The sequence below is a fragment of the Gouania willdenowi genome, chromosome 14, assembly GCF_900634775.1.
Source record: "Gouania willdenowi chromosome 14, fGouWil2.1, whole genome shotgun sequence".
Classification (NCBI taxonomy): Eukaryota; Metazoa; Chordata; class Actinopteri; order Blenniiformes; family Gobiesocidae; genus Gouania; species Gouania willdenowi.
Genome location: NC_041057.1, coordinates 2,922,513 through 2,993,457, shown reverse-complemented (window position 1 = coordinate 2,993,457; position 70,945 = coordinate 2,922,513). Strand labels below are relative to the sequence as shown.

The 70,945-nt window shown below is 34.0% G+C and overlaps 3 protein-coding genes across 3 annotated transcripts; 2 read left to right on the top strand and 1 right to left on the bottom strand.

Annotated features, from left to right (window-relative positions):
- Positions 1-1,465: 1,465 nt before the first annotated feature.
- Positions 1,466-12,529, top strand: LOC114475991 (neuronal migration protein doublecortin-like). Its single transcript, XM_028467224.1, has 5 exons — positions 1,466-1,471; positions 5,542-5,644; positions 9,339-9,428; positions 12,047-12,144; positions 12,233-12,529. Exons 1-5 carry the CDS (start codon positions 1,466-1,468, stop codon positions 12,287-12,289), a joined length of 354 nt encoding a protein of 117 aa, XP_028323025.1. The 3' UTR covers positions 12,290-12,529.
- Positions 12,530-20,641: 8,112 nt separating this feature from the next.
- LOC114476237 (transmembrane protein 47-like) lies at positions 20,642-29,935 on the top strand. Its single transcript, XM_028467620.1, has 3 exons — positions 20,642-20,972; positions 24,623-24,763; positions 28,393-29,935. Exons 1-3 carry the CDS (start codon positions 20,759-20,761, stop codon positions 28,572-28,574), a joined length of 537 nt encoding a protein of 178 aa, XP_028323421.1. The 5' UTR covers positions 20,642-20,758; the 3' UTR covers positions 28,575-29,935.
- Positions 29,936-39,924: 9,989 nt separating this feature from the next.
- Positions 39,925-68,349, bottom strand: lrch2 (leucine-rich repeats and calponin homology (CH) domain containing 2). The gene is made up of 21 exons (XM_028466533.1): positions 67,996-68,349; positions 56,546-56,690; positions 55,621-55,747; positions 54,439-54,544; positions 54,212-54,348; positions 52,231-52,361; positions 52,063-52,150; positions 50,967-51,066; positions 50,744-50,835; positions 50,580-50,647; positions 49,271-49,375; positions 49,082-49,150; positions 48,504-48,569; positions 48,377-48,425; positions 47,550-47,690; positions 47,412-47,462; positions 47,254-47,317; positions 46,400-46,512; positions 44,917-45,054; positions 41,624-41,701; positions 39,925-40,685 (listed from the first exon to the last, which is right to left on the bottom strand). The coding sequence occupies exons 1-21, from the start codon at positions 68,294-68,296 to the stop codon at positions 40,566-40,568; spliced, it is 2,289 nt and encodes a 762-aa protein (XP_028322334.1). The 5' UTR covers positions 68,297-68,349; the 3' UTR covers positions 39,925-40,565.
- Between the last annotated feature and the right edge of the window lie 2,596 nt (positions 68,350-70,945).

Here is a 70,945-nt window from a genome sequence, read left to right as displayed (position 1 = left end):
TTTATTGTGTTAGTGAGTTTTTGGGGGGGGGGTTAAGTTGTTGTTGTTGTCATGTTTTTTGTTAATTTTTTGCTTTGTTAGTGTTTTGTTTTATTTTTGGCTGTTTGTTGTCTACATTTTCTTTCGCTTTTGTTAATGTTTTGCATGCTTTCATTGCTTTAGTGTTTTATTTCATATTATTTTGTTGTCATTTTGTACATTCTTGCTTTTTTGTTGTGTGTATTTATCTTCTTCTCAATTTCTACATTTTTAATGTTTTTTCGTCATCTGTGTTTTTTTTGTTCTATCTTTATTGTCCTTTTGTATTTTTTTTATACAGTTTCTCATGTCTGCTCAGACTCTGCAGTGTTAGAACTGTTTGTATGTCTCCGTGCACACCAGTTTTGTCCTCTATTCTGACGTGTGTAGGTGTGGTGTTTAATCATCATTTAAATGCTCGGTGCAGCTCGTTTGCATAAATGGGGAAAGAACATTTTCATACGTTCGCTGCCTGCTAATCTGTGGTTTACGTCCGATTTAAATGGATCAAATTACATTTCAAGGATCACAGATCAGACTCCATAGTGACACCATGGGGGACCCGACGGCACCGGGTGGGTCGGGTTCTGACAGATATTTAGAACTGGTGGTCGTGTTTTTGCACGCAGCGTTCTTCATTTCCTGCTGCAGCTACTGTAGTCCTGAAGAATGCAGCTTGAGACAGTGAGAACAGGATTCACAGTGGAGGACAATTAGAAATGAATACACTGTGGAAAACATTCATTTTTCTACACAATAACATGGATTATCCTGATCTCTGATACGTAATATATGTAAATAGATCTGATGGGTTTCTTGCGTGCACTGCTCCCCTGTTTATTTCACTTTCTGTTGTTGCCCGTGCACTGATCTGATGTTGACATTAACAGTTGTTTTGTTATTAAAATCCGTGTTTACCACTAAAATAAACGTAAATATGTCATTTCTATGAGAAAAACTGAGGTTTTTTGATCAGCTCTCTTACTGTGACACGGTTATTTATTTACTCGCCGTTCATGTGACTGTTTACTGTAAGACCTGTGCACATGCCTCTGCGTACATCTGTGGAACCAGTAGTTTAGTCCACCGTGCTTGTCGTCTTTTAGTCTCCAAGTCGTCGTCTTCTCATTCTTCTTTATTTTCCGGTATTGGGACGCCTCTCCAAGCCGTCGAGAACGCGCACCATTTGACGTCTGCAGAACTGCGTGGGAAATTCTTGCCCAGAACAGCAGTAGAAAATGTATGACACAATCTGTTTAAGGCAATAGGGAGAAATGTGTGTGAACTCATTCTCTTTGGTTTAGAGCGTTTCATCAACCATTAGCATTAAAAGACTTAAAATTCAAGTTTTTTTTTTTTTTTTCACAAATCCTGGTTTAGACTGTTGAGTTAAAACTTGCTAAAGCTCAATACATGATGGTTTGTAAATGTGTGATTGTGTCATAACATGTCGGTGAGGGTTTAGTCTGTGTCATATAGATGTTTCACAAAGGGACGTCTGTCAAATTAAGTCGGATTTTGTGCGAGAATTGACATTTTGGTCGCCCTGAGAACCAGTTTACTAAGAAAAATTGCATAAAAATATGCAATTTTATCTGCTTTATATCAAAAATGCAAAGTTTTCCTTTGTTTGCAGTAAAATGAATCTACTTAACTGGACTATTGATCCCTGCTGTCTTAGTGTTCAGCCCTTTCTTCTATTATAAATCAATCCTTGGACACTTCTAGCTGTGTTTACCTTTTAGTGCAGAGTCATACCATCATTTAATATTCATGCCACCTTTTACGTCTAATGAAATGTTTGTTTTGAAGGCGTTTGTGCTGGACTCGGGCTGAATTATTCAGTGTGTGTAGTTTGAAGGTCCCTGCATAGCTGCTGCTGGTGTTTGAGGCTTTTAGAGGGGAGGGGTCATGTGGTCCTGACAGCTGGTCAAGCACAGATTAAAGATGAGCTCGGTGGGACAAAGGGGGTCCGAGCACCTGGAGTCTGGAAAGGACCCAGTTTTTCACAATCTGCAGACGCCAACGCCCAAAAGTTGTCTTTCTGATTGTGATTTTAACGGTTATTCAGCCTCTAAACTGGACGTGGGCAACTGCCCTTGGTCTGACTTTGTGTGGCCCCTGCACAGAATGACAGAAAGGCACAAAATAACCTGCAGAAATGTACAAAATGACTCCAAAGGTGAACAAATTTACAAAAAAAATGCACCAAATACACAAATGGACTTCATAAACACAGACTTGTTACTCAAAAAAACATCAAAATTACAGAAAAATACACAAATTGGCAACAAAACTAAACACAAGCTACATAAATGCAAAGAAAACGACAATAAAATTCCACAAAATTACTCTAAAAGGTGAACAGAATTACAAAAAACACAAATTACTCTGAAAACACAGATTAATACAAAATACACGAGATGACTTCATAAACAAAGACTTATGACGCAAAAAAACTACGAAATTACAGAAAAACACACAAATTGGCTAAAAAAAATGCAACACAATTAACGCAAAAACATATAAGACTACATAAATACAAAGAAACGACAATGAAAATCCACAAAAATAACTCAAATAGGGGAACAAAATTACAAAAAAATACACAAGAACAACAAAAATACTAGCAATGACTCTAAAAACAAAGGCTTATAATACAAAAAATGACAAAATTACAGAAAAAAAAAACACAATGTACAACAAAAAATGCAACAAATTTACCACAAAAACTACATAAATAGTAGAAAATTACAATAAAAAATCCACAATGACTCTGGAAACACAGACTTTGAAACACATAAAACAACAAAATTACAGTAAAATACACGTGTTGTATATTTTCACATATTTTTCATGCTGCAGATGTATTAAATTAGTATATTGTGAGGTTTTTGTATAGAGGATCGGATGTTTTCTGTGGGATTTGACAAACATTGACCGTTTACACTGTAAATCTGAGTGTGTGTGTTGTTTAGTGGCTGTAGGAGGACGAGTCAGATCAGAACGTGGAAACCTTTAAGAATTAGGATTAGAGACATTTCAGAATTAAAGAATATGCAACAGTTATAATTCAGTGTATCTTCTTGGATGCAGTAGTTAACATCTTGGTAATATTTTCTTTAGTTTATGAAATCTCAGTTAAAAAACAATCTCATTGTTTTGAGTGGGATTGAGATAAAAAGCTTAAACTGTTGATAAACACTTCATCCCTTTGATCAGCTTTGCTTCTTAAAGCCAGATTAAACCTTGAACCACTAACTCCTGCTTTTAAGTCTGGAATGTTCTCTTCATATTCCCCTTGTCTATTTGAAAAAAATGGTTTTGTATTTAGCTTTGTAGATAATTTGAGATGTTTTAAAACGTAATCAAATCCATAAACTTAATTTCTTTAGACTTTAGAAAAAGGCGGTTAGTATGATTCAGATATCCCTACATGAATTTATAATCCTTATCATTCTTTTTTGCATAATAAATACATTTTATAGGTTGTTTTTGTATGTTTCTTCAACACAATAAGACAGATCAGGTAGAATGAATGCACAGTAGAACACACGTGCTGCAGGTTTTCCCCAGAACAGTTTATTACACTTTATTTGTGTATTTTGTTGTAGTTTTGTATATATTTCTGTTTGTGGGATTTTGTTTGGGAGTTTTTTTTTTTTCATTGTGTGTTTTTATTGTTTGGGGTCTTTTGTGTTTTCACTCCTTTTATATGTGCTTTCTTTTTTTTTTGTTTTTTAGTGTTTATGTATTTAATGTTTTCATAATGAATAAAAAGGATGTGTGGCCGTAGATTAACCCAGGCTGATTAGATGGAGCTGCGTCCCCTGAGTTTTGGGTACAGCTGTTGAATACCACGCCAGCCAGTCACCACCACACACTTCAAGTGTGTCTAGCAGGACAGAAAAGCAACAGGACAGCTGCTGGGGTGGGTGGGTGGGTGGGTGGGTGGGGTGCTCCCAAATTATCTACAGCCCATACTTGAGATACGTAACACTAGTCACACTGTGATGTTTGACAAAACTAACACACAGTCCACTTGTAACAGTAGAACTCTACCGTAGAGTCAAACCTCAAACTTGTGTGAGTAAAGTTTGAGTTGTGGTGGAACAGCTTGATGTTCAAATAAAAAAAGAAGGAAAATGTATCGTTTCAACAGGCGTTAGAAAAGCAAACCAGTAGCTACAGTATGACGAGCTTTAAAAGCTTTTATTCAGAGCGGTTAATGACACGTCTCATCTGATCTGGTAACAGTGTCTATAAAGTGTGTGTGTGTGTCAACAGCTGCTCGCCATAGAGCAGATCCCCAAAGGACACTCCATCAACAAAAACTATGCCAAATTACAGAAAGATATACAAAAATGACTAAAAAAAACCCACTAAATTACAGAAAAATGCAAAAATGACTCCAAAAAAAAACCCATTTAATTATAGAAAACTACATACTCTGACTCAAGAAATGCAAAGATATTACTCTTAAAACACAGAAAATCCACTAAAGGACAATAAAAATACACAAATATGACTCCAAACAACACACAACAATACAAAAATGTACAAAAATGACTCCATGAACACACACATGACAAAAAATACACACAAGGGCAACACAAAAGACAAATATACCAAATTACAGAAGAATACACAAAAAGGACTCCAGGAACTCATACAACAACAAAATCCACAAAAAGACAACAAAAAATGCAACAAATGACTACAAAAATACACATAATGGAAACAAACTACAAATATGCCAAATTTCAGAAAAATAGACAAAAATGACTCCAAAACCCACAACTCAAAAAACACACTAAATTACAGAAAAATACGCACTAGGACTCAAGAAATGCAAAGATATTGCTTCTAAAACACAGAAAATCCACTAAAGAACAATAAAAATACACATAGATGACTCCAAAAAACACAATGATAAATGAATAAATGATTAAAATGACTCCATAAACACAAAATGACAAAAAAAATACACACAAGGGCAACAAAAAAGACAAATATACTCAAAACAACAACAAAAACCACAATAAAGACAACAAAAATGCAACAAATGACTACAAAAATACACATAATGGAAACAAAAACAAACAGTAAAAATGCACAGATATTACTCCTAAAACACAGAAAAATCCGTTAAAGGACAATGAAAATATACATAGATGACTCCACATAACCCAAAAAAATTGGTTAAAAAAACAACTAAATTCATTTCAGAATCTACAAAATGGCCAAAAATCCACAAAAGAAAACATAATATACAGAAACGACTACAAAAACACACCAAATGACAGAAAAATACACAAAATGAGCCCAGTTAAATATTAAAATGAACAAGTTGCTTTTTTAGTCATTGAACAATCATTAAAATAAATGAATATTCTGAGGGTGAATAACTCTGTTTTAATTGAAAAACATGAGGAAAGCAACATAAACACATAGTCCACACTTCAAAGCTTCTGTTTTAATCTCAATACAAAGTGTTTAAAGGTTTTTTTTTCTATCTTACAGGTTACCTGCCTTCAAGACTTTTTTGGTGATGACGACGTCTTCGTGGCTTGTGGGCCGGAGAAATTTCGCTACGCGCAGGATGACTTTTCACTGGATGAAAACGGTAAATGGAAATGAACTGGATGGTATTAAAGGAGCAGTACTATGAAAAATTCACTTTATAATGGTTTTGCTTCAGTTCTGTTCCCACCCCCCCACTCCCCCAGAGTCCAAATATGTGCAGCATTCCTGGGTAGGCTATGAGTTGCGTCTGCTAGAGTCGAAACACACAATTTTCGGGCCAAAAAAACCTGCTTGTTTTAGTCAAAAAGTGGTATGAGTGGACAGGTTTTATTCTCCTGAGTCCCAATATGTGCTCGGTTTTCGGCTAGAGTCCGAATTGCGCCCGCTGGAGGGCCTGGAAGTCGGTGCTCGTCGCTCAGAGACTTTCATCGATGGGACCAGGGGCGTCTCTGGTGCCCCATTGGCCGAGTAGGGTGCCTCGTCCCTGGGTAGAGTTCTGGCTGGTAGGGCCTGGAAGTTTCTCCCATCCATTTTCCAAAAGTAACTCGGATCGGGCTGAGACGAGGTGTCAACGGAAAGGTCTGGTCTCCCTGAGTCCGAAAATTTGCATCAGTACTGAGTAGAGTATGACTTGTGCCCGCTAGAGTGGAAACACAAGTTTTCAGGCCAAAAAAAGTGCTAATTTTGTTCAAAAAGTGGCATCAGCAGTTTTATTCCTCTGAATCTGAATTTCGGGCTAGAGTCCGAATTGCGCCTGCTGGAGGCCCTGGGATTTGTGCTCGTCACTCAGACTTCCATCGATGGGACCAGGGGCATCTCTGGTGCCCCATTGGCTGTGCAGAAAGGTCTGGTCCCCCCTCCCCCCGAGTCTGAATATGTGCATCATTACCAGGTAGTCCGAATTGTGCCCCTAGAGCTGTTGCACATAATTTTTAGGCCAAAACAAAGTTGCTAATTTTGGTCAAAAATTGACACTGGAGTCTCTGGAAGTTGGTACTCTAAGGTTGCTGAGAGACTTCCATCGATGGGACCAGGGGCATCTCTGGTGCCCCTTTGGCCAGACAAGGTGCCTCGTCCTTGGGTAGAGTCCTGGCTGGCGGGGCCTGGAAGTCTCTCCCATCCATTTTCCTAAAGTGCTCAGATCGAGCTGAACGAAAGGTCTGGTCCTTGGAACAATTGGAGCTGGGTGAAAAATATCATAATACTGGACCTTTAAACAAGATGTTTTAAATACATTTAACACATTTTAATGAAGTTAAAAAGCTGTAAAGCATTGGAAATGTTGGAGGATAAAGGTGAACATTAAGGGTGTTCACAGGTTTATGTTTCGTTGAAGTGAAAGATGAACTCCTGTAGAAAGGATAGAAAGGTCTGTTATCTACAGCCACAGCAGGGATTGGAAACGAGCAGCCATTAATCTGTGCACTGACAGGTCGAGGTCAGCTGATCCTTTAGCGCTGATAGTGACAGGAAGTGTGAAAACAATCCTCTCCCTGATTGGCTCGTGTTCCCTGCTGACTCAGCGTGAACTCATCAAGTTGTTACTGGAACCAAGATGATTCACTAACTTACTTTGGTCACATTATCAATAGAATAATCACCAATCTGAGCTTTAACACAGTGAACAACAAAGGCGTTGTGTGTTTTTGTTTCCTTTTTTGTAATTTTGTTGATGCTTTTGTGTATTTCTATTGTAGCTTTGGATATTTCAGGAGCTTTTTGTGTACATTTGTTGTGTTTTAGTGTTTTCACACTTATTGTATGTGTTTTTGGAGTATTTTGTTTTATGTGTTTTTTATTTTGTGTGTTTTTCAAATCCTTTTGTGTATATATTTGTTGTAGTTGTGTATATTTTTCTGTTATTTATGTGTACGTTTGTTGTCGTCGGGTGATTTTTGAAGGAGTTTTGTCTGTTTTAGTTTTTCATTTGTATTTTGGAGTCATTTGTGTATTTTCGTTGTAGATTTGGATACGTGTCTGTTTATTTGTGTGTACATTTGTGGTGTCGTCTTCTGTTTTTTTAAAGGGATTTTGTGTATTTTTGTTATTATTCTGTGTGGTTTTTCATTGTTTTGTGAGTGTGGTCGTTTTGTGTATTCACACTCATTGCATGTGTTTTTTGAAAGAATTGATGTAGTTTTTATTTGTGTGTTTTTAGAGTCCTTTGTGTAGTTTTGTTGTAGTTTTATGTGTGTGTGTGTTTTTAAGGTGGTTTTGTGTATTTTTGTTTTTATTATGTTTTTATTGTTTGAGGTTGTTTTTTTTTTTTTTGTATTTACACTCATTTCATGTGCCTTTATGTATTTGTGTGTTTTTAGATGATTTTTCCCTTTTATTTTTGTGTATATTTGTTGTCATCCTGTGTGTTTTTTTATGTCCTTTTGTGTGTCTTTCTTTAACTGAGTCATTTTATGCGTTTACTTCTGAGGGCCGCTAAAAGTTAGCTGACTGTGATACATTGCTGCTAATTTTGTATTTACTTCTACACAAATAATAGAAATATGAATTCTTGGTTTCTTTGAGGTGATTTTTTTCATCAAAGGACACCAGGACACTTTAGTGAGATATTTTCAGATTTCTTTTGGGTGCTGTAGAGGGCGTGGCCTTGGTTTTACACCTGGCGAACAATAGCATGAGTGTGTGCAGCAGTGTGTGAAGGTTAAACCAGAGAAGACAGACATGGGGAGATCCCTGGAGAGCGAGGGAGGACACGTCGTATAATTAGCATCAAAAGAGGAAAAGAAGAGGGGAGGGGGGGATGTGAAGGGAGGTTGATGGCATAAATGTAGGAGAGGAGTCTCTCACTGACCTACAAACCCCAGCACACGTTCAAACACCGTCTATAATGATATATATTTGTTTCTATAGCTTATTTTGTATTAAAATACTCTGTTTTAGGAGTCGCTGCTTTCTCTACTTCTCAGAACAGCATGAAAATCTCAGTTAAATAGATTTCTGAGTGCATTCTAACTTAGACCTTCCCCTAAACAAGCCACACTACAGAACTCACTCACACGTGCTGTCCCTTACCAGAGAAAAAAGCCAAAAGTGACACACATTGTGCAGCTATTTGTTATTAAATACACCTATGTGGCATTTTTAATCAGCAAATTTAACCCAGAATTTGTCTTTCTGGTCAAAATAGATTAATATTGTATATTTTGGGAAAAAATATTGAGATGAGTGTTTTTGGTCCATATTTCCCAGCCCTAGTGACAAGGCAAATGTATTTGTATAGTGCATTTCATACATATGTCAACAGAAAACATTTAATAGTTGAAAAATCAATAGGAATATTTAAAATCAGCAGTAAAAACATTTTAAACCAGGAGTAAAAACAATAAATCAACAATAATATGATTAAAAAAATCTCCCTCTCAGTCATACACAGGAGGGAAAATTGTACCTTTCACTTGGATTTTAAAAAAAGTTCACATTGGACGCCGACGTCATCTCTACATGACAAATGAACACAAACAAAATTGTGTCTTAAACCTGTTTTTTAAATGAATTAGTGAATGTAGTGTTTTTGAAATATGTGGTTAGCGACACGATAGAAAGCAAGTTTATGATACAGAATCATAATTAGTTTTGTCTGTAAACGGTTTCTCATTCTCACTGGCTCTTTAAACGTTGACGGATGTTTTACACACTTATATTCTTAGAATATTTTGTTCTCCAATGAAAGCTTGAGGGAACGTCGTCCTGCTGTGTTATTGTGTATATTTCACACACATGTACCAGGTGTGTATTAGGTGTATATCAGGTGACCTGGGTGGTTGTTCTGTCCACAGAGTGCAGAGTGATGAAGGGAAACACAGCTCAACGCGCTTCAGTTAAGAGTCCTGCTCTGATCAAACGATGCAAGTCTCCAGCTGAATCAAGTGAGTCCTTTAACCTCTTCAACCCCAACGGACCCGCCGGCGGGGGCAGGTGCAGCTTCCATGACTCTCATGTAAAGAATGAATGAAATCACACATTTTATACCTCTCTGTAATCCTAAGAAACTCAGCTACAACTGTATCCAACCCACATTCAGAACCAAAGACCGCAGCACACACACCAGGCCATTATGTTCAAAGAGGGAAAAGTCGACATCTCTGCAAAGTCAGCATTTTTCCACTGCTGTGAGTCACAAAATAAACATAAAGCTCTATAACAAGAGCTTACATTAAACTACAGGCTGAGCTGAATCCACTTATACAGGTCGGGTATGTTACGTACCAAAACAACGCCATAAAATCAGAAAATACACAGCGTAAAAAGTCAGTAATGATGACAAATTGTGTCTTATCTTTGTTGTTTCATATCTAAAGTTGCTCCAATGTGAATAAAACTCCATATTTTGATAAATCCACATCGTGTCGTCAGACAGATACTGCCATTATACACATCTGAACACTTCTCAGTCAAGAAATCCGTCCAATGAGCGCTTAGTGCTCATGCGTAAAATGGCTGGTCCCTCCTTTATCCAGCTCTGATTGGCCAGGGCTAAAGCCACTCCCATAGTGTTTGACATCACCCATTTCTACAGGCTCTGGGCTTTACAACGCTGTGTCAATCATTCTGATCGGTCAAAGCATTGCTGAACTAGACACATGCGTAACGCCACCAAAGAGTGGAACCAAAATAAGCATTACGCATAGCACAGCAGAAACCTGAATAAAAACGGATATTTGTTTATTTCAAACCAAATTGCGACACCTAGTGGTCAAACATGAGACTAACAATGATTGGAATCAATTTGACAGACATATTACAGGTACACACCTGTTTCCAAACTTGTGGAAAACTTTAGCACAGTTGTGGCAAAATGGGCTTCTGTAGAAAAGCGTGTATCTTTGGCCTAATGTTTATTATTATTATTATCACAAAACTTGCTGCAGTTGATGTCCATACATTAGTTTAATCATTTCTGCTTTTATAGCCTTCGATAATGATAATTGGCTTTATATTTGATGTAAATCTCGAGGTTTTTTTGGGCAGACTACAGATTTCTGTATTTAATACATGATTTATTGTCACTCAGTATCAGATATTTACAAGATGTCACATCATCTGTAACCAATAAGGGTCTGACTTTAATTTGAACAAAAATGAACCATGTAGATCATGTAGAAGCTTAGAAAAACAATAATTATAGGTATGTGATTTTTGGAGAAAAGTGGCTGAGGCTTATACAAACACACTCACACACATACAGTAAATACAAGATAATAAAAACTGAACCAGAAAGCTTCTGTTTCATCATTGGGATTTCCCTTCATAAAGCCAACATTAGAACGCTTTCCATGAAGTGCTGATTTCTGTTGAATTTGAGGCTAATCTGACATAATAACATGAACAAAACAGGAAATGTAAACAACCTCCAGCAGGTTCTTGGCTCCTGATCTCTGAAATATCCCAGGGAAGAGTTTTAAACAAGACGGGGAATATTTAAACTGCACAGCTGTTGTTCAAACATGCATTTCTAGCTGCTGGATGAGTTTAGCTCGTGTCACAGCATCACATGTTCTTATTGTTTGGAATCAAAGGCTTTTATTCTCATCATAATCATAAAGCGTTTAGTGTGAGAGTTGAATTGATTGAGGAATTTAAAATTTTTCTTTAATATTACAATTTTATCTGAGTTTAACAGCGTTAAATGTCCAATGTCTGTTGTTGAAGAATTTTTTTAAATATTTTATTAAGTACCAGGAGTTCTACGTTAAGTTTGATTATTCCAGTTACTTAAAGCAGGGGTTCTCAACCTTAGGGTCACGAGACATTGGAACAGTTTGACTCCATTTTTGCTCATTTTACCCTTTTTCTGTAACTTCACCAAACGTGCCATATTTTAACCTATTTTAATCAATTTTTTGCCTTATTTTTGCTCTTTTTAATGCATTTTTGCTCAATTTTTTCCACTTTCAAAACATTTTCACCGCTTTAAAACCCTTTCCACCACTTTTCCCACTTAAGGTCACATATGTTGACCCACTATTGTCACTTTTAACCTCTTTCCACCATTAATTTAGCCATTTTTAACCACATTCACAGTTTGTCATGCCCATCATTTGCCAATTGTTCCTACATTTTGAATGTAAAATGGTTTTTTGAGGCTCATAAAACCAGTTTGTTTAAATAACATCTTGGCGCTGAATGATGAAAACCTGAGATTGTTTAGACAAACATGATTACAACACTGAACGTCTCCCCAGTTGCCAAACAAATTCCCAGCAAACAAACCAGACTGAGTAGATGGTTTTTTCTGAACTCTGTCTGTGTTGGAAAATCTTTATGATGTAAAAGTAGTTCCTTTTAGTCTCTGCTTGGCTTTAAACACAAAGCTTTTATTTCTGACTGAGGTCCCCAGGCTTATGGACTCACTCTTAAAAGAGCCTTTAATCATCACTGTATCCTAGCAACCGGATGATAAACGTCTGAATCATCAGAAACCACTGATGTTTCTCTGTTTCCTTTTCTTTTAACTCCTCCCCTTTCTTTCTCCTCCTCCTCTCAGCCAATGGGACGGGCTCCAGCAGCCAGCTGTCCACTCCCATATCCAAGCACTCCCCCACCTCCAGCCCCTCCAGCCCAGGCCTGAACAACAAGCAGAAGGTCCCCCTCCTCCTCCTCCTCCTCCCCTGACCTTTGACCTTTTTGGTTTTCACTCTCTAACCACGTCTGTGTTGGTCTGTGTTTGTAGGATCTCTACCTTCCTTTATCGCTGGATGATGACGACTCTCAGGGTGAATCCATGTAGTCGTTCATTAACACCGCAGCCTCCACGACTCTGGCCTGAAACGCAGACCTTTATACCCCCCACCCCACCCCACCCCCCAATCAGAGCGACGCCCGTCTGTCTGTCCCCTCACAGCGATGTCTGTCTGTCCCCTCACAGCCTCTGCTGTCAGGGTGTTCCCACCACTTGCTGCTTGGGAATAATAAAAATAACCCACTTTTAATATTTCTCACTGTTTTTGGGACTTTTTGTTTTTTTCTCACAGCGTCACATTCAGTTTTTACTGGTTTTTTTTTTTTTTTTTTAAATCTCACTTTAAAATCAAACCTTTTGCGTCACTGGTTTTTTTTTTCAAGCAGCAAATGCGTGGTGTGTTTGTGGCGTTGGTTGACGTTAGATTCCCTGACGACGTTTAGGACGTTTCCCCTCCCGTAGGACATTTAGTCTCTTTCTAACTCGTTGTAAATACACACAGTAACGATCTCTGCCTGGTGTCCATTACTGTGCTTCCATATCGTCACTCACTGCTATGTTACGTTAAGCCTGACACACACACGGTACGGTCTGAGTAAAGGAGGCGGAGCCAATGGCAAGAATGGCCGTTTCCATCCAGAGGTTATGAAACGTTGGCGCTTCATTTGCTTTGTTATCTACATGAATAGTCGGCAATAACGTGTACGCTGTGTGTGTGTGTGTGTGTGTGTTTTAGTGTGTGTGCATGAAACATTTGTAAAAAGCTGATTTCAAGGACCTAATGGTGCAAAAAAACCACAAAAAACAACAACCAAAGGAAAACGAACAAGGTCCTTTTTTTTTTAAACACTTTAGATGAATAATGATTCACGTTCAATGATTTTTCCTCTTTGTCCAGTTTTTGCAGTTAACGTTTATAATATTTCAATAAATGACCTTTTAAAGGTGTGAAAGCCATTGTTATTAGCTGGAGAGGGAGGTTGTGTAATTATTCTTATTTTTAAAGCTATAAAACAATGCAAAAGTGGAATGCATGGCAGTCTAGTCAATCAGGGCGCTTTAGAGTAGTCGGATTACTTCTGTTTTGCATGACTCTGCAAAAAAGGAAAGCGTGACACTTGTTGAAATCTATGTATGGGTGTTTAAATTTTATAATAAAGTTGATGATTTAACATGGAGGGTGCTCGTGTGGGATTCTCTGGAACTTTTTTCTACCAGAATCCTTTTTCTGACTAAAGAGCTTTGTTAGCGTTAGCTGCTCCTTTACGTAGAATAATCTCTTTCATCCCCGTAATAAATAATCCTGCTCCTGTAGCGTCCATGGAACGGATATCTATGCATTTGGATTAGGGAACATTTCTGAACGTTCTTTTCTTTTTTTCTAAGAATAGGCTTTTTTTTTTTTTTTTAATACCAAATACAGTCCGAGGAAATGTTGCGATTTTTCACGCAGGTGTTTGTTTTTGTGGAGAAACTTAACGTTTAGATTGTTTTCTGTAAAAAATGGCGCCTCATGTTTGAGTCCCATCACCTTCTATTGTGGTGCCTTTTCTTTTTCTTTTTTAAATGACGGTCTTTTGATACACATTTAAAAACATGTGAATGATCAAAGTGTAAATATGCCCCGCCCACTTTCCTGCTCTATTTAATGTGACGCCTTTTTCTGATGGAATGAATGACTTTTTATTTCTCTAAAAAAAGAATTCCAGCCTCCTTTTTTTAGTGGAACTTTGATACGTGTCACTGTGGCTTGTTTCAGTGCTTCATTCAGTGTATTCACCGGGATCCTTTTGCAATTAAATCAACTGTATTTCAAATGCCTGAGTCTGTCATTATTTTAAAAAATAACACATATGTACGACGGCAGTTTTTACAGAAGCTTATTGCATTCACAGAATATTTAAAAAACTGTTTCGTTTTTTCTGAATTTATGAGATAAAATAAGTAAATTTAAAAAATTTAAAATGTTGCCCTGTTTTTTTCCTTGTAAAATGATCTCGTTCACAAAAACCATAAACTATTTCCCATAAAAACAGGGCAAATTTTTTTTATTTACTTATTTTTATCATCACTTCAGAAAAAACGAAAAACATTTCCTATAAAAAAAAAAATATCTGAATTTTAAAAAAAACAAAAAAACATTTGCTTACAAAAGATATCGCAAAATAGAAAAACTGAAAAATATTTCCGATAAAAACAGGGCAACATTTTTAATTTTGTTATTATTTTATTTCAGAAAAAAATGAAAATATTTCTCATAAAAACGGGGCCAATTTTTTTAATTTACTTATTTTTATATCAAGTCACAAATACCGAAAAAAAAATCTCATTAGTTCAGAAAAACTGAAAAATATTTGCTTTGAAAAAATGTCAACTCAAAAAAATTCATAGAAAAACAGGGCAATTTTTTTTATTTACTTATTTTTATCTCATCAAGTCACAAAAACCAAAAAACATTAACTTAAAAAAAAAAAAAAAAACATTCTCACCATTGCAGAACACCCGAAATATATTTCCTATAAAAACAAAAAAGGCCAATTTATTTTCATTTACTTATTTTTATCAATTATCTCATCAATTCAGAGAAAAATAAACTTTTTTTTTTTGTGAATGCAATAAGATTCCGTACAGTTTAGAGCCACATTGAAAATTTTATTTTTACTTACACATCGAATTGAATTTGAAATTTATTTCGGCAGTCTTCAGAAAAACAAAACAATTGTGTAATTATTTTATATATACAGTTTATACATGCACATCAAACAATATATACATACGTACACATGAATGTATATGACATCTACATAATATTAATATTAAACTATTTAATATCTACTACACAAATTTCACCAATTAAATTCAGACTGGCAATTTATAAATCAACTAAAACCTTTGATGTTTAAGTATTAATATATTTTATACCATGAAATACATATTATACAGTATATCATAGCTGTCCTTGGTAAAATTACTTATAATTACTAATGATATATGATTTAGGAAGCTTTTTAAATTGGTTTATGTGCCAATGATTCGGTACCACAAACTGTCATAATATTTGACTCGCAAATGAATGAGAAATCAACTTTCATTTTTTCCTTTTCTTTTGGGGCCCCAAATCAAAAATCTGGCTCCTAGCGTGGATGCGTACACATCCATAGATTATAGCTCCCACATTTCAGCCTCATCCGTTCACGAATATCAAGGAGTAGCGATAACGTGGCCTAAAAACTGGTAATATCATGAGAATTGTCATATTTTGTTAATGGAGTTATTAATATATAGATATATATATATATACGGTACTATATAGGAGTTAAATATGAAGCTCTATTCTAGACATTAACACTGATGGGTGATTTCCTCACTTTCACAACACAGAAAACAACCTCGGTCTAATTTTTTGCAGCCCCCAAAGTAAACATACACAATGACAGAAGAATACATAAAACAAAAGCCAGAATACATTAAAAAAAAATACAAAGAAATTACAACATTGCAGGAAAATGCAGTGAAAAACGCAGAAAATACTTCAAAAACACACACAACTACTACAAAATGAACAAAACGACAACACTAATACACGAAATTACGCCGAATAACATTAAACAACAAGAAAAAAAAACACAAAATGACTCAAAATAATATACAAAATTACAGGAAGTCAAAACAAAAGTGGGCAAAAAGACAAAAAATGACAAAACATATATTTTACAGGAAAAGGACAACAGAAACTCACAAAAAGCAGACAAAATAACTTTTTTTTTCATTATTCTGGATGCTGACATGAATGTTGATAATGTGGATCAAACAAACACACGTGTGGAAGTGGCCCACCTCTGTCTGAAGCCCACTGTGTGTTAAAGTGTTGATGTTGTGAGCGTTAAAAAGCTTCCTGACTAAATGTGTGCGTCATGCTGTCGTCCTGAGTGTCTCACAGCTTCACTTCCTGGAACTGCATCAGCATCACTGCATTAGTCACGTTTCAGAAACAATGATAACACCTTGTTTTAATGAAAGGAGCCCTAACACATTATGGTTATTCAATGATTTATGGATGACTTTTATCACAAAAATGTGATTGTATCAGATTCCAGGGTCACATGATCAACATTTAGAATAATGAACATTATTAATACAGGAAACAACGAAGAGTTTGTGTGTTTTTGTGGTAATTTTGTATATTCTTCATGTATTCTCTGCATTTTTCCCACACTTTGTTTGCTTGTTGTTGTATTGTGGGTTTTTTTGGGTCATTTTTTGTGATTTGAAGTCATTGTGAGTATTTTTGTTTTGTCTTATTTTTGTTTCATATCGTGTTTTTGGAGTAATTTGGTATAGTTTGTTATCTTTTCGTGTTTTTTCTGTCCGTGTGTGTGTTTCTGGAGTCGTATTGTACGTATTTACTTTTGTTTTGTGTGTTTTTGTTGTAAATTTGGAGCCATTTTGTTTATTTTTGTTGTTGTTTTGTGTCTTATGAGCTGTTTGTGTGTATTTGTTGTCATTTTTGTGTTTTTAAACTTATTTTGTGTGTCCATGATGCTTTAGTTCTCCCATTTTGTGTGTTTGTTGTTGTTTTGTGTGTGTTTTAATAGTGGTTTTGTTTATTTTTCTTTCATATTGTGTTTTTGGAGTAATTTGGTGTATTTTGTTGTCTTTTTATGGGGTTTTTTTTCTGTCTTTTGTGTGTTTTTGGAGGAAAATTGTGTACTTCTGTCATCATTTTTGCATTTTTCTGTCCTTTTTGTGTGTTTCTGGAGTCGTATTGTACAAATTTGCATTTGTTTTGTGTGTTTTTGTTGTAAATTTGTGTGTTTCTGGAGCTATTTGTCCATTTTTGTTGTCGTTTTGTGTCTTGTGAATTTTTTGTGTGTATTTGTTGTCATTTTTGCGTTTTACACTTATTTTCTGTTCTCTTGTTTATTTGGTTCTCCCATTTTGTGTGTGTTTGTTGCTGTTTTATGTGTGTTTTACAACAAATATTGTGTACTTGTGTCATCATTTTGTGTTTTTTTTTCTGTCTTTTGTGTGTTTCTGGAGTTGAATTGTACATATTTGCATTTGTTTTGCGTGTTTTTGTTGTAAATTTGTGTGTCTCTGTAGCCGTTCTGTCCATTTTTGTTGTCATTTTGTGTGATGCATGTGTTTTGTGTGTTTTACAAGTGATTTTGTATTTATTTTTGTTTCATATCGTGTTTTTGGAGTAATTTGGTATAGTTTGTTATCTTTTCGTGTTTTTTCTGTCCATGTGTGTGTTTCTGGAGTCGTATTGTACATATTTACTTTTGTTTTGTGTGTTTTTGTTGTAAATTTGGAGCCATTTTGTTTATTTTTGTTGTTGTTTTGTGTCTTATGAGCTGTTTGTGTGTATTTGTTGTCATTTTTGTGTTTTTAAACTTATTTTGTGTGTCCATGATGCTTTAGTTCTCCCATTTTGTGTGTTTGTTGTTGTTTTGTGTGTGTGTTTTAATAGTGGTTTTGTTTATTTTTCTTTCATATTGTGTTTTTGGAGTAATTTGGTGTATTTTGTTGTCTTTTTATGGGGTTTTTTTTTCTGTCTTTTGTGTGTTTTTGGAGGAAAATTGTGTACTTCTGTCATCATTTTTGCATTTTTCTGTCCTTTTTGTGTGTTTCTGGAGTCGTATTGTACAAATTTGCATTTGTTTTGTGTGTTTTTGTTGTAAATTTGTGTGTTTCTGGAGCTATTTGTCCATTTTTGTTGTCGTTTTGTGTCTTGTGAATTTTTTGTGTTTATTTGTTGTCATTTTTGCATTTTACACTTATTTTCTGTTCTCTTGTTTTTTTGGTTCTCCCATTTTGTGTGTGTTTGTTGCTGTTTTATGTGTGTTTTACAACAAATATTGTGTACTTGTGTCATCATTTTGTGTTTTTTTTCTGTCTTTTGTGTGTTTCTGGAGTCGAATTGTACATATTTGCATTTGTTTTGCGTGTTTTTGTTGTAAATTTGTGTGTTTCTGTAGCCGTTCTGTCCATTTTTGTTGTCGTTTTGTGTGATGCATGTGTTTTGTGTGTTTTACAAGTGATTTTGTATTTATTTTTGTTTCATATTGTGTTTTTTGGAGTAATTTGGTATAGTTTGTTGTCTTTTTGTGGGGTTTTTTTTTTCTGTTCTTTGAGTGTTTCTGGAGTCGTATTGTACGAATTTGCATCTGTTTTGTGTGTTTTTGTTGTCACTTTGGTTGTTTCTGGAGCCATTTTGTCTATTTTTGTTGTCGTTTTGTGTCTAAAGAGAATTTTGTTGACATTTGTTGACATTTTTGCATTTTTACAATTAATTTGTGTATTTTTATGGCCATTTTGTGAGTTTTGGAATCATATTGTATATTTCTGTTGTCATTTTGTGTGTTTTTGTCATTCTGTGTGTTTTTGGAGTTATTTTTTAGGTCAATTTGAATATTTTTGCTGTCCTTTTGTGTGTTTTTGGATTCATTTTTTGCATTTGCTTTGCATTTACAAAATAAGAGCGAGGGCCCCTTGTGGCCCCAGGCCCCCAGTTGCCAATGTCTGGTTTAGAATGAATAAAAACAGATTTATTATTGTACTGCATTGATCAAGTTCAACATAAATCCTCTGAATGAGGCTGTAAACCTGCAGTCGTGCGTTTATCCAAAGAACAAAATACACAACAAACTCAAAAAAACGTCCTTTTTGTTGTTGTTGCTGGTGTAACTTTGTCCCAGTCACATAATGCAGGGCTTTGATCACTGCATTTTAAATGTGCAGCTGTTTGTCACTGATATTAAACTTAGCATGTGTGTAGAAATGGATCATAACTAAAGAGGATTATCATAAAAGAGGAGAAACGTTGGATGTTTGTTCCCACGTGTGAGTGAACATGAGGAAAGATTTGTCTCAAGAATATTCGCAAATATATCCACAATTTTCTCATGTATTTTTCGGATTTTCATGTGTTTCATTTTTTTACATTTATTTATTTTCACGTATTTTTCATTGACGTCATCGACGCATGTGAAAATTACATGTGTAAATTAAGCATATATTTGTGAATATATTAAAGATACGTTCATGTCTCGTGTCTGCCACCTGCTGGCCGTTGTTTACATTACATTTTATTTTGAAAGCAGTTCATAAACACGTGGTTTAATTAATCTGCAGACTCAGTAAATACTACAGATCACAGGTTTGATCAATGTGTTCATTTCTGACTCTTTCAGATAGTTTTCATCACAGTGACTAAATAAATACACTGAGCTGCTTCAAAGTAAGAGCACGGATAATTAAGTTTATATGAATATTGAATTCCTCAATAATATAAACTAATGTTTACCAGGAGATAAATAATAGGAGATAAAACTACATCCGTCATTATTGTCGCTACTAACAAGAAAATAATAAAATAAATAAATGTTATCACTTCTAATCACACAGATTTGATTTTGTAATCTTCTGATTTTATATTGTTTGATCTTTTTTCTCATTAAAAAAGTGGAGTCAGATATTTTTAATTAGAGTGGTCATACTGTGATTACTGCTCATAAAAGGGACAGAATAAGAATAAAGAAATAAAGTCATCCTGCTCATCAAAATCATATTATATTACAAAAAAAAAACAATACAATACAATACACAATAAACACTTAATTTAAAGTAAATCATGCTGTAAAACCTTTTTTCTTTCATCGATGAACTTGTTTTGATTTCTAATGGAATAGAATAGAATAATACATGGGGAACGAGTGTTCCGGGGGCCACATGCAGCTCTCCAAAAACACACGAAACAACATAAATACACAAAATGTCAGAAACATACATCAAACATAACAAAAATACACAACATAACTCCATAAACACCTGTGCAAATTTTACAAAACACATTAAAAAAATAGAAAAATATACAAAACGACAGAAATACACAAAATGACTCCAAAAACACATACACAAACACGTTTAAAAAATCTAAAAATGTACAAAACAACGCAAAACAACAGGAATACACAAAATAGGTCCAAAAACACACAAAAAGACAACAAAAACACATTTAAATAATAGGGAAAATACACAAAATGACAGCAAAAATACAACAAACATGCGTAAAAATACAGTAAATGTTACAAAATAACAAAAAGAAAAAAACACAAAAACTACATAAAAAATATACAGAATAACTTCCAACACACACAAAAACATAGAAAATGGCTCAAAATCTAAATAAAATGACTCAGAAACCCTTTGTTGTTTCCTTACTAATGCTCTGATTGGTAATTGTTCTAATGCTGACATGAATGTTGATAACGTGGCCCTCGATCGGATTAGAGATTAACATATTTTGTGTCATAAATGACTCAGGATTATAGGGGAGGGGGGACTAGTCCAGTCAGCTTTTATTTTGAAAATCCGCTGTACGCTGATTGGCTGGTGGCGTGCTTCTGCAGTAGCGTGTCTGTGGCGGTGGAGCAGAACGCTGGAGGAGCTTCAGGGCTACGGACGGACGGACGGTCAGTGAGCACTAGCATTAGCACTAGCATTAGCGTCAGTATGTCTGTGAACGACGTGCACGTGTTCCGGCCCTTTAAACTCGTCGCGCTGCTCTGCGTGTTCCTCGCGCTGGTTCTGGACCTCGTGGCGCTGCTGAGCCCCTCGTGGGTGACCGCAGACCACTTCTCCCTGTCCCTGTGGGAGTCCTGCTCCCAGTCCGAGGCTAGGACCAGTGAGGAGGGGGAGTGGAGCTGCTACCCCACCCTCACCACAGGTAACACCCGCAGTTACACTGAGTCTTCAACTTTTTAGGAGGGTTGTGGTGGTGGTGGTGGTGGTGGTGGTGGTGGTGGTGGTTGTTGTTGTTGTTTGGGAGGGAGTAGGAATGTGTTTCATTGACAAACTGGTGGACAACACACACACACACACACACACACACACAAACTGACTCCAAAAACGCACAAAACTTCAAGAAAATACACAAAAGGACAGAAAAAGGCACAAAACACACTAAACTACTACAACAACAACAAAAAACACAGAATGACAGAAAAATATACAAAACAACAACAAAAATACACCGAACAACTGGAGAAATCCACTAAATTACTCCAAAAACACACTTAATGCAACGGGAAAAAAGCTTGATATATCAAGAAAATGTACTTGAAAGGACAGAAAAATACAAAAAACACACTAAACTGCAACAAAAATACACAGAATGACAGAAAACTATAGAAAGTGGCAACAAAAACACACTGAATGTGAGACAAACGCACAAAACTTCAAGGAAACACACTAAACTACAACAAAAAAAACACAGAATGACAGAAAAATATACAAAACAACAACAAAAATACACCGAGCAACAGGAGAAATCCACTAAATTACTCCAAAAACACACTTAATGCGAGGGAAAAAACACACGATGTATCAATAAAATATAGTTAAAGGACAGAATAATACACAAAACACACTAAACTGCAACAAAACTACACAGACTAACAGAAAACTATAGAAAGTGGCAACAGAAACACCCAAAAACAACAACTACATGAACACGTCCGACATACCAAAATAAAGAAAAAAACACAAATGCACACGATGACTAACAATATAGAGAAAAAATATACAAAAAAATATACAAAAAACACACTGAATGTGAGACAAATACACATGAGGACACAATAATACAGGAAAAGACTGAAAAATATATAAAACAACAATGAAAAGACACAGAACGACTGAAAAATATACAAAATAATGACAAAAAAGCACAAATCAGCAAGAAAAACACACGATATGTCAAGAAAATACTTGAAAAGAGACAATAATACACAAAACACACTACATGACAACAAAAATACACAGAATGACAGAAAACTATACAAAGTGGCAACAAAAACAACAATTTAAACACACAACAAAAACATACCAAAGTAAAAAAAAAACACACAAATGGACAACAAAAAATACACAAAATAACTTCCAAAATAGAGAAAAATAACAGAAAGAGAAAGTTACAAAACGGCAACAAAAACACACTGAATGTGAGACAAACGCACAAAACATCAAGAAAATGCACACATTAATTTCAAACTCACATTAAACTACAACAAAAAAAACACAGAATGACAGAAAACTTTACAAAACTACAACAAAAACACACAAAATCAAATACAAATAAGGACAAAAAAATCACAGGAAAAGACTGAAAAATATACAAAATAGGGACAAAAACAATGCACCAAATGAGGGTCTTCCTCTGCTCGAGAGGTTGGGGGTTTGATCCTGGTCTACACCTGTCTGTGTGTTGAAGTGTCCTTGGGCAAGACACTGAACCCCAAGTTTCTCCCAGTGGTTGATTCCCACCTTTGTCCCATTGGTGTGTGAATGAGCTGATGTATAAATCACTTTATGACCTTTGTTTGTGAAATGTGCTTTAGAAATAAACATTAATTACAAAATATATTTAAAACACACAAACTCTTTGTTTCCTGTATTAATGCTGTGATTGGTCATTATTCCAACAGCTGATCAAACTGTTGATCAGATACAATCATATTTTTGTGCTAAAGTCATCCATGTCAGATGATTGTGTGTCTATATACATATATCTATATCTGAAGTGATCTGAGGGTGATTTCTTTGTGTTTTTGGAGGCGTTTTGTATATTTTTATTGTACTTTTTGTGCATTCTTTTGTCATTTTGTACATTTTTCTTTGATTTGTGTGTTTTGGTTTTTGTTTTATGTTTTTGGACTGATTTTGTGATACATTTTTTCTGGTCTTTTTGTATATTTTATGTCATTTTATGTTTGATTCTGTATCAATTTTGCATGTTTTTTGGAGTCATTTTGTGTATTTTTGTTCTCATGTAGTGTATTTGTCTCATTGTGTGTGTGTCTATTGTCATTTTGTGTTTTTGCAGTCATTTTGAATGTTTTATTTGTTGTTTTGTGTGTTTTTCTCTAAATTTGTGTTTTCTTTCTGTGTTTCTGGAGTAATTGTGTGCATTGTTCTTGTATTTTGTGCATTTTTCTTTTCCTTCTGTGTACATTTCTGTAATTTTTAGGTTTTAGGAGTCACTTTGTGTGTTTTTGATCTCATTTTGTGATTTTTCTTCTTGTTTTTTGTGTTTCTGGAGTAATTGTGTGTTTTTTTCTTGTGACTGTGCATATTTCTGTAATTTTGTATGTTTTTATGCCATTGTGTCTATTATTACAGTGTTTTTGTGTATTTCTGCCAGTGTCCCGTGTCTGTCTGTTTTTAAAGCATTATCTGATTCATTCTCAATCCCTTTGTTAACTCACAACCAGTGAGCATCTTCTTCCCCTTCACTGACCTCCATCAACGCCACATCACATCCAGCAGGTTGGATGGCTTTGTAGAGGGAGGGGGAACCCTCCCCCCAGGGAGCCCTAAAGTGCCCCAGATTTAGAGCGTGTGGTTTAGACACTAATAAACACTGGTTTATGATCATGTGACGCAGGCTGAAACACATTTGATAAGCAGGTATTTATTCAGTTTGAAGGGTTTATCTACTAAAAACATCTAAAAACATGGACACTCGTCTCTGTGTATTTTTCTTATCACAATGTGTGTTTTTGGAACAACTTTTTTGTATTTTTGCTGTTTTATGTATTATTTTTTTCATTTTTCTGTCATTTTGTGTATTTTTGTTGCCATTTTGTGTTTTTTGGGTAATTTTGCTTTTGTCTTTTAGTCAGTTTTAGTCATTTTATTGATATTCTTGTCATTTTGTGTTTTTTAGAGTAACTTTTTGTATTTTTGTTATTTTGTGTGTATTTTCTCTGTCATAATGTGTGTTTTTGGATTAACTTTGCGTATTATTACATTTTTGTGTGTTTTTACTGATTTGTAAAATTTTCTGTCATTTTGTGTATTTTTCTTGTCACAATCTGTTTTTGTGGAAAAACTTTGTGTATTTTTGTTGTTTTTTATGTATTTCTTTTTCATGTTTCTGTTATTTTGTGTATTTTTGTTGTCATAATATGTTTTTGTGGAAAAACTTTGTGTATTTTTGTTGCCATTTTGTGTATTTTTACTGTTGTTTTGTGTTTTTTTGAGTAACTGTATTTTTTTATTTTGTGTGTATTTTTCTGTCTTTGTGTATTTTTGTTGTCATAATGTGTATTTTCGGTGTAACTTTGTGTATTTCTGTTGTAATATTACTGTAGTTTTGTGTATTTTTGTAGTTTTCTTGTGTGTTTTCTAAGTAATTTTGTGCTTTTCTGATGACTTTTGTGTACTTTATGCAGTGAATCTATGTGTTGGGTTTATTAACAAAACATGGATGAAACTCGGCTCTTGTTTGGCGTTTAGTGGAACGCCGTGCATTCATTGGACTACGTGAGCATTCTGTTCTTCCTCTTCTCTAACGTGTATCATTCCGTTGTGCAGACTGGCAGATCGCCACGCTGGTGCTACTGGGAGCTGGAGCGGTGGCCACGCTGGTGGCCTTTCTGGTGGCTCTGGTTTCTCTGTGTAAAGGCAAACGCAGACAGCAGTACCGCACGGTGGGCGTGTTCCTCTTCACTGCAGGTTTGTCACCGCCACACATGTTCCCCCTCACACACACACTCTGAATAAAGAGAGAGTGTGTGTGTGTGTGTGAGCGCGTGTGTGAGCGCGTGTGTGAGCGCGTGTGTGAGCGCGTGTGTGTGTGCGTGTGCGTGTGTGAGCTCATTCTTCCTGTGGTTGAAGGTCTGGAAAACTGCTGCTCACAGGCCAAGAAAAAGCAGCCGCAGCTTTAACCAACGAGTGACGTCATCAGTAAAATGTGTGACCTCAGGCTCCGCCTTAATGTGGAAGGATTGATTTCATACACGTTGTGATAAAGAATGTTAATTGTTTAATATCTAAACACAGGCCCCATAATAATAACCTCAGTCACAACAGCAGGAATATCACATTTTATTATTATTATTATTAAATACCTCTTGTTAAAACATTTTTACAGGTGCTAACATGTTGCTAATGCTAACATGTAAACGTATGAACGTTGTTTTGTTAAATAAATTCTTATTTATAATAACCTGTTGTCATAATGTGTGTTTTTGACTAACTTTGTGTATATTTCTTTTCATTTTATGTATTTATTTTGTTGTTTTGTGTATTTTTTTTTCAGTTTTGTCTATTTTTCTGGTGTTGTCAAAATGTTTTGTGTATTGTTGTCATAATGTGTGTTTTTGACTAACTTTGTGTATTTTTGTTGCCATTTTGTGTACGGTATTTGTTGTGTGTGGTTTGCAAGTTATTTTGTGTATTTTTGTTGTCATATGTTTTTGGAGTCATTTTATGGAATGTTGTTGTCATAATGTGTATTTTTGCTGTTTAGTGTATTTTTCTGTTGTCATAATGTATATTTTTGGGTAATTTTGATTTTGTTGTGTGTATTTGTCATTTTGTGTATTCCTGTTGTCATAATCTGGGTTTGTGGGGTAACTTTGTATTTTTGTTGCCATTTTGTGTATTTTGCAAGTAATGCTTTTGTTCATATGTATTCTCATATTTTTTTGGAGTCATTTTTGTGTATTTTTTGTATATTTTTCCATCATTTTGTGGAACGTTGTTATCATTGTGTGTATTTTTGTCGTTGTATGTATTTTTTCTGTTTTGTGTATTATTGTTTTGTTGTCAATGTGTTTTTGACTAACTTTGTGCATTTTTGTTTTAACTACACATTTTTTCTCTTGTTTTGTGTATTTATTTATTTTTTGCCATTTTGGGTTTTTTTTTTGTCGTAATGTGTGTTTTTTTTGGGTAACTTTGTGTATTTTTTTGTATATTTTTCCATAATTTTGTGGAACGTTGTTATCATTGTGTGTATTTTTGCAGTTGTATGTATTTTTTCTGTTTTGTGTATTATTGTTGTCGTTTTGCGTATTTTGTTGTCATAATGTGTTTTTGACTAACTTTGTGTATTTTCGTTTTATTTTTACGTATTTTTTCTCATTTTGTGTTTTTTTTTTAAATCATTTTGGGTATTTTTTTTGTTGTAATATGTATTTTTTTGGGTAACTTTGTGTATTTTTTTGTATATTTTTCCATAATTTTGTGGAACGTTGTTATCATTGTGTGTATTTTTGCAGTTGTATGTATTTTTCCTGTTGTTTTGTGTATTATTGTTGTCGTTTTGCGTATTTTTTTGTCATAATGTGTTTTTGACTAACTTTGTGTATTTTCGTTTTAATTTTACGTATTTTTTCTCATTTTGTTTTTTTTTTTTTTTAATCATTTTGGGTAGTTTTTTTTTGTTGTAATGTGTATTTTTTTGGGTAACTTTGTGTATTTTTGCTGTTGTCTTGTGTGTTTTGCAAGTTATTTTGTGCATTTGTGTTTTTGGAGTCGCTTTTGTGTTTTTTTATATATTTTTCCATCATTTAATGGAACATTGTTGTCATAATGTTTGTCTTTTAGTAACTGTATGTTTTTGCTGTTGTTTTGCGTGTTTTTGAAGTCATTTTGGTCGTTAACTTTGGTGGCTGCACAAAACTAGACCAAGTCACCAGTTGCCCATGTTTACTATAGCCTGTCATAGGTTTAGGGTTTTTCCTGGGCATGAGCGGCTCTCTCTCACACACACACACACACACATGCATTCATCTTATATAATTGTAAGCAATGGTTTCTGGTTGGGTTCCACCACAAAGGCCGTGTGTGTGTGTGTGTGTGTGTGTGTGTGTGTGTGTGTGTGTGTGTGTGTGTGTGTGTGTGTGTGTGTGTGTGTGTGTGTGTGTGTGTGTGTGTGTGTGTGTGTGTGTGTGTGTGTGTGTGTGTGTGTGTGTGTGTGTGTGTGTGTGTGTGTGTGTGTGTGTGTGTGTGTGTGTGTGTGTGTGTGTGTGTGTGTGTGTGTGTGTGTGTGAGCTAATTGGCTGTGACTGTTTTCACTGTTAGCCTGTTACAGCACAGTGTGGGAATGCTGTGTTATTCTTTCCTGTGTGGAATGACTTTAAGACAGACACCGTCCTTTGGAGAGCCCACGTTTAACGCCCCGTGGCACCGTATTTATTTCGTTTTCCTGCAGAAACATGAGCTCAGCAACTCCGTCACTTTCCTCTTGTGTCCTGGAGGATGGAAAGGAGGAGCTAAAGCTACTCACACTTCTTCCTTAAACAGCCAAAAGCTTCAGTGTAACACAGACACACAAACGGGGGCAACACACGGCACTAACACACACAAAATCACCCAAAAAACACCAACAATTGCAGTAAAAGGACAAGAAAAATACACAAAAAATGACTCCAAAACCATACAGGAAGACTACACACACACACACACACACACACATAAATAAGAGAAACATGTATTTTTCCAAACACACACAAAACTACAACAAAAATCAACAAAATGACTCCAAAAACACACAAAACAAAGTACACAAAAATACAGAATATATAGTAAAATATACAAAAAATTAACAAAATTATTCAAAAAACACAAAATAAATATAAAAATTAACAAAATGACTCAAAAACACACACTGACAACAAAACTTAGCAAAATGATAAAAAATTACACAACAGCAAAATGTACAGAACAAAAATAGTGTGTAGAGTAAATTACACAAAAAAACACACATTGATGATAAAAACACACAAAACCAAAAAACCCACTTAAAATGACTCAAAAAACACAATAACAACATGAATACAGAATGACAACAAAAAATAATAAAATGAGAAAAAAAAACACTGACAGCAAAAATTTACAAAATTATTCAAAAAACACAAAAATTTACAAAATGATTCAAAAAATCTAAAAATGTACAAAATGATTCAAAAAATGCACATTATGACAACAAAACGTAACAAAATGATTAAAAAAAAGTGTCAACTGAAAATTACACAAAATAGCAAAAAATATATAGAAAATAACAGAACTATACAAAATAAAAAAAAAATGACATTTGCAAAAATGCTCCAAAAACACAGAAATGGTCATTATTTTTAACTTTGACATGGATATTAATCATGTGACCCTCAATCAGATACAATCACATTATCTGTGATAAAAGTTACATATTGTGACGTAGTAAATGTTTTATTTTTCTACTGACTTTGACACAAAGTTCCAGTGGAAAAAAGATGATGTTTGAGAAGAAAAATGATAAAATAAATAACTGATGATGATGATGATGATGATGATGATGATGGACTCTGTTGTTGCAGTTGTGCTGCAGGCCTGCGCTCTGGTTCTTTACCCGATCAAGTTCATCGACGGAACAATTCTGCAGACTTATCACGAGTTCAACTGGGGCTACGGGCTGGGCTGGGGGGCCACCGTCTTCATGCTGGGCGGGGGGATCCTTTTCTGCCTGAGGACGGACGTTTACGACGACGGGATGTACTGAAGCCCCGCCCCCGCAGGTTGTTCATGCCCTGTCTGTTATTTTTAGGACCCCCCTCCTCCACCCAGAGGATCCCGTGGCTCTGCTGCTAACTGGGGACGAGGTGATGAAGTCAAAGCACGCAGATTTTTCTGGACGTTTCCATGCCGACCTGCTGCTGCTGCTATTGTTGGACAGAAACGTGCAGTAGTTGAATATATATATCATATATCGACGCATTTCAAAACAGTTTTTGTAGCATTTTGATGAAGAAAAGCTTGTGTGTGTTTGTATTTATGTCTTTTATTCAGTTTGTTTATATTCAAACCTGAATTATTCCCTTTAAACATATCCAGGTGGTGTAATAAACATGTTCGCTTTGTTAGGCTTTTATCAAGTGTATTTATAGTGAAATGGAACATGACAATAAATGTGCACAGAATAAATCTACATGAAGGACGCGTTTGAATGAATAAATACGTGTAGTTTGACATTTGTTATTGTGAGTCTAACGTCTTGTCAGACGTGTTGATGCTTCACAAACTGACCTTTGGTTTAAAAAGGAGAATGTTTTATAAGAGGAGCAGACCCCCCCCGCCCCCCTCCTGTTTTTAGACTGGACTCCAGTTAGAGGAAAAAATGTAAACCACTTTATTATCCAGACATGAGAGCTCACATTCCTCAGAGAAACCACAGCGGCTATTTACAGACAGGCAGCAGGTTGGAAACCATAGACAATATGACGCTAGGGCTGAAACCTGAACAGAAGGTTGTTTATTGTTAATGCTAACCACAGCGCTAGTTATAGTGTGAATGCTAACCACAGTGCCTGTTATTGTGTAAATGCTAACCACAGCTCTAGTTATAGTGTGAATGCTAACCACTGTGCTAGTTACAGTGTGAATGTTATGCTAACCACAGCACTAGTTTTAATTTGAATGCGATGCTAACCATGGTGCTAGTTACAGTGTGAATGTTATGCTAACCACAGTGCTAGTTATAGTTTGAATGCTACGCTAACCACAGCGCTAGTTTTAATTTGAATGCTATGCTAACCATAGTGCTAGTTATAGTGTGAATGCTATGCTAACCACAGTGCTAGTTATAGTTTGGATGTTATGCTAACCACAGCGCTAGTTACAGTGTGAATGCTATGCTAACAGCGCTAGTTATAGTTTGGGTGTTATGCTAACCACAGCACTAATTTTAGTTTGAATGCTATGCTAACCACAATGCTAGTTATAGTGTGAATGCTATGCTAACCACAGCACTAGTTTTAGTTTGAATGCTATGCTAACCACAGTGCTAGTTATAGGGTGAATGCTATGCTAACCACAGTGCTAGTTATAGTGTGAATGCTATGCTAACCACAGCACTTGTTTTAGTTTGAATGCTATGCTAACCACAGTGCTAGTTATAGTGTGAATGCTATGCTAACCACAGTGCTAGTTATAGTGTGAATGCTATGCTAACCACAGCACTTGTTTTAGTTTGAATGCTATGCTAACCACAGTGCTAGTTATAATGTGAATGCTATGCTAACCACAGTGCTAGTTATAGTGTTAATGCTATGCTAACCACAGCGCTAGTTACAGTGTGAATGCTATGCTAACCACAGTGCTAGTTATAGTGTGAATGCTATGCTAACCACAGTGCTAGTTACAGTGTGAATGCTATGCTAACCACAGCGCTAGTTACAGTGTGAATGCTATGCTAACCACAGTGCTAGTAATAGTGTGAATGCTATGCTAACCACAGTACTAGTTACAGTGTGAATGCTATGCTAACCACAGTGCTAGTTATAGTGTGAATGCTATGCTAACCACAGTACTAGTTACAGTGTGAATGCTATGCTAACCACAGTGCTAGTTATAGTGTGAATGCTATGCTAACCACAGTGCTAGTTATAGTGTGAATGCTATGCTAACCACAGCGCTAGTTACAGTGTGAATGCTATGCTAACCACAGTTCTAGTTATAGTGTGAATGCTATGCTAACCACAGTACTAGTTACAGTGTGAATGCTATGCTAACCACAGTGCTAGTTATAGTGTTAATGCTATGCTAACCACAGTGCTAGTTATAGTGTGAATGCTATGCTAACCACAGTGCTAGTTATAGTGTGAATGCTATGCTAACCACAGAGCTAGTTACAGTGTGAATGCTATGCTAACCACAGTGCTAGTTATAGTGTGAATGCTATGCTAACCACAGTACTAGTTACAGTGTGAATGCTATGCTAACCACAGTGCTAGTTATAGTGTGGTGTGCTTTACATAGAACGATGTGTTATGATTGTGTGTTTGAATTTTAATGAGTAATCATAAATATGTCATTTTTACACAGTGTTGTTTTTATTTGCATTCTTAAAGTATATTTTTAAATGTATATATATATATATTTTAAATTATTATATTTTTATAATTATGTAATATATACTTTTAATACTCTTTTATATAAACACAGTGTTGTTGTTTTGCATTTAAGTATGTTTGTAAAATTGTAATACTTTAAAGTATTTTTACATATTTTTTTATCATTATTATATTTATATATTATACATTTTTCATGATGAAACATAGTTGTTTTTATGAGCTTTTTTAAGTATGAAATTTCAATAATTTGGGGGGTTTTTAACATATTTTTTAATAATATATTTATTTATATAATATATTTTAGAGAATTTTTCTTATTTTATTGCAGCTTTAACTTGTTTAATGTATGGTAAAATATTGTTAAATTCAACTCATCTCACTTTAACATTATTAAATAATTTATTTTCTTTGAATTCATTTTTTTTATCCAGTAATCTGAATTTTCCCTGACAAAATTATGCATTTTTTTGTTTGCAACTTACAACCATATGTGATAAGTGGTCAGTTATATAATTCATTATTAGATATTTTTATTTTGCCAAACACAAAATCCGGAAATATTTATGTGGTTAGCACAATTATATAGATACATTATTGAAATATACAATATTGTAATATTTGAAGGACTTAAGGCTGACCTGCATCATGTAAATCACCCAAAGGAAATGCAAAAAATGACTCAAAAATACAATACAAAACTATAGCAGAAATGTACAAAAACACACATTAATACATATAAATAAGTTCAAAAACACAATGTGACAAGAATTTCACTAAATTACTTCAAAAAAAATCACAAAATTGACAGAAAAATATGCAAAAACTAAAACAAAAATACACTAAATTAATCCAAAAACACACAAACATTTTGTAGTTTCCTGTGTTCTGATTGGTCATTAGTCTAATTATTGATCATGTGACCCTCGGACCATGTTTTTGTGGTCTCCAGTACAGGTTATAGTGTGTATATAACTATATAATCAGCCTCCTAGTGGTCACACTGCCAACATCTGCCCTCACATGACTAAGAGCAGTGATATGATTAGGCACTACATAAAGATCTATAAGATAAAGACAGAAATCAACTCAAAAACAGCCACAATATGAGAAAAATACACAAAACAATGTCAAAAATTACAACAAAAAACTCTAATAACAAACGTTGCGACCACAAAATGAGTGAAAAATACACAAAAATGACTCCAAAATCCACGAGACAACCTTAAAAATGCACAAAATGACCAAAAATCATAAAAAACAATGGCAAAAATACAACAAGTAATGCTAAAAACACACGTTCTGACAGGAAAAACATACAAAATGACAACAAAAACACAATAAGCCAACAGAAATGACCAGAATGACTCGCAAAACACACAAGACGACTACAAAAATGACTGAAAAATACACAAAAAAACAGCAAACACGCAAAATGGGATTCCCAAAACAACAAGCGCACACAAAAGGAACAAAAAATATACAAAATGACAGAAAAATACACGAAATGTTGACACAAGTACACAACATTTCACCAACTCTAAAAACTCACAAATGACAACTAAAATACACAAGATGAGAGAAAAATATACAAAATAACAGAAAAATACACAAAACAATGGCAAAAATATGACAAATTGCTCTAAAAAGACAACAAAAATACACAAAATGAGAGAAAAATGCACAATAAGCCAACAAAAATGGACTAAAATACTTGCAAAAGGCACAAGATGAAAACAAAAATACACGTAATTGAGAAGGAAAAGATATGAAAAACAAGAAATTACAAGAAATATATACAAAATGACAATAAAAACACAAAAAGACAACATAAATTACCAAAAATTCCTCACAAACACACAACTCTTAAAAAAAAACCCGAATGACAACAAAAATACACAAAATGCCAAAAAAATACACAAAAATAATTCCAAAAACACAACATGAACCAGCAAAAATGAACAAAATGACTCTCAAAACACACAAGACAACAACAACAATGACTCCAAAGACCCAAAAGGACAACAAAAATAAACATATTTGAGAGGAATATACAAAAGAAATGCAAGAAATTACAAAAAATGACTCCATAAACATTAAAAATCACACAACTCTTTAGCTCAGCGTGGAAGGTGAAGGTTTGTATCAGACGTGTGGAGAGGAGTCTGGCACCCTGGTGCAGTAACCAGTCAGGCCCTGCATGTTCTCAATGTGCAGGGACAGATTCCAGTTACTGATCCCGGGAGACAGAAGTGTTTTTAAAAAAATCAGGAGGTTTCACACACACAACAACCTGAGGAGGAAAAAGAATTGATGAATGAATGAATGAATGTAACTTTGTACAATTCAGGTTCAGGTGAAACGTAGAGGATTCAAACCTGAGGAGGTGCAGCAGCTCCTGGTAGAAGTCCATGCAGAGTAATCTGAGCTGTACATTAGCTTTCTTCTTCTTCTTCTTCTCTATCAACAGCAGCTCCACCAAAATTACATATTAACTAAAACCAATGATCTGCTGCTCCTCCTCCTTCATATCACTGCAGACCCACATGCTGTGAACACGTGCTGACACTAAATGAGCTGTTAGAAGCTGTTCTATAGGACAAACGCTGGCCCCAGGAGCCACATACGGCCCTCAGTCTAACACTGTACGGCCCCCAAGGTGTGTTAGAAAAATACACACACACACACAAAAAAAAATACACAACATGATAGAAAAATATACAAAAAGACAACCAAAGTGCACATAATAACAAAAATAACTTTATGACAAAAAACATACACAAAACAACAGCAAAAATAATGAAAATAAATATGGCAGAAAAATATACAAAAAGACACAATAAGAGAAAAATATCGAGAAAAAAAAAGACAACTTATGTACACAAAATTACAAAAAAACTTTAGTTCAACAAACATATACGCAAATCAAAGGAAAAATACACAACATGACAGAAAAATATCCAAAAAGACACTAAAACAGGCAAAATAAAATGTATTTTAAAAAAACAACACAAAAAGACAAAAGGAAAAAAATACAAAATACGACAGAAAACAATTTAAAAAAAGGCAATAAAACTGCACAAAATGGCATCAAACATACACAAAACAGCAAAAATAAAGAACAAAACTACACAACATGACAGAAAAACATACAAAACGACAACAAAAACGGACAAGATGACAGAAAAACAACCTTTATGACAACAAAGATACACGAAATAGCAAAAAACACACATTATGACAACAAAAAATTCACTAAATGATAAAAAAGAAAAATGGCAATAAAAAATACACCAAAAAACGATAAAAAATATTAACTTAAAACGTAAATTTGCAGACACCCAAAACACAAAACAACAACTTTCTCACAGAAATTGGGAGGGAAAATACACAAAACAACAGCAAAAAATAAACAAAACTAAAACTAAATTACACATTTTGACAACAGAGATACACAAAGAAAAATAAACATTAAATAAATAATATTAATTAACAAATAATAAACAATTGAAAGACCAAAAAAGACTCCAAAAACACACGCTCAAAAACTGCAGCAAAAACACAACAAAAATTCCCCAAAAGATAGAAAAATATATACAATGACAACAAAAACACACAAAAGATTAGAAAAGTATAAAATTGTCAACCAGACACACAAAATTACAGCAAATATTCACAAATTTAGTCCAAAAACACAAAAACAACAACATGCTCATAGAAAATGAGAGAAAAATACGCAAAACAACAGCGAAAACTCACAATACAACAATATTACACATTTTGACAACAAAACGACACAAAATGACATAAAAATAAGCAATGAATAAATAATATTTATTAATAAACAATAAACAATTTAGATACAAAAAAATGACTCCAAAAACACAAAACAACAACTTTTTCCTCAGAAATTGGGAGGAAAATACACAGAACAACGGCAAAAACTAAACAAAAATACACAAAATAACAGCAAAAACACACATTACGACAACAAAAATTTTCCAAAAGGATAAAAAAAATATACAAATGGACAACAAAAACACACAAAATGTTAGAAAATATACAGAACAACAATAAACATTTGCAAGACTAATAAAACAAAACAACAAATTTGGAGGAAAATACACAAAATGACAGCAAATTAAAAAAAAAAAAGGTTAGAAAAGTATACAAAACGACAACAAAACACAGAAAATGAATCTAAGAACACACAAAAAAACAACATGTTGAAAGAACATGAGAGAAAAATACACAAGAAGAAAGGAAAATTACACAATTTGACAACAAAAAGACACAAAACGGGAGAAAAACAAACACAATGGCAACTGGAATACAAAAAAAATGACTAACAACACAAAACAACAAACGCACGTACACAATGTACTAAATATACTAAACAACAATATAAAATATACAGAATGACAAGAAGAAGAAAAAAATCACAAAATCAAACTCAAAAAAACAACAAACACACATAATAAAAGTTAAATGTACGCACACACACACACTGTTGTTTCCTGATTGGTCGTTATTCTAATGCTGACATGAGTGTTGATCATGTGACCCTCAGATCAGATATAATCAGTTTTATGGCCCATCTCTGAACCCTGTGTGTGTGTGTGTGTGTGTGTGTGTGTGTGTGTGTGTGTGTGTGTGTGTGTGTGTGTGTGTGTGTGTGTGTGTGTGTGTGTGTGTGTGTGTGTGTGTGTGTGTGTGTGTGAAACATTCAGCTGCTCTGATGACCTTGTGGATGTTAATGATCGTTGGATGAAAAACACGTTGTTATCAGTTTTAAAGCAGGTGTTTTTTTTCCCTGCCTCAGCATTTATTATTGTGTTGTGTGTTTCTTTTATTGGTCTATTTATTAGTTATTAATAGTCACTATGTACAATATGAGTGTTTAGGGGGAATTGTTTCTATTATCAGTGAAAGTCGCTGCACACAAACACATTTAATCTTCCATTATTTTATTGTTTATTCAAAAGGCAAAACAAATTGTGACAAAGAGGCGTCGCTTCAGCTCATTTAGTGTAAAACAGTTCATTAGTTAATTACAGTTATTTGGATCACTCCCTCATTAAAACCATTATTGGATTTATTTTTTCTAATGTATATTTTTATTTTATTTGTGTATGTTTTGTTGTCATTTTTGTGTGTTGTTGGTATTATTTAAATTATTATATCTCAGTGTTTGTGTTTTTGCTGTTGTTTGGTTGTTCATGTTGTTTTGTATGTTTCTCTGTTATTTTTGTGTATTTTGTAGCAATCTTGTGTGTTTTTCTCTCATTTCGTGTGTATCTATTGTTGTTTTGTGTGTTGTAATGTTTTTCTCTCTTAGTCTGTGTGTTTTTTGTTGTTATTTGTCTCTTCTTTTGTACAGGTTTCTCTTATTTTGTGTGTTTAAAATGTAGTTTTGTGAGTTGCTGGTAATTTTTAGTATTATTATCACTAGAAATAAACATTATAAAATCCCATATTTTCAATGCTTCATTTATTAATTTTATTCTGGTTCTCTCTAGTACCCCCTGTAGTGCCATCGTGTACACCCACCATTTGAAAAACACTGATGTATGGTTTGAAACTTAAAATTATAAATTAATAATAATAATTAAAACTAGGCAAATACATGTATTTGGCAATTGGAAATTGGCAAAAATGACAACCTGCATCTGGATTTGTTGACAAATTATATAATGCAGGAAAAACAGAAGACTGACCTTAAGAGAGACACATTGAAAGGAAATGTTGTTCAATGGTACCAGTCTGAGCATTGTATCTCAATTTGTGGCCAAGTTATAGAGAAAAAAGCGTGTGTTTTTTTTGTGACATCGTGAACTTTGACCCCTACCGATTTTTTTTACTGGTAGGTCACACAATGAAAGTAAATGTTGTTCAATGGTACCAGTCTGAGCACTGTATCTCAATTTGTAGCCAAGTGATAGGGAAAAAGTATGTTTTTGTTTACCTTGAGCAAAGGTGAAGGTCACACATTGAAAGGAAATGTTGTTCAATGGTACCAGTCTGAGCATTGTATCTCAATTTGTAGCCAAGTAATAGAGAAAAAAAAGGGTCTTTTTTTGGGGACATCATGAACTTTGACCCCTACCAATTTTTTTACTGGTAGGTCACACAATGAAAGAAAATGTTGCTCAATGGTACCAGTCTGAGCACTGTATCTCAATTTGTAGCCAAGTTATAGAGAAAAAAGGGTGTTTTTTTTTGTGACGTCATGAACTTTGACCCATACCAATCTTTTTACTGGTAGGTCACACAGCTTCGGCTTAATAAAAAAATACTCCATTTGAGATGAGCTTTTCATAAATGTAAGCATTGAACTTGTATGATAAATATTCATAGAGATTTTTGTTTTTGACACTTGACGCGACCTTGACCTTGACGTTTTGGCTGTAAAAAGGTCGACTGCACGTCCTTGACATTGTCCCTATGAGATGACACGGGTCATTAGTGCTGCATTAATAACCTATAGCAGGAGTTCTAAGACAAAGTAGTTGTGGAAGGAAAATAATAATAACTCCTACAATTACAATGTATTACAATAATAAATGAGTATGACTGAGGCAGAGGTGCAAAGAGGTTGATTTTATTTCATAATGAGCACGTTTGATAAGAAAAGCCTGTAATCTATACAGTTAATAATATGTACATGAGTTGAGTTTCATTCAGGAGTCTAGCATGCATCAGACCAGCTTTAAATGAAATGAAATAGAAAAGCTTCTTCACATCAACAGTGACTTTTCTTTTCCTCGGCAGTGTCGGACGTTCCCATTAAAACACACACACACACACACACACACAATCTGAATCTGAGTTTGACAAAAGCCGCAAATTTTAAAGCAGAGACGAACAACTTCCATCACAGAGAGGGTCACATGATCAACATTCATGTCAGCATTGGAATAACGACCAATCAGAGCATTAACACAGGAAACAACAAAGTTTGTGTGTTTTTGTTGTAGTTTTCTTTAATTTTCTGTCAATTTAAATATTTAACTTTAATATTGTGTTTGTTGTTGTTTGAGTTTTTGAATTAATTGTGTGAACTTTTTTTGTGTGTAATTATGTGTGTTCTTGGAGTCATTCTGTGTATTTTATATTGTCACATAATATATTTTCTTTCATTTTTTTCTCATTTAAGTTTGTGTTTGTAGTTATTTTGGGTCCTTTCTGAGTTATTTAGTGTGTACGTTTGTTGTCGTTTTGTATTTTTTCCTGTATTTTTTATAGTTGCTTTGTGTGTTTTGCAAATAATTATGTGCAATATTGTTGTATATTGTATTGTTGGAGTTATTTTTGTGTCATTTTGTGTATTTTTCTTGTCATCATGTGTGTTTTTGGAATACTTTTGATTATCTCTCATGTCATTTTGTCTGTTTTTGTTGTCGTTTTCTATATTTTTCTGTCAATTTGCATATTGAACTTCAATATTGTGTGTTTGTTATCATTTTGTGATTGTGTGTTTTGCGAATAATGATGTGCATTTTTGTTGTAAATAGTATTTTTGGAGTCAATTTAGTGTATTTTTGTATCATTTTGTGTATTTTTCTTGTCATTATAGTTGTTTTTGGGGTACTTTTGACTACTTTCATATCATTTTTATGTATTGTAGGATGAATTATTTGGCAATAACGTTGGGGCTGCACAAAATTAGACTGAGGGCCACATGTGGACCCCAAGCCACCAGTTTCCCACCACATATCATTGCCACTGCACTGCATTTGTTCGGCTCAATGTGCCACGACAACAACTTCTCAATGTTTGGAAGAAACAAAAGTCATTCAACAGTCATATTTCACTAATAGTTGCATTTGTAAAACACTTTAAAGAATATCAAAGAAAGAAATGATGTGTATTTATAGAAATCATTCATTAAAACTGAAGGAAAATCCAGTTTACACAGTGTTGCATTGCATTAATAAATATATGCATAAGCTGTTTGTAATGGGGATTTTCAAATTAAAATCCCTAAATAATTCAAACACAGTGTTCTGAAAGAGGAGAGTATGTCTGCCAGCAGAGGGCAGTGTAATATATTCATAATAATAATAATAATAATAATAATAAAGTTAATAATAATATTATTATTTCAGGCTGCTGACTCAAAAAAGTCCTAAAACAAGTAATTTAAACCTGGTTTTGCCACCAAACCACATTAGTCCCTGACCTGGGTCACAGATCATTCATTCCATCTAAAAAAAAAAAAATTATTCCTCTATTGCATTGAAAATGAAAAGTTACTTAGAAATACAGTTTAACTATGTCTATACAACAGTCAAAAACATTAAATAACAAATTATATTATTAACATTAGAAAATGCAAGTAACAGTAACTGTATGTCGTCTGTGTGCAGGTTCACAATCCAGATGTTTTGCACAGAAATAAATAAAACACATTTTAAAAAACAAAGAAACTGTGAAGGGAAATGATCCAAGAAAATTATGTTTTTAAAGAGATTTACTGTAAAATTCAATGTTTGACAGAGCAGATTTTAAAGTTATTTTATTCTATACTGGGATGGTGACTTTAAAAAGTGAGAGTAATATTGGAATAAATAATAATATAATAAATAATCTGACCCCACTGATGTCACCACAAGATTCTGCATAAGAAAAAAATTTGCAACCTGAGACAGTGAGATCATCTGTGCATAAATTCATAACTCAGCATAAAAAAACAGGGGAATCAGTAAATTTTAATTCAATTCAATTCAATTTAATTTTATTTAATTTTATTTTATTTAATTCAATTTAAATTTTGAAATATTTATTTGAGACACACCATGATAGTTCTCTAATATAACATCATTATAATTATTATAACTATAATTATTATTATTATTATTATTAATGCATATAATGAATGTTTTTTTTATTTGGCAATGAAATAGACGTATGTATTTATTTTGGTCCTATAGTGTGAGCCAAAATCCAAAAGTTGATGAATAAAAAGTGAAAAAGTGAACATTATTCCAACGTATTTAACACTTAAGTTTTGCGCTGTATTTTTGCTGATTTAAAAAAAAAAAAAAAATCAGCTTTGCATATTTGTGTTGTTTCTGCACGTACGTCCCATTGGAAAGGTTTGTTTGAATCTCACATGTTTTGTAAATCTCCATATGTTAACTAAGAAACACACATTAAGTCAAATGATACACGATTTCTTATGTTTCCCTGAAATAATGCAAACAGTACTGTAAAAAGAAGTTAGAAAAAACGTGTTAAATTGGTGTTTAAAAATATACTTATACTTGAAATAAAAAATGTAAAAAATGCTACAAATGAAAAGTCTCTTTAGTCGATGCATTTAGGTTCATTTGGGGCGACAATCATCACGAAATAAATCCATTTCATGTTTGGCTGCAAAAAAAAAAATGTCTGAAGCTCATGAGGAAACACACTCACACACACACACACACACACACACACACGCACATACACACGCACACACGGCAGCACTAAGGATCATTGAAGTGGAAGCTCTGGTCTGGATGACATCATCTAAGGAGGCGGGATTCACATGAATCCACTTCCTGTTTCAGTCAGGCAGCAGCAGCAGACTCCTAAAGGGTCCTCGCCCTAAGGTGCTCTCTGAGGTGTGTTCAGGGGGGGCGTGGTCTAGGCCGGCGTCAGAGAGACGACACCTGTGTGGGCTTTGATGGAGACAGATCCAGGAGGGCCTGGACCGTCACCCCCACCCTCATCAGACCGCGCTCCTCCAGGATGTGATGAGGGAGACACAGGTGGTCCTGGTTGCCATGGAAACATACGTCTCAAATATGTTCACAAATATAGCCACAATTTTCACATGTATTTTCTTTAGACTTTTCACGTACATAATTAGTGTTCAATTATGTATATATAAATAAAAAAGAACATAAAAATCTAAAAATAATCGTGTGGAAATTGGCAAAAAAAATTGGAAAAAAAAAAACATGTGAAAATAAAAAAAACATGTTAATCTAAAAAAAAACTTGAAAATCTGAAAAAAAAAACAAGTGAATATCTAAAAAAAATCACTTGTAAATCTAAAAAACGCATGGAAATCTTCTAAACATTTGAAAATCTAAAAAACATGGAGAAATCTTATAAACATCTGAAAATCTTAAAAAACACATAAAAACATAAAAAAAAAAACATGTGAAAATAGAAATGAAAAAAATCTAAAAAAAAATCGTGCGTAAATTGGAAAAAAAATTGAAGAAAAAAAACGTGAAAATAAAAAACCACATGATAATCTAAAAAAAAACACATTAAAATATTAAAAAACACGTGAAAACAAGAAAAAAAAACCCACATGAATAAAAAAACACTTGTAAATCTAAAAAATGCGTGGAAATCTTCTAAACATTTGAAAATCCAAAAAACATGAAGAAATCTTAAAAAAAATATGAAAATTAGAAAAAATGTGAAAATTAGAAAAAATGTGAAAATTAGAAAAAACGTGAAAATCTTACAAACATCTGAAAATCGGAAAAAAACATTAAAATCTTAAAAAACACGTGAAAATAATATTAAAAAACACATGAAAATCTAAAAAAAAACTTTAAAATCTGAAAAACGTGAATATTGTGGATATATTTATGAATATTTTTTTTAGACAAATCTTTCCCCTAGAAACGCTCGATTGTTCGCTTTGCGCACTCATAATGTAATGAAAAACAAGTGTGTGTGTGTGTGTGTGTACCTGTGGGACTCCCAGCCTCTTGCAGGCATCCAGAAAGTTCTCCACGTTCCGACGGCATTTAGCCATGCTGAGCTTTGGCTGCAGAGAAACAATTCATTATTCTACAAACACAAATTCTCCTCAAACTATAACTTTATCTATTTAAAGAGGAAGTAAACCCCAAACCCATATACTGTATATACTGAATACATACAGTATGTATTTGGGTATTAAATAGTGCTGTTGATTGATCCTAGAACAACTTTTAACATTTTAGTAAAAGTATTTTAATTTAGTGTGTTCAGCTGTAAAATGTCAGCGTTACTGCCCTCTAAGGGTTGAACGCTGCTATTACAGTTTAATTATAATAATGGATTATAAAGCGTCACTAACTGTCAGTAGCTGGTTTCCATTACCCTTAGAAATGTGCAAAATCTAAATATATATAAAAAACACTCAAATATCACTGGTTTTTCAGACGTTTCTATATTGAAATGGAAACATTTTTTCCACAATTACACGTCACAGCACGCGTAGCAAACACAAATGAGGTAATCAGGCCATACATAAATCAACAGAAGCATATAAATATAAAATCATTAATGGTTTCTGACTTGATTAACCCCAGTTAGCATGTTTGATAGGATTTAAGGGAGTTTTTAAGGGAGTTGAAGTCCTTTAAAGGGTACATATCATGGTTTTAAATCCTTCCTTTTTACATATAAATCATACAGTTGTGGTCTATATAAAGCAGAACTGCAATGCTTGGGTCTGAATTCCTCATTATTATAGCTCCACCCCTTTTCTACCCCTTTTCTGATGTGATTCTGAGAGCAACTCGTTTTGGTGCGGTCTCTTTAAATGCAAATGAGACACTCCATACCCCGCCCCCTCTTCAGGTGACACTCGGTTCAACTCCACCCTGCTCGGCCATTTTTGTAGTTTGATAGAAGAGATACGGCTATGTAGCGGCTCATAACCTTTTTATTCAGAGATTATTTACAAAATATCAACAACGTTAGACTTGTCCATCCAGCCTTACATGTTCCAGCCAGAGTCTGACCCGGCGGAGCGAGATGAAAATGAAGATGATGAACCTGCAGAACCCTAACAAGTGAGCTAACACAAGCACCGAGCTAACGCTAGCGCCAAGCTAACGTCACGAAATGCATTTTAATACAGTCTTTTCGGAGACAAAAACGTCAAAATGAAATGACTAATGAAAACTTTAGACTTAAATTAAATCACGCAGGCCATATCATCAAGGATCTAAAACGAGCACACAGCGCTAACATATGAAGACGGTGCAACTGCTAATGCTAACAAAACAATGACAGGGACGTCTTATCATCACACTTTTTAGTGTCATTTACATCTTACCGAAGTGCTCTGTTCATCGTCTCCAAAGATAGAAGGAATTGAACCCTCAATCAGACAAAGTCTTTCTGTAAATCCTTCTTTATACTGGTGGAGGTTGATGAAGCAGTCATCATTGAAGTGCTTCACACACACAAAAATGACCTTATCCACAGATGTGGTACATTTCTATAAAAAATAAAACTCAACCAGGCACTTTGAAAAGGTTCTGATGCTGGGAGACGGTGTAATGAAGCGTGTGGGTTACTACATCCAACAACCCAACATTTTGACTTATCCTCTCATAACTTCAGCATCCTTGAGCTTGGACTACAAAATAAAAGCGAGAAATAAAAATGGCGGATTGCTCGAAGTGTTGGACCTGGAGTTGATGTACTAATTTGGCAGTTCCGCTGCAAATACTGTGATGTAATAGTTCAAAAAACGTAATAGAGAATAGAAAAATCGAAACAGATTGAAAAATATGAGCAAAACAGAATATAAAGATATCTACGGAGCTCCTGAAGAGACTAATTTGATTTTTTCTGTACTTCTAAGCACTCTAAATATACAACAAAATGCATTTAAGGGATTTAGCATGATATATGTCCCCTTTAAACCAGTGGTTCCCAAACTTTTTTGGCTCTATAAATCATAATGATGGAATAAATGAGTGATAACACACATTTTAAAGAATCTCATTTTGTAAATAAGTGATTGAAACAGTATTTAGATTTATTTCTATTGTTTTTATCATTTACAGCCATTTCCTGTATTTTCAGTTCATGTTCTACTCAAAATCATTTCTATCATCATTTTTTGTGTCACTGTAATTTAGTGTATTTTGTTTGTCTGTTGTTTTCATTATTCAGTATATTTTTCTCCTATTTTGTGTGTTTTTGTGTTTTGTTGGTAATATTTAAATTATTCTCTCTGTGTGTGTGTGTGTGTGTGTGTGTGTGTGTGTGTGTGTGTGTGTGTGTGTGTGTGTGAGTGTGTGCGTGCGTGCGTGCGTGCGTGCGTGCGTGCGTGCGTGCGTGTGTGTGTGTGTGTGTGTTGGTTGTTTCCTATGACGTTTCTCTATTATTTTTGTCTATTTTAATTTGTAGTGATCTTGTGCATTTTTCTCTCATTTTTGTTGTTTTGTGTGTTGCTGCTTTCTTTTTTGTATTTTGCAGTTGTTGGTCTGTTCTTTTTATTATTATTCACGAGGGATGTAACGATTCACTCAACTCCCGATACGATTCGATTCACGATACTGGGTTCACGATACGATTCTCTCACAAATTATTCCTTAGAAAATACTGTACTATTTTCCTTTTATTTTTCATTGTCAAAAGAATCCCTTGATAAACTATTCAAAACAATGCAATTCAACTAAAAATAAATCTTGAATTAAATTAATAAAGGAATAATACAAATGAAGAAGAAGCCTATTAATTTAAATTCTGGTTCTATAGTAAACAATGCAAAACTGCATAATAGTTCTTTTTCTTTTTAAAAGTGCAACTGAAAATGTATTTTGTGCCTTAAAAATTGGACTTTAAAAAAAAGTACTGCGATTAAATTTTTACAGTATTGATGTGAAACGTGATACCTATGAATCGATTTTTAACTGCCTTACGATTAATCGTTACATCCCTATTATTCAGTATATTTTTTTTTACTTATTTTCTGTGTTTTTGTTGTCGTTTTGTGAGTAGTATTTAGTATTTGTATCATTTTTAACTGAAAACAAACATCATAAAAGCCTAGATTTCTAATGCTTTCAATTTGTCAATTTTCCCTTCTCTCTCTCTAGTACCCCCTGTAGTGCCATCGCGTACACCTAGGGGTACACGTACCCCCATTTGGGAAATACTGCTCTAAACAGAGAAAAATGATGAAATGGAACCATGTGTCCCTACATAAGAAGCAATGTAAAGTTAGACTGAATGAAAATAAAGAGTGATTGTCACCACTGCAGGTGATGGTACGTGGATGCTGGACACAGAGCGAGGACTGATGTGATTGGCTAAATGACAAAGAACCACTCCGTCCATCAGAGCCGCTCCAACGTCGTCTGGAAGCAACACCTTCAGTCTGGACTCAATGTTCTGCACAAATACACACAAATATACCAATACATTACATATAATATATAACATACACCATCTTACAGAGGCTGGGAGAGCTGCATACACATAAGTCTCTGGGTCAACTACTTCACAAAACAGATTAGTAAGTGTTGCACTATTACTGACATTTTCTAATTAATCTTTAATCAAGAAGTTATAGATGTTTTTTTAAATAATATGAGTTAAAATAAAGGCTTCGGCACAAAATATCAACTAAATGTTGTTAAAAAAAAGCAGCAAGAAGATGCACAAAACAACAATAAAAGAGACAAAATGACAGAAAAATACACAAAACAGCAGAAAGTACAAAACATGACAACAGAAATACACAAAATGATAGAAAGATATACAAAATGACAACAAATGCTATCCAAAAATGACTCCAAAAACACAATCTGACAGCAAAAATACACAAATTACTCACAAAATACACAAGACAACTCCAAAAATACACAAAATGATAGGAGAATATACAAAATGACAACTAAAATACATAACATTGTAGAAAATTATACAAAACAACAGTAAAAATACACAAAACTTTCTCTAAAAACACAATGTTACAACAAATGCACAAAGCGACTCACAAAACACGCAAAATGACAACAAAAATACACACAATTACAGAAAAATATATATTAAAGTACAACTGAAATGCACAAGAGGAGTCACAAAACACACAAGACGTCTACAAACACCCACAAAATGACAGAAAAACATACAAAACGACGACAAAACCAGACTAAAAGACAACAAACACACGTAAAATTAGAGAAAAATATACAAAATAAATACAAAAATACAGAAACTGACAGAAAAACATACAAAACAATAGTAGAAACATACAAAAATGACTCCAAAAATACAATATGACAATTAAAATGAACACAATTACTCGTAAAAACCCCCAAGAGAATACAAAAAAACACACATTATGACAACAAAAATTCACAAAATCATAGAAAAATTCACAAAATGACAACAAAACACACAAAAAATTCTCTAAAAACACAATGTTACAACAAATGCACGAAATGACTAACAAAATGACAACAAAAACAGACAAAATTATAGCAAATTATATATGAAAGTACAACAAAAATGCACAAAATGAATACAAAAATACAGAAAATGACAGAAAAACGTACAAAACAACAGTAGAAATATACAAAAATGAGAGAAAAACACAAAAAGACAAAACAAAGACACAAAATGAAAGAAAAACACAGAAAAAGACAAAAGAAAAACATCCAGCCTTTGTTGTTTCCTGTCCTATTTGATGAATGTTATTATATTTCCAATCTGAATATACTGAGTGTCTGACCTGCCGTAATAGTCCGATCTGTTCTAGTTCCTCTCTCAGATGTTCCATCTTCCTCCTCATGGTGAAGCTGGGCTCAGTGGAGCTCAACTCCTGTTTACTTCCTCTGCTGAACGCTGCAATAAAACAAAGAAGGCTTTATAAATGTTTCTGACTCTGTTCATCTGTTGTGTTCCATGACTGTGGAAAGTAAAATATGATTTATGAGGAAAAACTTGTAATGATGAGAATAAAGTCCTAAAGAATAGAAAAAAGTCATAATACTACAATAAAAAAAATATGTATTTTACGAGAAGAAAAAAATGTGTAATATTTTGTGAATAAAGTCACAATATTACAAGAAGAAAGTAATTGTTTTGTGAGAATGAAGTCATAATATAATCTACTCATAATATTTTGATTTTTCCCTCATAATATTACAAGTTTATTCTCATAATATTACAAGTTTATTCTGGTAAAATCACAAGTTTATTCTCATAATATTACAAGTTTATTCCCATGATAATACGACTTTATTTTTCATGAGAAGAAGAAAAAAACTTCTAATAATTTGTGAATAAAGTCATATTATTACAGAAAGAAAGTCGTTATTTTATGAGAATTAAGTCATAATTTTAAGAGAAAGTTCTACTTGTAATATTTAGATTTTATTCTTGTTATAATACAAGTTTATTCCCATGACTTTATTTTCTTCATAGAAACACCACAACTTTCTACAAAATGCACTAAATAATAAAACATAAATGTTCCTGATGCTTAAATAATATTATATATATTTATATATTTATATATAGTATGTAAATATGTATATATATATATATACAGTATGTAAATATGTATAGATGTGAGTTGATCACCTGATCTCGGCTTCAGTCCAAACACTGTCAACGTGTTGCTGAAGTCAGCGTTACGCAGACCGTCCTGAGAGCAACACAAGTTATAAACATTAAATTACATTACATTACATTACATTAAATTACATTACATTACATTAGTAAAGAGAAGACACACATACCTCACATTCTTCGTTCCCGCTGGAGTTTTTCCGAGCACTCTGACACTTATACTGTCAGGAGGAGGAAAAAAACAAACATTTATTTACGTTGTTTATAGAAAAACAATCCGATCACATGACTGACTAACGCGTGCTTGCCTTTAAATAATCTTTTCTCAGATACTTGTTGCGTCTTCGCTCTTCGTTCTGATTGAGGATGGGAGCGACTTCAGGCCACTTTGGTTCAGAGTCGGAATGTTGAGACTTCAGACTTCCATCAAAGGAGGAGGAGGACGAGGGCTGCACGGAGGAGATCAAACGGGTTTAAATAAGAGCGAAGGCATGCGGTGTGAGGGTGTGTTTTTAGATTTTCATGTGTTTTTAGATTTGTACGTGTTTTCTTTTTAGATTTTCATGTGTTTTTAGATTTTTACGTGTTTTTTTTTTTTTAGATTTTCACGTGGTTTTTTAGATTTTCACATGTTCTTAGATGTTCACGTGTTTTTAGATTTTCACGTGTTTTTAGATTTTCACGTGTTTTTAGATTTTTAAGTTTTTTTAATTTTTACCTGTATTTTTTTAATTTTTACCTGTATTTTTTTAATTTTCGCGATTTTTTCTTAGATTTTCGTGTGTTTTTTAGATTTTCACGTTCTTTTTTTTTTTCTCAATTTTTACGTGTTTTTTTCCGGTTTTCACATGTGATTTTTAGATTTTCACTTGTTTTTTATATTTTCACGTGTTCTTAGATTTTCGCGTGTTTTTTAGATTTTCACATTCTTTTTTTTTTTTTCTCAATTTTTACGTATTTTTTCCCGGTTTTCACATGTGATTTTTAGATTTTCACTTGTTTTTTAGATTTTCACGTGTTTTTCAGAAACGTCATCAAACACACAAATTACGCATGTGAAAAATTCGAAAAAAACATGTGAAAATTGTGGATATATTTGTGAATATATATGAGACAAATCTCTCCCTGTCTGTACCTGTCCACTCAGCACTGACGCTCCACTGCTTCCTTCATCCAGAGAAGAACTGAAACCAGAACAGAACACGTCACACGTTGATTCATCTCCAGATCAATGTGATTGATTGATTGATTGACGTATATACCTGCGAGCAGCCTGTGGAGGAACTCTGGTTTTGCTGCTACTGGATCCTCCAGAGTGACTCAGGAACCTTCATACACAGAAACACTCTCTGTTTCAGGAGCCTCAAATTCATTTTAGTTTAGTTTAGTTTGAAATCAACAGGGCCACAGATTTTATGCTGAAAAATGAGTAATTCCAACATTATTGTGTCCTAGTTTACACTTCTATGTACACATAAAACATAAAATATGTAGGAAACCAACAATATCCAAGCAATAAGTCACAGATTTCAGTCCCAACAGGATCTACACTTTGAATTTCCATGACTTTGTCACCAATTTCTATTTAATTAAGATAAATATTAACTGATAATTTGAGATAAATTTAAGGATTTTGTAAGAATTTCAAGTTTTTTTCAACAGGTTAATATTTAAGAATGACTACAATCATACGATATAAGAATCAGGAGTGTTGACTTTCATTCACACAAGTTTTCTCTGTAATTTTTACTTCCTTCTGAGGCCATATTAAATGCTCCAAAGGGCCGGATTTGGCCCCCGGGCCATGAGTTTGACACATGTACTCTGCCCAATCTTGTACCTGTGGGCGCGGCCCGTCACCCTCCGCCGATGAATGAGACTTTCTGCACGGCAGATTAACGAACGCCGTCTGTGAGGAAAACATCAGAGAAGAGGAAATAGAGAAAACAGACAGACAGACATATGTGAATAGAATGAAACCATAATCTGCTCTTCGTGCACTGAGCAGAAAAGGAGTGATAATGCTGACCTGTTCTGCTGCTCCTGCTGCAGAAGCTGAACTGCAATCTTCCTCAGATCCAACACTTCCTTCAGCTCATCGTCCTCTTCCTCAATCAGCTGCTCCTTATCAGAGCTGTAAAACACAACACTCACTTTACTGTACACATGTATTATCACGTTTATATCCTTCTCTGTCATTTTATATATTTTTAGAATCTGTCTGTGTTTTTGGTGTCATTTTGTTATGTTTTTCTGTATTTTTTGTCATCGCCTTCTGTTTTTATAGTCATTTTGCTGATTTTGTTATCAATTTGTGAATTTTTGTTGTCCTTTTGTGTATTTTTGCTATTGTTTAATATATAATTTTGTGTATTTTTGGACTAATATTGTATATTTTACATTATGAGTTATTTTCTATTTTGTTGTCCTTTTGTGATTGTAATTTTGTATGTCTTTTGTGTATTTTGCATTATGAGTTATTTTGTATATTTTCCTTATTTTTCTGTATTTTTTCTTGTCGTCTTCTGTGTATTTTGTTGTGAATTTGTGAATTTTGTTCTCCTTTTGTGTATTTTTGCTATTGTTTTATATATTTTTGTCATTTTGTGTATTTTTGTTGCTGTTGTGTTTTTGGACTGATATTGTCTTATTTTCTATTATGTTCTCCTTTTGTGTATTTTTCTGTAATTTTGTATGTTTTTTGTAGTCAGTTTGTGTATTTTTGCTATTGTTTTATATGTTGTCTTGGTCATTTTGTGTCATTTTGTTACCTTTTTTTTTGTTCTGTGTTTTTGGAGTAATTTTGTGTATTTTGCATTACAATTTATTTTTTGTATTTTGTTTATTTTTCTGTATTTTCTATCATCGTCCTGTACGTTTTTCGAGTAATTTTGCGTGTTTTGTTGTCCTTTTGTGTATTTTTGTGTAATTTTGTATGTCTTTTGTTGTAAGATTCACTACTTATGCTATTTTTTTCTGTATTTGACTGTTCATGTTATTGTTTTGTACATGATTTGTCATTTTTTTATGTTTTTTAATCACTTTTGTATGTTTTTGGAGTAATTTTGTCATATTTTTCTGCATTTTTTGTCATTGTCTTCTGTGTTTTTGCAGTAATTTTGCTTATTTTCTTGTCAATTTGTGAATTTGTGCTGTCCTTTTGTGTATTGGTGTAATTTTGTATGTCTTTTGTTGTAAGATTCAGTATTTTTCAGGTCACATTCTGTGTTTTTGGAGTAATTCTGTGTATTTTTGGTGTCATTCCGCATAACTTTCTCTCTTTTAATGAACATTTCTGTCTAAAGGTAGAAAAATAACTAAATAAATATGTTTCTCACCCTGACTCCTCTTTCCAGATGTCTTTATCTTTGCTTTGGTGAGACAAGTTAAGAACTTTCTCCAGTTCCTGAAACAAAAAAAAAGGTACACGTCATGTGTTTTCCAATGGGTTTAAATAGATGGATGGATGGATGGATGGATGGATGGATGGATGGACTGATACCTTAATAGAGGACACGTTTTGCTGTCCGTCACACTCTGACAGAGCAGGATCCTCGTCTGCGTTGGACTCTATAAAGTCATAGAGATCCTGATCTGATAGAGGGAGGAAGCATCCGCGTTCATCAAATAAACATCTTTTTCTCTTTTCTAGGCACTTCATTCAACAACCCCCGCGTGCGTCTCACTCATTGCCTTTCTAATTTGAGATACTTATTTGGGGTAACCTTTGCAAGAGTCCATTTTGGAGAGGAGTGAGTGGGCGTCGGCAGCACGGGCCGTCTCTGACAGCTGAGAGTGGAGGCTGACCGTGTCGTCGTCTGACGGCTGACGAATGACAAGAGAGGAAGAAATACGCACAAGTTCAGTCAGATTTACACAAGATACACAGTGAAGCAGATGTAGCGTCAAGCCTGAAGATAAACCAGAAATGTACAACTTTAATCACAGCGTGGGCCACAGGAATGGGATTATATCTGATCTGAATTATCAACAGTCATGTCCTCATTTAGAATAATGACCAACGTTAACACAGGAAAAAACAAAGAGTTTGTGTATTTTTGTCAATATTTTTCCTGTTTTTATGAGTATTTCTGTATTAATCTTGTGTTTTTTTGTAAATTTTTCACTGATTTTGTGTATTTATGTTGTTGTTTTGTATGTTTTTCTGTTATTTTTCTGTATTATTGTTGTTGTTTTCTATGTTTTTGGAGCCATTTTGTAAATGACTGTTTTTCGTCTTGTATTTTCCATTATTTGATGTGTTTCTTTTGTCGTTTTTGTTGCATCTTTGCATCATTCCGTCATTCTATGTATTTTTGTCGTTGCTTTGTATATTTTTCTCTCATTTTGAGAGTTTTTGGAGTTCATTTCTGTTTGTTTGTTATTTTTTTTGTAAATCTGTATATTTTTGTAGTTTTTTCTCTTTTATTATGTGTGTTCATGTTGTTTTATATGTTTGTCTGTATTTTTGTTGTTGTTTTACATGTTTTTTTAGCCTTTTTGTATATTATTTATTATTGCAGTCGTTTTTGTGTTTCTGTTGTGGTTTTGTGTCTTTTTGGAGTCAAGTTGTTGCAGTTTTGAATTATTTCCAGTCATTCTGTTTATTTTTGGTGTTGCTTGTTTTTTCACAACTTTCACAGTTATTTTTCCGTATTTTTATAGTCATCTTGTGTGATTTTGAGTATGTTTTGTGTATTTTTCTGTCATTTTGTGTGTTTTTCATCTTTGCCAGTTGCCTTTGTCTGAGCTTCATTGATCTAAAAAAAACCTGTTTATTCATAGTTTAGTTCAGTTTAAACATAAATCACCATCTAATACCTCTGTAGTTGACAGCCTCTTGTCACCATTATCACTTCCTATTCCAGAGTCCGGCCCGTGGTTTTTACTGGGATAAAAATCCTCCATGCTGAAATGACACACGTTAATAAAGCGTATTAATAACTGAATAACAGAATATGGAGAATATTTATTGTGCTTTTAGTTGACCTGTCTGTGAGCGGCTGAGGAAGGCAGCGTTTGCTGAGCGTGGGGAGGTCCAGGGTGTCGGGTTTCTTCTCCATCCGACACACCTGGATGTTCAGGTATTTAAATATGTGCACTTTTCCCTTCAGACAAATCTGAAACACAACATGTGACATCATATGTGCTCGTGTCATTACTACACACCTATCCATCATTTACATCAGATAAGTTGGCGTGGCCTCCAAGGTAAATACACAAACACAATTATAGAAAAATGTATTAAAAAACAAGAAAAACACACAAAATGACAGGAACACCAAAACCTAAAACACAAAACTGCATAAAATGGCAGAAAGATTTGCAAAATGACAGCTTAAATACACAAAATTATAGAATAAATCCACAAAAAACAACTGAAATACAAAAAGAATAATCCAAAAACCAATATAATCCACAAAAATGACTCGCTAAACACATAAAACAACAACAAAAACACACAAAAATAGAGAAAAATTTACATAATGACAACAAAAATACATAAAATAACTGCAGAAACAACAAAACCAAACTAAATCACTCCAAAAACCACAAAAACACATGCAACATGATTTAAGAAATACACAAAATGATGTAAAAATTATCACAAAAATAAACCAAAAACACAAAACTCCACAAAATGGCAGAAAAAATGCCAAATGACAACAAAAATACACAAGATTTTAGAAAAATATACAACTGAAATACACAAAAGATTACTTTGATTACTTTTACAAAACCATGACAATGAAAATCCACGAAAATGACTCATAAAACACACAAAACAACAACAAAAACACACAAAAATAGAGATCATTTTACAAAATGACCCCAAACCACAAAACTCACACTAAATCACTCCAAAAAAATCAACAAAATGATTGAAAAAAAACACACTAAATTACAAGATAATTATTACAAAACTAAACCAAAAACACAAAACTTGATAAAATGGCAGAAAAATATTAAAAATAAACTTAAACTAAACAATCTAATAGAAAAAGACAAAAACTACTGAAATGCACAGAAATGACTCCAAAAAAACAAACCAACATGACAATGAAAATCACCACTAGAGGGCGTAGTTATTGATGATTCCAAACATAGAGCTGTCTCATGCACACCTGATCAAACCCAGCTCAGGTTCTAAAGAGAAAACCCCCTTGGTTACCATAGTAACACAGTCTGTGGGTCAAACCTGATCCTGACCAGGTTTAAGATGCAGACTCACTCGTATGAAACTACGTCATCTTTTTGAAAGAAGTCATTTAGTGAAGCTTTAAACACAAAACAAAACTTAAAAAGACTTCCATTATATATATATATATATATTTTATTTAAATACCGTTTTAATACGGTATTTTAAGAGGAAATTAATTAAATGTTTAGTGTTGAGTTCAACAAACATTCACAAGTTTCACAAATTACATATTATTTAATTGTGAGTTACAGCATCTTCTTTTATTTAACGCGGACAGATGTTTAAAAAAACTTGTCAAACTGTGTGATCACATGATCAGTGTGTGATCACATGATCAGTGTGTGATCACATGATCAGTGTGTGGTCACATGATCAGTGTGTGGTCACATAATCAGTGTGTGGTCACATGATCAGTGTGTGGTCACATGATCAGTTGTTTTCTGTGATAAATTGACTAAATAACACCTTTATTACTTTTAAAATGTTCAAACCACAGAAACGTCTTTTATTCTCACTGCCCAGTAACAGATGATGTCACATCCTGTTGGTCTAAGCTGCAGTGCATATGCACCTTCACCTCTTTAATCATTAAATCTGTGATCGATCTCGTAGGTCTTAATCTAAACACTGTCAGCTGATTGGCTGAGCTGGAGAGCTCCAAGATGAGAGGAGTTTGATGGAATGGCAAAAGGGGGCGTGGCCACAGACGGCTTTAAAGCAGGTTGAAACCATAAGCCTGGCTCTACTGAAACCCCCCCCAGGGCTGACCTGTGCGGGTGGAGACTGCATAGGGTTGTTGTCTAGGATGATGTGCTGCAGGTGTCTGAGCTTCCTGTACGTCGGAGGGATCTCTGTGATCTTATTGCAGGAGAAGTCGAGTCGGATCAGAGGCAGGTCGGCCAACTCTGAACAAAACAAGTAGAGACGGCTTTGTTTTCCTGCCAACTGTAACATCTGAGAGATGCTACTACTGAGCATGCTAATCATGCACTGACCCTCAGGCAACATGTGAAGGCAGTTCTTCCTGATGTTCAGCTCCCGTAAGGCTTGAAGTCTCCCCACCTGTGCTGGAAGAACCTGGATCTCATTACAGCTCACGTCCTGTCAGAGAAGAAACACCAGATGTCTCCAGATGCCTTCAAGAAACCACGAATATTTTCTCAACAATTTCAGCCATTATTGCTTGTTTTGACCATTTTTCTGCAACTACACCAAACCTGTCATATTTTAACCTATTTTCATCACTTTTTCTTGCCATATTTTTGCTCTCCATCAAATTTCAATTCCTTTTCTTCACATTTTTCCACTTTAGAGACATGTTCAGCACTTATAAACCCTTTCCACCACTTTTCCACCTAATGTCACATATGATGACCCATTAATGTCACTTTTAACCTCTTTACACCATATTTCATGCTTATTTTTGCCAATTTAACCACATTCATGATATGCAATGCTCATTATTTGCCAGTTTAAACTAATTGTTCATTGTAATTGTTCCAATATTGAGACTTTGGACCATTTCTTTTTACAATTTGAGCCCATTTTTGCTTATTTTTACCCTTTTTCTGCAACAACACCAAACTTGTTTTCATCACTTTTTGTTGCCATATTTTTGCTCCTTTTAATGGATTTTTGCTTCATTACTCCCATTTCTAACACTTCACCGTCGAATTCAATGCATTTTCTGCACATTTTTTCCACATTCAAGACATTTTCAGCACTTATAATCCCTCTTTACTACATTTCCCGCCTAATGTCACGTATGTTGACTCTTCATTGTCACTTTTAACCTCTTTCACGCATAATTCAAGCACATTTTTTGCCAATTTAACCACATTCACAATTTGTCATGCCCATTATTCGCCAGTTTAAACTAACTGTTCCAATATTGACACTTTTTGTCCACTCTAATTTGCAACTTTTAACCATTTTATGTGGTTTTTAAAATCCCATTTCACCATCTTTTCAACAATTTTTGGTCACTTTGAACCCATTTTATTTGTGATTAAAACCAGGATTTCCATCTTTAAGATGACTATAATAATAATAATAAACATTCCTGGATAACAGTGGATATTATTCAGATGAATAAATAAATGTGTTTATCACAGATTCATAGAACCATTATTTTGCTGACTCTCCTTTATTCCCCTTCTAGACAACATGCTGCTCACCAGCTCCATCAGCTCTTTGGCTCTACCGATCTCCTCAGGGATGGACACCAGCTTGTTGTTGCTCACCAGCAGCACTTTGAGGGGGAGGTTGAACAGGTATTTGGGCAGAATGGTCAGGAGATTTCGGCTGTGGAGAGAATCAGAACAAAGAAGTACGTTTAAAGAAGAGTTCATCCACTTCATCATCATGTTCAGCATCTAAACAGAAATGATCTATGGGGAGAGATTTGGCTCACAAATATTCACAAATATATCAACATTTTCACGTGTTTTTTCTTAATATTTTCACGTGGTTTTTTTTTTATATTTTCATGTTTTTTGTAGATTTTCACGTGTTTTTAGATTTTCATGTGTTTTTCAGATTTTCATGTGTTTTTTTAGATTTTTACGCAGTTTTTGATTTTCACATGTTTTTTTTTTTTGTTTTTCACATGTTTTTAGATTTTCACATTTTTTTTTTAAATTTACCCATGTGTTTTGTAAATTTGCACGGGTTTTTTAGATTTTCACGGTTTTTTTTTTCACATGGGTTTTTTCATATTTGCATGTTTTTTTTATATTTTCACGTTTTTAGATTTTCACGTGTTTTCACATTTTAACAAGATTTTAGATTTTCATGTTTTTTTTAGATTTTCACGTGTTTTCAGATTTTAACAAGTTTTTAGATTTTCACGTGGTTTTTTTTAAATTTTCACGTGGTTTTTTTTAAATTTTCACGTGGTTTTTTTTTTTTTAGATTTTTGTGTGTTTTTAGATTTTCACATTTTTTTTTAGATTTAGATTCCATGTGTTTTTCAGAAATGTCCTTGACACACAAATTACGCATGATAAAAATCTGAAAATTTTTTGTGACAAATCTCTCCCCATAAAAATGGACACAGGTTAAAAAACTTTATCTAGAAGAAACTTTGGAAAAGTTGCTCACCTGACGTCGATATATGTCAACATCTGCAGGTTGACGATGGCTTCAGGGATAAACTTGATGCAGTTATGATACAGGTTGAGAGACTCGAGGGGCGCAAACAGACACACTTCAGGGGGGACGTCCGTGAGACGGTTCTTGGACAAATCTGTCATCGAGAAAAACAGAACGTAATAAAAGGTATTGGTGCCTCAGCATAGTTTTAAATACATTTAAACATACCATATAATACAGTGATTTAATAAATGTACATAATGGCTAATTAATGTAAATATAATACAGAATATCACAGCAGGCCAACAGAATATAAAAATAAGAATAAAAAATATTATATTTCAAAAAGTGCAGTGTTTCTATGAAATTCCAAATAATTTCATTCAAAAAGTGCAAAAGTATGAATAAAGAATCCTAAATCTTATAATTATTCTAAAAAACTCTACATCTGTTTTCAGAATCACAATAAGAGAAAAATAATGTAAAAAAAAATACACAAAATGATTGAAAAACACACATTACAAGAACAAAATACGCAAAATGACAGACAAATAAACAAAACAACCACAGAATACACAGAATTTTTGAAAAAACACAGAAGACAACAGAAAAAAATACGCAAAATGATTGAAGAATATAGAAAACCACAGCAAATATACACAAAATAAGAATAAAATATGCGAAACAACAAAAAACACGACTCCCAAAACATAGAGATATGACTGTCCACATTAGTTCTACTAAAGTTATTCAAGAAAATAAATAAAGCAATATGAACCTTTTTTTATTTATTATTTTGATCATTTCTGATATGACATATAAATACCTCACGTGTGTGTTTTGGGACAATATCACACATACAGACGCTATTTGTGGTGAAACCTTCTCATCACTATCACATCCTGCTGAATAGACACTCACACAAACGGCTGCAAATCAAGCCGGAAACAAAAGCCAGGATCACGACACATGGAACACTGTGCTTTTGTTTTGAAAATCACCTTCACACTCCAATCGATTCTGAAGCTGTGAATGGAGAACAAGGTTGTCTTCTGAATTATTTCTGGGTGAGATAATTAGAGCTGCAGGTCAGGGCTGCAAAGCTCCAGATAAACACAAAGCTTTAAATTACCGTATCCTGCCTAAAGTCAATGAACGGCCCACATCCAGAAAAACCTCATGCATACAAATACATGAAGGTGTTACTCTATCACAGACATTGGTCATTATGATCAGCCTGAAAGGTAAACGCAAAAAATGACTCTAAACACACTAAAATGAACGAAAAGAACATAAAACGACAGCAAAGTTACACACAGTTACTTCAAAATTAGTACCGAAACACGCATTATAGCAACAAAATACACAAAACGACAGCCAAATAAACACATTTACTCCAAAAACACACACTATAAAAACAAAATACACAAAATAATAGAAAATATATAAACTGACCACAATATACTAGAATTCTTGAAAAATATCGCAAAACAATAGCAAAAATAAAATACACAAAAATACTCCAAGAAACACACATTATAAGACAAAAAATACACAAAACAATTGCAAAAATACTCCAAAAACACACATTATCAGAACAAAATACACAAAATGAATGAAAGAGAAATAAATCAATCGCAAAAATACACAAAATGATTGGAAAATAGACAAAAAAACAGCAAAAATACACAAAATGACTCCAAAAACATACATTATAACAACAAAATACGCAAAATGATGGACAAATATACAAAACAACTGCAAAAATACACAAAATGTTTGCAAAAAACAAGAAACAACTGCAAAAATACACAAAATGATTGAAAAATACACAAAACAACAATAAAAAAAATCACAAACGTGACACAATTACGTAACAAAAAATGCACCAAAAATCACAAAACACACAAAACAACAATGAGATAAAAAGACAATAACAAACGAGAGAAAACAACAACATAAATATTCACATAATGACAAAAACACACAATGATTGGGAAAAAAAACACCAACAACAAGAACCTTTGAGAAAACTTTAGATTTCTACGAGCTATAAATGTTCCACAACCATTGAACTGCGTGTGTGTGTGTGTGTGTGTGTGTGTGTCTGACAGCAGTCAATAAGAAGAAGTAGAAGCAGAGCGTGGTGCAGCCATGCAGAACCAAAACTAGAGGAAGTCTAACGTGTTAGGGAAGCAGACGTTACCACATGAGGAAAGAGCAGAGCTGAGGTCACAGTGTCTACTGGTTTACCATTAACAGTCAATTCTCCCCCCTCACCCCTCACCCCTCACCCCTCACCCCCAAGCCTGGACGTAGATGCTGTAACTCAGCTGTGTGTGTGTGTGCGTATGTGTGTGTGTGCTGACTATTCTCACATCCCCAGAGATGTGGGGGTGCACCATCTGCAGCCCACTGTGTGTGTGTGTGTGTGTGTGTGTGTGTGTGTGTGTGTGTGTGTGTGTGTGTGTGTGTGTGTGTGTGTGTGTGTGTGTGTGTGTGTGTGTGTGTGTGTGTGTGTGTGTAATCCACCTGCTGGAGCACTTTAGCACTGATATCTGATAATAACGAGTGTTCCACATGAACATGATATGTGGGTCTGACTACCCCATGACACAGGAAACTAACTGTCATTTTTTATGAAGGCTTGTGAAGCTAATCACAGATTATTCTAGCGCGTTAAATATGAAATCTAAGTCTAAATATTAAATTTAACTCTAAATGTTAAATGTTCAATATTAATATCTAAATCTAAATGATAAATGTTCAATATTAATATCTAAATCTAAATGATAAATGTTCAATATTAATATCTAAATCTAAATGTTAAATATAAATGTTAAATATTAATGTCTAAATCTAAACCTAAATGTTAAATCTAAACCTAAATGTTAAATCTAAATCAAAATGTTAAATCTAAACCTAAATGTTAAACCTAAATCTAAATGTTAAATCTAAATGTTACATTTCAATATAAATGGTAAATCTAAATGCTAAATGTTAAATATCACTGGGCTTTTATTTTGGTACTTCAGGTGAATTTGTATATTAGCTAAATATTTAGTTTCGCCCATGGCATTTAGATTTAACATTTAACATTTAGATTCAACATTTAACATTTACTTTTAAATTAGCATTTAGATTTAACATTTAGATTTAAAATATAAATTTTTTAAACGTGGTTTGTTGGTAAATGTTGCAAGAAGTTGTTTATTTTAGCATGAACATCTTTACAAATGGCGCTCCATAAAATTGTGCCAAACATGCTTAATACGGTTGATGAAGTTAACTATTATAATTATTCAACTGTTCTTTGCATAAACGCACTGAAACCAACAGATTTAACATCCAGCTGTTAGCTACACATGCTAAAGCTAACATTAGCCCACCTGTTTTACAGTGAAAAATATGGTGGAAATGTGTGATATTGTCCCTAAAACATGTGGGTCATAGAGATATTTATAATTTCAGAATGTGAAGTTGTGTCACATTAAGTGAGATTTTTCACGAGAATCTCTTTGTTCGCCCGTTTAAAAACACAAATTGTGTGTAAAGTCGTCATCATTTTCCAAAACATGCTTATGAAGCTATAATCAGTGTAAAATTGTTAATTTTGCTTGATTATGTAAAGAAAATATTATAATACAAATAATTCATAAATATCAATAATATTAACAATATTCAAATTTACGTGAACTCCGTTATTTTTTGTCTGTTTTTTTATGCCATCACAGAGACTAACACAAACAAAACAAAAAAAAACATTCATGGATATAAAAAAAAAAAAATGTGAGTATTAGCTCAGTATTTGTGACATATTAATTTATATTAATATTTCTAAAATCATGCTCTTTACGTGACTTTCTGCCTGCATAGATTCTATTTCAATTAAATAAAATGTTCAGTAACTACGGGATAACTGAACCCCGTACACACACGTACACACACACACACACGTACACACACACACACACACACACACACACACACACACACACACACACACACACAGCCTGTCTACCACACACTGTGGTCACATCTGCTGCTCTGTAATCAGCTCATTAGTCATCTTTCACTCAGGCTTTTGTTTTGTTTTTATCAAACTGAACCACTGTAGGCGTCACTACGTAGTTCACGGAGTTTCCTGTGGCCTCAGTGCCTTCATATCAAGATAAAAAATAAATATTAATGCAGTTTGAACCTGTAATATTACTAAACACACGACATGGACAACTGGCGGCCATAGGGCCCACATGCGGCCCACGGTCATATTTTCTGTGGCCCCCAAAGCACATGCACAAAAACAATAACAATAACAAAATACAACAATACAGAAACATACAGTAAAAGACAAGAGAAAGACATAGAAAATACTCCAGAAACACACAAAACTACCACAAAAATGAACAAAACGACAACAGTAATACTAAAAAAAAAAACCTCCAAACGACAACAAAAGTACACAAAATGACAAAAGATGGCAACAGAAAGACAAGGAAATGACTCCACAAACCCACAGTACCACAAACAGACAAAATGACAACACAAATACACAATATGACATACATTTTACAGGCTTGTTAATGTGTTTCAACAATCAACTGAGCATTAAAGCATAAAAGCATTAAAACAGGAAAAAAAAGAAAGCGTTTACAGGAAAAAATACACGAAATGACGACACAAATACACAATATGACTCCAAAAAACATACAAAATTACTACGAAACTGAACAAAACGACAACAGTAATGATAAAAAAAGACTCCAAACAACACAAAAAGTCAACAGAAATACACAAAATGACAACAAAAGTACACAAAATGACAACAAAAGTACACAAAAAGACACGGAAATGACTCAGCAAACTCACAGTACCACAAACAAACAAAATGACACAAATACACAATATGACTCCAAAAAACATACATTTTACAGGAAAAAATCTATAAAATGACAACAGAAAAGCACAAAATGAATCATAACAAGCAGCAAAACAACAACAAACATACACAAAATGATAAAAACTCATAAAAGTGACTCTAAAAACTCTTGGTTCTTTCCTGTACTAATGCTCATTATTCTAAATACTGACATGAATGTACATAATGTGGCCCTTCCATCAAACAAACACATTATTGCTGTGATAAAAGTCTGCACTAAGGTAAAAAATGGTGATTTACTGGTGATAAACAGCTGGAAATAAACTCATTTTAGGTGTAAATACTGAGAAAAGCTGAGCTGTATTTGTGATATACACAATCAAACAAATTCATGCTACACATCCAACATGGACACATTAAGCACATTAAATATGAATGATCACATGATCTTTGATTTCTCATGTTACCAAATTTTCTTCTGAAAGGTAGAGCCAAGAAAATAACATGGTTAGATTAATTTAATAGATATATAACAGAGATGAGCAACTTTTACACAAATATGTGATTTTATCTGATGTGAGGGTCACATGATCAACATTCATCATGTCAGCATTTACAATAATAACCAGAGCATTAACAACAAAGAGTTTTTGTGTGTTTTTGTATATTTTTCTCTCATTTTGTGTGCGCTTTTTGATGTTTTTGGATTCATTTTGTGACTTTTTTTCTTGACATATTGTGTGTTTTTGGAGTCAGTTTGCAAATTTTTGTTGTTGTTTTGTATATTTTTCATTTGTCATTTTGTAGAATTTGTTGTCATTTTGTGTATTTCTTTCACATTTTGTACATTTTTATTGTTGTTTTGTACATTGTTCTGTCATTTTGCTTATTTTTGTTGTCATTTTGTATATTTAGTTCTCGTTTTATGTATTTTTGTTGTTGTTTTGTATATTTTTCTGTCAATTTGTATATTTGTGTTGTTATTTTCAATATTTTTCTGTCATTTTGTGAGTGGTTTTTGCTGTTTTTGGATTCATTTTTGCAATATTCTTCTTGTCATATTGTGTGTTTTTGTAGTCGTTTTGCATATTTTTCCGTCATTTTGTGCATTTCTGTTGTCGTAATGTTTGGATTAACTTGATGTATTTTTGCTATAATTTTGATGTACTTTTGCTGGTTTTTGTGTCTTTTTCTGTCATTTTGGGAGTTTTTGGAGTCATTGTGTCTGTGTTTACTTTTGGGGCAGCACAACATTGTTCTGCGATATATATTAAACATTTAATCAGATTAATATTATCAATGCTCTTTGAGAGCCTGAGGTGAACTGTGTGGTAAAAGTACATGTTTAACTTCATCATATTTCATAATCATTACTGGAATAGTTTATTTATTATAGCTCACAGACCTTTTGATTTATACTGTAGGTGGGGTGGGGCTGTTTTTAGCAGATTTTCCTGACAAACATCTACTTTAGATTATTTAACGGGTTGATTATTAATTCTAAGAATGTCAGCCTTGTCCTTGAAGGGTTGAACAGCTAAAGAATGTGACAAAGACACAAACTCACTCACTGTGTCCACAAGGCTTGTTAATGTGCTTCAACAATCAACATTCATGTCAACTTTTAAAATAAACTGAACAAACCGAGCATTAAATCAGGGAAAAAAGAAATAGTTTAGTTGTTTTTGTTGTTTTTAATCTCATTTTGTGTGTTATTGGAGTTATTATGAGAAATATTTTGCTCATTTTATGTAATTATGTTGTGTGTTTTGACAATTCAGTCTATTTATGTTGTTGTTTTGCATGTTATTTTATTATTTTGTGTATTTTCATGTCATTTTGAGTCATTTTTATTGTCGTTTTATTTATTTTTCTGTTATTTTTGTTCATATTTGTGGTCATCATGTGTGTTTTTTGAGTAAATTTGTGTATTTTGTTTCTGCTTTGGCTGTTTTTTGGGTGTTTTTAGAGTCGTTTTGTGCATTTACTTTTGGGGCTCTACAAAATGAAACCGAGGGCCACAAAATATTTAGTTTTTTTGTCGTAAAATTGTCTATTTTGTTTCATTTTTGGATGTTTTTGGAGTCATTTTGTGCGTTAACTTTTGGAGCTGCTTGAAATTAAACCGAGGGCCACGAAATGCTTGAGTTTTTTGGTTTATTTGTGCATTTTATTTCTGTTTTGGATGTTTTGGGGCGTTTTGTGCATTTACTTTTGGGGTTGCACAAAATTAAATAAAGTACCACAATTTTATTTATTTTTTTTAATTTTTTTTTTGCAAATTTAATATCCAAGATTACAACAACAATAAAAAAAAAACTAAAAATGTTGTGGCCCTTGGATACATTTTGTGCAGCCCCAGAAGTAAACACACAAAATCACTCTAAAACATGCAAAACATTTTTTGTGCATCACCAATATTTTTAAATGAAATATATACAGTAACACTCCCAGGACTAAAACAACAATTCTTTGACCATAAACATCCTGTGATCACTGGAGTAAGTCAGACAATAAACACAGCACTGGGGTAAAGGTTGCTGCACTCCATCATATGTGATCCCTGGGGGGGTGATGACAGGCGGGGCTTGGGGAGGAGGATGGTGGAGGCACATGAACATCTGCCTCTGTTAGGCCTCTGCACAAGGTCGGCCCAGCGTCTCCGAGCTCTTTCACGTTCTCGTGGGAAAACGAACGGACTGACGACAAACTGCCAGCAGCGCACAACAAACACACACACCTCAGTGTGAGTGTGAGGCGAGCCCACCACATTCTGTTTACAGATGGGGGTCACACACGCTCCAGGGCCACCATCCAGTCCCCCAGTGGAAATGGATGTTTGACTGCTTAATTAAACATGGAACAGAATGACTTTAAATGTGACAGACGGTTAACCTCTTACCAGAGGTGAAGTACTCACCTTACTGTAACTGAGTTGTGTTTATGAGTACTTTTTTGAGTATATTTCTAGATCAGTGACTTTACTTGTACTTAAGTACGTTTTAAAAGAAATAAACTAATTTGTTACATTTCTACACCACATTTATTTATTTATCTGAATATTATCCACTGTTATCCAGGAAGTGCATCATTATTTGCATCATAGTATATAGTCATCTTAAATATATTGTTTTAATCAGAAATGAAATGGGTTAAAAGTCACCAAAAATGGTGGAAAAGGTGGTGAAATGGGATTATAAAAACCACAGTAATTGGTTAAAAGTTGCAAATTTACAATATTGGACCAATTAGTTTAAACTGGCAAATAATGGGCAGGGCAAATCGTGAATGTGGAGAAATTGGCAAAAAAATAACCATGAAATAAAGTGAAAAGAGGTTAAAAGTGACAGCGATGGATCAACATATGTGACATTAGGTGTAAAAATGGTGGAAAGGGTTTAAAAGTGCTGAAAATGTGTTGAAAGTGGAAAAAATGTGCAGAAAAGGCATTGGAATTTGATGGAAAGCAAAAATATGGCAAGAAAAAGTGATGAAAAAAGCTGAAAATATGGCAAGTTTGGTGTACTTGCTGAAAAATGGTAAAAATAAGCAAAAACGGGCTCAAATTGTCCAAACAAAATGGTTCTAAATCTCAATATTGGAACAATTAGTTTAAACTGGCAAATAATGGGGATGACAAATAGTGGATGTGTTTAAATTGGAAAAAATAAGCACGAAATATGGTTAAAAAAAAAGGTTAAAAGTGACAATAATGGGTCAATATACGTGACATTAGGTGGAAAAGTGGTGGAAAAGGTTTATAAATGCAGAAAATGTCTTGAAATTGGAACAAAATGTGCAAAAAAGGCATTGAAATTTGACGTAGAAGTGTCAAAAATGCATTAAAAGGAGCAAAATATGGAAAGAAAAAGTGATGAAAATAGATTAAAATGTGGTAAGTTTGGTGTAGCTGCAGAAAAGGGGTAAAAATAAGCAAAAAGGAGCAAAAATCTTTAGAGTTTTAGTTTGCCATAATAACCATAAGGTACATTATCTGACAAAAATGATCAAGTACAAGTCAAGCGTTTTTTTTTATTTTTTGCTGTTTTTTGTTGTTGTTTCTGCTGCTGATGTGATCTGCTGATACTAACACACTAACCTTGTGCAGCGTTGTAACACTGCATATTTTCACAGTTCAGAGACACACACACGTAGAAAATAAACGTCAACGTTCAGATTCATCACATTTGATCAGCATCATAATAATGATAACAGTCGTTTGTGATGCAGATTGTGTTCAGTGTAAATGTAGTTACAACATGTCCCCCAAAGCAAACACAAATATACAAAGCAACAATAAAATTATGTAAAATGACAGAGAAATACAACAAACATACACAAATAAGACTTCAAAAACACAAAATGACAAGAGAAATATGCACAAATACACAAACCATAAAAAATATACCAAACAATAGCAAAAATACACAAAATGACTCCAAACACACACATTATGATAACAAAAATGCACAAAATGACAAGAAAAATCCACAAATATGCATAGCAACAATAAAATTATGGAAAATGATGGAAAAGTACAGCAAAGAATAAACAAAATGACTCAAAGAACGCAAAACTACAACAAACAAGATGAGTGAAGAATGTAAAAATTACAAGAAAACTCTACAAAATGACAGAAAAATATACAAAGCAACAATAAAATTATGTAAAATGACAGAGAAATACAACAAGAATGCACAAATAAGACTTCAAAAACACAATATGACAAGAGAAATATGCACAAAATGACTCACAAAACACGCTAGACAACAACAAAAATACATAAAACATAAAAAAATATACCAAACAACAGCAAAAAATACACAAAACGACTCCAAACACACACATTAAGATAACAAAAATCCACTAAATTAAAAAAATATACAAAATAAGAAGAAAAATACATAAAATGACAGAGAAATATACAAAGCAACAATAAAATTATGTAAAATGATGGAAAAATACAACAAAAATACAACAAACACATGTAAGATGAGTGAATAATATAGAAATGAGAACAAAAATACACAAAATGACAAAAAAAATATACTAATAATCAATGAAAAATAAATAAAACCACAAAACACACACAAAACGATAAAAAAACAGACACACAAACACTTTGTTCTTTCCATTAAAGCTCAGATTGGTCATTATTCTAAATGATGACATCATAAAAGTTACACATCTCTGGGCTGTTGGTGTCAGCGTTAACCAGTAAATAACCTTTACTTATCCTGTCCGACCACATCTCTAATGAAACTGCACCACTAACAATCAGCTGCTACGACTACTATCATGTCATTGAGGACGAGCTTGTTTTGCAGCCACTCTATATAAGAACACTTGGTATGTACAGCCTGTACGCACACACAGCCTTCAGAGGACGTGACCCACAGAATGAATCACAACAGGAAGAAGACGTCTCACTGTAACGTTCACTAAGCACCAGCCCAGTGCGTTTCCTGTTGGTCTTAAGGTTTCTCTCCAATCACAGCCACTGTTTCCCTGCATTGATCACTGACAGTGATTCAGTATAGAAGTCTGTTATTATGGCAAGTCATAAATATGAGATAGAATCTATGACTTTCTAGCTCATAATTATGACTTTCTATATCATAATTATGACTTTCTATCTCATATATGAGAAAGAAAGTCATAGGTTTATGAGATAGTAATGTCATATCATAATTATGATATAGAAAGTCATTATGACATTACTAACTCATAATTATGACTTTTTTTCCTCATAATTATGACTCTTTATTTCATAATTAATTATGACATTACTAACTCATAATTATGACTTTCTACCTCACAATTACGACTAACTCATAATTATGACATTACTATCTCATAATTATGACTTTCTATCTCATAATTATAACTTTCTATCTCATATATGAGAAGGAAAGTCATAATTATGGGTTAGTAATGTCATAATTATGATATAAAAAGTCATTGTGACATTACTAACTCATAATTGTGACTTTTGTCTCATAATTATAACTCTTTATCTCATAATTAGGATTTTCAATCTCATAATTAATTATGACATTACTAACTCGTAATTATGATTTTCTACCTTACAATTATGACTTTATCTCATAATTATGACATTACAAACTCATCATTATGATTTTCTATCTCATAATTAATTATGACATTACTAACTCATAATTATGACGTTCTGTCTCAGAATTATGACTTTACGTGGTGACCACTAGATCCAATGATCCAGTGATCAATAATGATCCATAAATGAAATGATCCAGTGATCCAGTGATCCAGTGATCCAATGATCCAATGATCCAGTGATCCAGTGATCCATGCCTGTCTGGGGGCGTCTGTCGTCTCATCTCACGCACGGGGGAGACCGACAACACCCCCCAAAGCAGAGCTGACAAACCTCGTCACATAGTGCGTTTATTCCGCGTGCATGTGCCCACTTTAGGGAGAATACATGAGTTACTGACGCGCACGCACCCATTAAAAAAAGATCAGACAGAATCCACGCTGCTATGCGGACACGCCGCATCCACAGACGCACCTACACGCACGCTCACGCACACGCACGGACCTGCTTGGGTTGTGTCCGTCAGATCGAAGCTCATCCCCGGGTACTCCCTCAGCTTCCTCCCGCTCAGGTTCAGGATCCCCGAGCACACCGCGTCCTCCAGAGCCCGGTCCAGGCTGCGGGCCGAGAGGTGCTGCTGGTGCTGGTGGTTCTGGTGGTTCTGGTGGTTCTGATGATGATGATGGTTCTGGTACTGGCTCTGGCTCTGGTTCTGGCTCTGCACCGGGCTCCAGTGAGGTCCGCTGGGTCCCGGATGGCTTTGTGCAGCACTGACAGCTCCCACACCCCCATGACTAGACGCCATTTTTTCGTGTGAGATAAATTACTGTTGGAATAATGAGGAGCAGAAGAAGAACGCACAGAAGCAGCAGCAGCAGCAGCAGCAGACTCCCCGCCCATGCGCATTCAGCGGCTGTACCAGGGGCGGACGCTAGGGGGCAGCATAGAGAGCTGCTGATGCTGATGCTGCTGCTGCTGCTGCTACTGATGATGATGATGATGATGATGATGATGGTAGGGATGGGGATGAGCATGCATGGTGTGGTGTGGTGGCCATTTTAGACTCCTACTGTCTTTTTCCACCTGCAAAATTCAACAATCTGCAGAAAAAAACCTAAAAAAAAGAAGCATTAAGAGTAAAATTCCTCCCAGGACTCAGAGCATTGTGTGAACAAACTGTTCACACAATGAAACAAAACTTTGCACAATCATGTGATTCCACTTTTACACAGGAGCCGCGAACTGAAATTATATTCATATTTAGATGTGTAAATAAAGGTTTTATATTGTGTGTGAGTATGCAATGTTTGTGCAGTGTGAGTGAATATACAAGTAAATACATTTTATTTATAAAGCGCTCTTCACAGATAACAAGTTCTGATGAACTACGGCCGGGCCCACGGAACGTCTCCACGCCGAATAGCAGGTACCATGTTGCCGAGAATTCAGTGAAATGACTTGGTTCCATCGAGTAAAACAAATGAAATTGTGCAACATAAAATCATAATCAACATTGAATTGCCTTTGAAACGATATATCACACGACTATGTTCTGATGAATTTAGAAATGACTGGAAAAAAAGGGTGGGCCCCCCAGGCCCCTATCCCCCCTCGCCCTTTCAAAAAGGTCTCCGAGAGGCTCTTGACATCCGCTCATAGAATATCCATGACGATTCAATGAGCATTAACGGAGGAGTAGTCATTTGGAAACTTTGGCCCCCGGGGGCCCTCTAGCACCCCCGTAGCACATACGAAGTAATTAGTCCCATTCATATATTGGTATGTGTCAATGATTTGGTACCACCAACTGTCGCAATATTTGACTCACAAATAAATGAGGAAGGATTGCAGGGAGGAGAAAAGAAAGGATTGCCAGCCGCTGGGGGGCACGCGCGTGCAGCCTCTGTAGGCGCTCCACGTGCTCCGTTGTAGCTTGCGGGGTGGGAGTGGAGACGGGCGCCGTCAGAGGCTTTGCTTTCCCTCTGAAACAGTCAGATGATGTGTGACGACCTTGGTAGGTCTGGTTCAGAAAGCAAAAGTCCAGGTGGAGATGGAGGGGGACCGAGCGTCAGTCGGTACAACATCTTTGGTGAAATAGAAGCGGTTGGTGTGTGGAGGGGGAGGCCAATGATGATAAGCAATTTGTGTTTGTCATTTTAAAGTTAGATGCCAGCGCTTAAGAATATATGAGTGAGCTTGGATGTTGGTTAGGCATTACATTAAATGTGCTATGTGGGTAATGTTATTATTAATATTTAGCATTTTCTTGTTTTTAATATGCATTCCCCTTTAAATAAATAAACAAATCAAATCAACATTCATGTCAGCATTTAGAATAATGACAAATCTGAGCATTAACACAAGAAAACAACAAAGGCTTATTTTTTTAAGTCATTTACTGTATATGTATGTTTTGTGTATTTTTGTTGTCATTAAAAAAATTACAATAATTCTATATTCTATTTAGAGTCTCCTTGCAGGGGCACCATACAAGAATTGTTAAAACAAGTTAAAAACATGCAATAAATATATACCATTTACAATTTTCACTTATTTTATGTGTTTTTAGTGTCATTTTGTGTATTTTTGTTGATGTTTTGTGCATTTTTATTTTATTTTGCGTTTTGTCATTTTGTAAAATCTTTCATTTCATACAGTTTTGGTGTCATTTTTTGTATTTTTGTTGATGTTTTGTGCATTTCTATCTCATTTTGTGTGTTTTTGTTCTCATTTTGTATATAAGTCTCTCATTTTGTTTTTTCTGTTGTCATTTCATGTGTTTTTGGAGATGTTTTGCTGTTTATTTGTGTATTTTTCTCTCATTTTACATTTTAAAAGCTATTTTGTTGTCGTTTACTTTGGGGCCAAACAAAAGGACATGGACTTTACATAAACTCTGTCCTGTGGTAGTGATACATTCAAATAATTTTCAGATTTTTCAAATATTTTTAATTTTAAAATCATTTAAATTTGGCATTTTTGTTGTAAAAAAAAATTAAGAGTGACTGCCCTCTAGGGGTTGAAATCCGGTTATTGCAATCAAATTTAGCTATTAACCTGAGAATGATTGTTTTTGTGACGTTTTGGTGGCTTCTTAAATGCATAAATAAATTTAAAAAAAATAAAAAAATAAATAAACAAATAAAATAAAATAAATAAACAAATAAAATAAAATAAAATAAAATAAAATAAAATAAAATAAAATAAAATAAAAATCATGAGACCTACAATCCAAGATCAAAACTTGAAGCAAAATAATTAACAATAAATACATGAATAGCTGAATAAATTCAAACCTATGGACCAAGATCAAAACTTCAACTAAAAAAATAAACAAACAAACAAATTAAATTAAAATAAATGATGAGACCTTTGATCCTATATCAAAACTTCAACCATAATAATTAACAATAAATATATAAATAAATGAATGGATGAATTAATCATCAAACCT

Bases quoted from the DNA above. Each gene is read 5' to 3' on its own strand.
- LOC114475991 (XM_028467224.1), top strand. The intron at 5,645-9,338 runs GTAAATGGAAAT...TTCTGTCCACAG, and splicing joins CTTTTCACTGGATGAAAACG to AGTGCAGAGTGATGAAGGGA. The intron at 12,145-12,232 runs GTCCCCCTCCTC...CTGTGTTTGTAG, and splicing joins GCCTGAACAACAAGCAGAAG to GATCTCTACCTTCCTTTATC.
- lrch2 (XM_028466533.1), bottom strand. From the start codon at position 68,296: ATGGCGTCTAGTCATGGGGGTGTGGGAGCTGTCAGTGCTGCACAAAGC. The intron at 50,836-50,966 runs GTTACCCCAAAT...TCCCTCTATCAG, and splicing joins CAAAATGGACTCTTGCAAAG to ATCAGGATCTCTATGACTTT. The intron at 41,702-44,916 runs GTGACAATCACT...GTTTCTCTGCAG, and splicing joins ACGTACCATCACCTGCAGTG to CCAAAGCTCAGCATGGCTAA.
- LOC114476237 (XM_028467620.1), top strand. From the start codon at position 20,759: ATGTCTGTGAACGACGTGCACGTGTTCCGGCCCTTTAAACTCGTCGCG. The intron at 20,973-24,622 runs GTAACACCCGCA...TCCGTTGTGCAG, and splicing joins CTACCCCACCCTCACCACAG to ACTGGCAGATCGCCACGCTG. The intron at 24,764-28,392 runs GTTTGTCACCGC...CTGTTGTTGCAG, and splicing joins CGTGTTCCTCTTCACTGCAG to TTGTGCTGCAGGCCTGCGCT.